This window comes from Raphanus sativus, chromosome 2, assembly GCF_000801105.2.
Source record: "Raphanus sativus cultivar WK10039 chromosome 2, ASM80110v3, whole genome shotgun sequence".
Taxonomy (NCBI): domain Eukaryota; kingdom Viridiplantae; phylum Streptophyta; class Magnoliopsida; order Brassicales; family Brassicaceae; genus Raphanus; species Raphanus sativus.
Window position 1 is genome coordinate 10,031,795 of NC_079512.1, and position 72,089 is coordinate 10,103,883.

The 72,089-nt window shown below is 30.3% G+C and overlaps 7 protein-coding genes and 1 long non-coding RNA gene across 8 annotated transcripts; 5 read left to right on the forward strand and 3 right to left on the reverse strand.

The window, feature by feature from the left end:
• Positions 1-1,034: 1,034 nt before the first annotated feature.
• LOC108839901 (molybdopterin synthase sulfur carrier subunit-like) lies at positions 1,035-1,861 on the forward strand. Its single transcript, XM_018612681.2, has 2 exons — positions 1,035-1,189; positions 1,378-1,861. The coding sequence occupies exon 2, from the start codon at positions 1,408-1,410 to the stop codon at positions 1,690-1,692; it is 285 nt and encodes a 94-aa protein (XP_018468183.2). The 5' UTR covers positions 1,035-1,189; positions 1,378-1,407; the 3' UTR covers positions 1,693-1,861.
• A 10,485-nt stretch (positions 1,862-12,346) lies between these two features.
• LOC108842455 (sucrose-phosphate synthase 4) lies at positions 12,347-17,087 on the forward strand. The gene is made up of 14 exons (XM_018615375.2): positions 12,347-12,565; positions 12,812-12,901; positions 12,978-13,210; positions 13,303-13,366; positions 13,448-13,647; positions 13,752-14,232; positions 14,361-14,492; positions 14,615-14,746; positions 14,855-15,031; positions 15,225-15,278; positions 15,371-15,433; positions 15,525-16,370; positions 16,453-16,580; positions 16,672-17,087. The coding sequence occupies exons 1-14, from the start codon at positions 12,347-12,349 to the stop codon at positions 16,946-16,948; spliced, it is 3,096 nt and encodes a 1,031-aa protein (XP_018470877.2). The 3' UTR covers positions 16,949-17,087.
• On the reverse strand, positions 13,007-14,482 carry LOC130503156 (uncharacterized). Its single transcript, XR_008940677.1, has 3 exons — positions 14,343-14,482; positions 13,263-14,249; positions 13,007-13,146 (listed from the first exon to the last, which is right to left on the reverse strand). It is a non-coding gene; the product is annotated as an uncharacterized LOC130503156 (long non-coding RNA).
• Positions 17,088-17,691: 604 nt separating the features above from the next.
• On the reverse strand, positions 17,692-18,609 carry LOC108842456 (uncharacterized). The gene has a single exon (XM_018615376.2). The coding sequence runs from the start codon at positions 18,485-18,487 to the stop codon at positions 17,930-17,932; it is 558 nt and encodes a 185-aa protein (XP_018470878.2). The 5' UTR covers positions 18,488-18,609; the 3' UTR covers positions 17,692-17,929.
• A 1,112-nt stretch (positions 18,610-19,721) lies between these two features.
• Positions 19,722-21,226, forward strand: LOC108839872 (uncharacterized). The gene is made up of 5 exons (XM_018612654.2): positions 19,722-19,912; positions 20,202-20,272; positions 20,370-20,475; positions 20,595-20,727; positions 20,892-21,226. Exons 1-5 carry the CDS (start codon positions 19,830-19,832, stop codon positions 21,054-21,056), a joined length of 558 nt encoding a protein of 185 aa, XP_018468156.1. The 5' UTR covers positions 19,722-19,829; the 3' UTR covers positions 21,057-21,226.
• Positions 21,227-25,306: 4,080 nt separating this feature from the next.
• On the forward strand, positions 25,307-26,997 carry LOC108840482 (RING-H2 finger protein ATL7). Its single transcript, XM_018613311.2, has 3 exons — positions 25,307-25,690; positions 25,832-25,914; positions 26,475-26,997. Exons 1-3 carry the CDS (start codon positions 25,445-25,447, stop codon positions 26,854-26,856), a joined length of 711 nt encoding a protein of 236 aa, XP_018468813.1. The 5' UTR covers positions 25,307-25,444; the 3' UTR covers positions 26,857-26,997.
• Positions 26,998-44,249: 17,252 nt separating this feature from the next.
• Positions 44,250-46,472, reverse strand: LOC108841793 (uncharacterized). The gene is made up of 4 exons (XM_056998110.1): positions 46,185-46,472; positions 45,148-45,531; positions 44,699-45,041; positions 44,250-44,609 (listed from the first exon to the last, which is right to left on the reverse strand). Exons 2-3 carry the CDS (start codon positions 45,527-45,529, stop codon positions 44,899-44,901), a joined length of 525 nt encoding a protein of 174 aa, XP_056854090.1. The 5' UTR covers positions 45,530-45,531; positions 46,185-46,472; the 3' UTR covers positions 44,250-44,609; positions 44,699-44,898.
• A 14,517-nt stretch (positions 46,473-60,989) lies between these two features.
• LOC108840426 (sodium transporter HKT1-like) lies at positions 60,990-64,462 on the forward strand. The gene is made up of 3 exons (XM_018613255.2): positions 60,990-62,092; positions 63,289-63,516; positions 64,119-64,462. Exons 1-3 carry the CDS (start codon positions 61,014-61,016, stop codon positions 64,330-64,332), a joined length of 1,521 nt encoding a protein of 506 aa, XP_018468757.2. The 5' UTR covers positions 60,990-61,013; the 3' UTR covers positions 64,333-64,462.
• The last annotated feature ends 7,627 nt before the right edge of the window (positions 64,463-72,089 follow it).

Sequence of the window (72,089 nt, forward strand, 5' to 3'; positions counted from 1 at the left end):
CTTTTTAATATAAAATATATACTACCTTAACAATATAAAATTCATAACTGATATCTTACACTCAGTGTGCTCTCATAAAACTGGGATTTAATGAAATATTTGCATCCCAAACTAGAAGAATTTTAAAGATGGAACGCAAATGACTTTTTCATACTATAATGAATTTCTGGCACGAAACTAAAAGTATGTATTGGTAGAAAAAATATGTTTCTTTTTTTTGATAAAAAAATATATTTTTCTTTGTAGAATGTTGCGTATATATAATTCAACGTTTGGTAAGATTTACAATACATGTATTAGCTTGTGTATACTAACCATAATCTTCACCGGGAAACAGTACTTTAACTGTTATAAAATAAAATAAAAAATATAGAGCTTAAACTTTTTTTTTTGCAACCAAGTAAACTGAAAAAGTAAGATAAATTTTAGAAGATAATGAAACAAGAGAATGTTAATCATTTCCTTACCCCGTACGTAGTACGGGTAGAATACTAGTTGAATACTAAAACAAAACAGAAAAATAGTAAGGGTTTCTCTTTACAAAGAAAAAATATATTACTACCTCTCTTTCCATTTGACTTACATATTACACTCAAACAAAGACACTAGGCTAACACATTCGAAGATCAAAGTAGTCTAAGAACCCTCTTGACCCCTCATGATCTCTAGACTTTATGTTTTGTGATCACACACACTAAAACCTTAATGCTTATGGTCTTTTTACCAAATTGATTTTTTTATAATAGAAGTATTTTGTTCAGTCGGATCAGGTTTTGGCTGTGGGTTGAGAATCGTGGGTAAACACGATTTTTGAAATGCAATTGCTGTTACCAACTGCGATTAAACAGTTTTGATCGCAAATGGAGAATAAATTAGAAATGAAAAGTTATGGGGTTTAATAATGCGCTTTATAAGTTTGGGTGGTCTCTTAAAGAGCATAGAAGTCTAGGGGAATTTAGATTAGGTAGATATAATTGAACGGGTTCGGTTTACAAATCTATTATCGGTACAGATTCGGGTTCGGTTTTGTTTTGGTCAGGCCTATTTTAATCCAAAGAAAATGGTCGGCGCTGACTAAACAATACATCTCTCGTGTTTGCTTTCTCGCCGCCGGATATCGTGACTCTGCCTCCGTTGTTGAATCCGCCGGCTACCGATTCTCACGGTTCCCCTTAATCAGACTCCCTGGGTAAACTCTTTTCTCCCTTTATAGCACCCATAGTTAGATGATTTGTTGATTCAGAAACCAAAAGTGATTCTCAAATGGAGAAAAGGGTTTCTTGTTTTTTAGGATAAAAATCGATTTGGAGCTTATTACAAGTGTTTAAAGTTAACACTTTCTGCTTTTGCAACAATCCTTGTGTTTTGTTTTTTCAGGTGCTTTGGTCTCTTCTTCCTCTTTTAGCCATGGAAGCCGCAGAGATTGGAAGTGATGATGTTTCATCAGTGGAGATCAAAGTTTTGTTATTCGCTAGAGCCCGGGAGCTCGCGGGCGTGCCTGATCTGACACTGAAGATGCCATCAGGTAGTACAACGAAGTCATGTTTGGAGGAGTTGGTGATCAAGTTTCCGAGGTTAGAAGAGGTGTGTGGCTGTGTGGTACTTGCTTTGAACGAGGAATATACAGCGGACTCAACCATTGTTAAGCACAGAGATGAGTTAGCCATCATACCTCCAATAAGTGGTGGCTAATGCATTTTGTAAATGGAAAATCACTTAACTTGGGTCTTTGTGGTTTCATTGGCAATTAAGATTTGAAACTCGTTACTTTTGTGCTAAATAATATAAGTAGAAAAAGGTTACATCAGTTCCAGTTTGCTCTGTTTCTATTCCCGTGGATCAATACAATCATGATTTGTGACTCCTTCTTTGTATTGATTTCGTAATCTCTTTTGAGGTTTGGCTAAGAAGCAGCTAATAACTTAGTAGGCATACTGATGATATAACGTTGACACTACAAAGTTTCGTATCCGGTGTCATCTATATTTTCGTGTACTAGTGTCATCCAATGCTTTGAAGTTTCAACAACAATAGCCAATTTAACTGGTTTAATGGTAGACAGATTTTGTAAAATTAAGTGGCTCTGATTCGAATGAACAATACTCGACTTACTTTCATGTGCCTCCTCTGCGACAACCCTCTTTCTCTTCTTTTGAATGTAAAAATTGCTGATTTGATAGGAGGAGACTGATAAAGGTGTAATTATAAGGTTACATTAGTTTGGAATTGCGATGATGGATTATATTTTCTTGTTTGGTTTAGAAAATATAATTGAAAATAACCAACCTAGGTTGGTTGAGGGAGCTTCGACTTAAATACGATTTCAGTTTCTATTCAAGGTGACCACCGTCGACTAAAATGGAATGAAAAAAACGGTTTCTCTAAATGCCTTCAGCGGACTCCCCGTTTAAACTCCAGTGGATGGCTATTAGAAACTAGTCGGATCTCCTACATCTGCATACCAGGATCATAAATAAAAAATTGAAAATGAAAATTTATTTGGGTATTTATGTAATTTGGTTCATTTGAAAAATATGAAATATTAAATATGTATTATACTGTTATTTGAATTTTTTAATCTAATTAATAAATTTATTAGATAATTTAATTTACAATTTTGATATAAAATGATTATATTTTTAATTTTATTTTATAAATTCATATTATTACTAAAACTTATTTTAAAATTTTTTAAAAGGTCTGATAAATTTTCACTTAAAATAAAGTTAAAAGATAAATTAAAATAAAATCAACTATACAATTATTTATGTAATGTGTAATATTATTAAAATGTTTTCTATTACTATGTTTTTTTGACAAAATCAATTAAACTAAGAAACTAGATTTACTGGTTCGGAGAACCAAACCAGATGGATGGAATAACCATAAAACATAGTTGAAGTAGAACTCCTTGCACCACGTGCAAATTTGTCTGCCATAATATTTTGTGCTTTAAGAATATATCTGATTCGGAAGTTGGGGAAGAAAGTATCACTGCATCAAAATTTTCCATATGTGTAGAAAAAGTTGGCAATTCTTCAGGTGATGACATCATCTTTACCAATTGAGAACAATCCGTCGTGAATACTACATCAAGAAATTGGAAGGTCTTCATACATTCCATTGCCCAGATCAGAGCTTCACACTCAACATGTAAAGGTGATAGACTACATCACACATTCATTGCTCCCATCATGACTTCAGTGAAACCTACTTTTTGACAATACCATTTTTTGTACAGTGTATATATCTTCCTCTCTCTCCATGAACCATCTAACATAAACAGACTCTAGTGTTTACCAGTGATTGGCAACTAAAAACCAGTTGAGTGAACCCATGTTGTTCAGTCACCAATAATTGTGCTCAGCCCACAATGCTGGTTCCACTTCCGCAATACGAAGAATTTCCTGTGGATTTCCATTCTTATTCTTATAAATCTTGTTATTTCTATTTTTCCAAATATACCACAATATCTACGGAAAGTAGATAAAATCATCATCCTTGGAATTCTTCAAAAAAGATAATCCATGCTGGTAAAGACTGAAGAGGATGGGAAGATGCCCGGGGGGAAAGGATTCCTTTAGCACCCATGTTTGTAGTGCAGGTGAACATTCAAAGAGTACATGGTTAGTGGAGTCCTCGTCTGCCCCACAAATACTACACTTTAAGTCACAATCAATCCTACGTGTCCTATGGTTCTTCGCCTCTGGTAGCATATCCGATAATATTTTCCACACAAAATGTCTTAACTTCGGAGAACACTTTAACTTCCAAGGAAAAGCCAACAGGGGTTTAGTAGTTGGCACAAAAGTGTCCATCCTTTGACCGCTATTTTGATATGAAGATTCTATCCGGAAACCTAACTTGACCATGTATTTACTAGCTTCTGTAAACATTTACTCATATGTATCTGACTTCTTAGACCTGTAAACCGTGAGACCTCTAATAATTTTCACATTATCTGGGTGAAAATATGCATTAAACAAATCAACATTCCATATACAAAAGTGTTACATTTTTTATTTTGAATTTGATAGTTGTAAAAGTGTGAGTTATTTAGGTAACGAAAGAAGGCATGTACGAGGTAGTTTTCAAAGTAATTTTCTAAAACCGAAATGATGTTACCAATCACCATATCTTGCAAAAGTTAATATTTTTTACCTTTTAAAACATAATGTAGCATATATTTCAATGTAATACTATTGACAAAATGATAAAATAAACACTTCAAAACACATATGTAAATAAAAGAAATAAAAAATAAAATTTAATTTATTGTAAATGTAATGGCTAAATATGTAAATGAAATGAAATATTTAATCTGATATTCGTGTTTCCAAACAGTTTTCATTTAATCTGCTATTTAAGTTTTCAAACAATTTTCATTTAATCTATTATTCAAGTTTCCAAATAGTTTTCAGTTTTCATTTAATCTGCTATTCAAGTTTCCAAACATTATCAAAATGTACTTCAGTTTTAATAATATAAATGTTTACTATATAAATAATTGGATCAGTTTTGATATGTGTGTGTAATTTTATCTGATGTCCCTATAAAGACAATGAGATATTAATATTACATTTATGTTAAATTGGCAAAATCAATGGAATGCCATCTAAAATAAATGTTATATTCAAAACAGTATTCATGTTTTAATAAAATGGATCTTAATTTATAAGTTGTAACTAAACAAAAAATATTTGTAAAATATTAGATTCATATTCTAATTTTGGATTACTCCATCTCCTTCTGTAAGAAGATGTCAATACAAGAGTACTGGATGGTAGAGTCTCTTTCCGTGAGCATTGATCTTTTTAATGATCAATGCCAAATTAAAAAATAAAAATAAACGAGGGGGCCAAGTGCACGTTATCCTAAATTTATGAATGCTGGGTGTGAAAGCTTTACTTCAGAAGAATCGTAAAAAGAGTCGAGTGGTCACAAATGTTTCAACAGTTAGCTTCTCATACCCGTTTTTGGATATTCCTTGAGATATTCATTATGGGGATAGTGTTGTGTGATCCCTTTCTTTTAATATTTTTAAGATAATTTCAAAGTCCAATTGGCATAAAAAATGTAACTATAATTATCATATACGAAAAGAAAATGAAAAGAATTTGTAGCTTATTTTCTTTTAAGGCTTACAAATGTAAGCAAAGGATATAGAACTAACTTTTGTTCAAAAAAAAAAGGATATAGAACTAACTTTTTGAGGACGCACGCATAGATCTTAGTAATTTGTTGTGTCATACTTCGAAATCTAGGCTTCGATTGGTAAGAATTTTAGTTTTTAAGCTTTGGTTTTAGAATTTTGGCGGCAGAAATTTTGGCTTTAAAAATCGTAGCTTTTGTTTTCAATACTGTTGAAAATCTTTTGAATATATGATTGGTAACAAAGATTTTACAAATTGTGAATATTATGAAACTGGTAACAAAGATTTTACAAATTGTGAATATTATGAAACATACATTTAAATTATGTACAAAATAATATAAATAGAATGAAAAATCTCGAAAATAAAACATGAAAAAACTATTCGGAATGAAAAAAGTTCATTTTAGTTTTATTTGTCGGTGTAATAATCAAAAAACACATTAAACAGTGGAATAAATTGAAAAAAAAATAGATGAAGTTGTTGAGTTTTTAGATTTTTGAGATACATATTATAACGCATTTTCTAATAATATAAATGATTTTTGGTGTTTCCAGCTCAAACTAGCTCCGAACTGGTCGTTGAAATTCTTCAAAATCTTTGCTTTCTGAATAGTGTTTAGATTATTCTCATAGTTAGTTTCATTTTGTTTTTCCAAGATAATTTCTTGAAGAAATATTGTTGTTGCATTGTTTGTCCACTTAAAAGCCTGAAAATTTGAAACATATTTACAAAATTAATTTTTAATCAAAAAGTTATACATTATATTAATACTAAAATCAATAAATTTCACTCAAAATTAATAGCCTTTAAAAACAAAAATGATACCTTATTCTCATGAGTATATGATGAAACCATATATGTTGAGTTTGGGCTATTGAACCTACAAAAACTTTTTGTAGTGGGTAGTTTGTTTATCAAAAATTTCATAGTATTTATAATATTTATATTGTTCTATTTTTATTTCAGCAAAAATAGGAAGCTATATTATTTTAACATAACGAACAATAAATTATTGTACTAGTCAAAGTTGTTGGTAGATTTTTGTGACAAATGTTTCATTCTGTTTTTTTTTATGATCTATTCCATTCAGTTTTCTTTTTTATTATTGAAACACATAAAATATATTGGATATATTAAAACTGGAAACACTAAAAAGTTACCAATAAAAGTGTTTTTAGTTACTTATTATCAAAGTTAATCATTCGTAAAATGTTTTCAATTAACTATACAATATTGTTTATTCTTTAACAAATTAATGTCTAATAATAGTAAGTTATGACTTTTTGATGTTAAAAACCAATTAATTAATGAAAATTAGTTTATTAGTTATTATACTTATTTCTGGTAAAAAAAAAGTTTGCCACGTTTTTTTTAAAAAAAGAATGAAGAGAAAGAAGGCTTTAAAGCCTTAAAAGTGACAGTAGAAAAAGATGTACAAAAAAACAATATTTTTAATGGATTTTCAATACTTCACAGATTTCTAAAGCCTAAAAAAGTTGATTGGTAAATTTTTGGTTTTCATGGCTATACATAACCACAAAGCCTCTAGTTTCTGTCCTGCGTTTTACAATCCGAACAAGTGACACGAGATAAATATAACTTTAATAAGATTATAATTCAAAATTTTAACTGAACTTGTTACTCTGACTCTTGAAACTATTTTGACTAATATATCATTAGTCAATTAGTAAATCAAGATAAGTCAGCATGTAAGGTGACAAGTATGCATCACTTTACTTGTCACTTTTTTTTGTAACTGATCATACTTGTCACAATGCCGACGTCTCCACTGCTGCGGTCTAGTATCCGGTTCCACAATCTCCTTTCCTCCACCGACGTCTAGTATAAAATACAGTTCTTCTGGTAGAAGCTATGTCGCCGTGAATCATCATCACATGACGCCTTTTACCATTGTAGATCTGATTATCGTCTTTCTCCTTGTGCTATCTTTGTAATTTTTCATCTCTTTCTTCTGTTTTTACCCCTTTTTTTTGTTACAAATCAGATAACTTCAACCATGAGTTATCACTATGCTTACGCACCCAAGGCATTTGATGTTTTTCAGTTAATGAATCGTTGAATTTGAGATGTTAATGGAACAAATGTTGTACATAGCTTCAGCTGGTTTGATTATTTGTTGTAAAAGAAAAAAAATATATATAAAAATTGGGATGTTGTTTCGTTTAGTTAATTTTAGTTTGTTTGGTTTAGAGTAAACCGAATCAAATCAGTAAATCGATTTAAAATCAAGGTTTGTGAGTAATTAAGTTTCAAATGATAGTTTCGTGGAAAAATAAAATTGCAACTTTCAATTCTTGGTAATTTAGCATGAAATCATAGTTTGGTAGGATTCTGATGCTATATAATACTCCCTCTGTTTTTTAAAGATGTATGTTTTGGAGTTTTCACACATATTAAGAAAATACATTAATCATGCATTATTTTTAGAAAATATCAAATTTCAATGCATTTTAACCAATAGTCTTTCAATAAATTCAATTAATTTTATTGAAAATTGCAATTTTTATATAGAAAACATAAAAAATACATCTTTTTGAAACAAATATTTTTTCCAGAACATGCATCTTTTAAAAACAGAGGGAGTAGTTATCATGAAAAAATAGATAATCGACCCACCCAATATCTTAAGATTTTTAACTCCTACTTGCCATTGTAAATACTGCTAATATAGATTTACCAGTTCACTAACGATATGTTTGTCTTTTTCCTTTTGACTACCACTAACATGTTTGTCAAAATAATTTTAAATGTTGCAGTAACCATATAGGGGGACTAAATTAAAATTATAATCAATTTGGAATTATATTTGGATAATTCTCTCAAATAGCATATTTTTAAGTTTTTTGTCAAACAAAAGAGCAAAAAAATAACCAAAAAGATTTCATTAAAGAGTAAACAAAAAGTTTTACCCCTTACTTTATAAATAAAAATAAATAATAAAAATAAAATAAAATTATCTTTTTATAGTTTCGAACTATATGATTTCAAATTCAGAATTTTTATAATTATTGTTTCAAAAATAATTTTAAAAGATTTTTTATTTTTTCAAATTTTATTTTTGAAATTCAAATATACTTTTTAATAATATTTTTAAAAATTTTATTTGAATTTTTAATATTTATTTATTAATTTAAGAAAAATTAAACCCCATCCTAAAATGCAGATCTCTTAAGTCTAAATTAACTAAGTCTAAAGGTATAAATGTTCATTTGTCTTTTAATAAAATTTAATTTGATCATTGAAGGTTCTTTTGGTAAAAAAAAATAAAAGATGTTATTCTAGAGAATTTCTCATTATATTTAGCATCAATCTTTTGTTCGGATCTTAAGTGCACAATAAAAATTGTTAGAGCCTAGTTGTCATAGGTTCTTTCCCCAGTATTTGCATGTGTAAGCATAATGCCAAAAAAAGCATAATGCCAAAAAAAAAGCATAATGCCAAAATATTATGGATCATATAGCGTAGAACAATCAGAAATATTTATACATATTATTAATACAGAATTTTTTTTTTTTGAGATCTCCTTTATTTTTCGTAAAGTATTTACAGCAGTGTTATTACTATTAGTTTTAATACTATCGTTTTAAATAATTAACCTAATATTCCCTAAAACAACTAAATGACATTACGATAATTTGATTCTTATGGCATCTTCATCAAATGCTATCCCATTAAAAGCGTGAAAAAAACAGTTACAAAATGCTTTTTTATTGTATCGGTTTTTAAACTAAACATTTTAACTAACCTTAAACTAAACGTTTTTCTTAACTAACATATCTTTAACAAATGCTTTGAGTGTGCCATTTTTAATTAACCTTATATAAGTTAGGATACATTATGAAAAAAAGAATCTCATTCAGATATTATAAAAACAAAGTCAACTTTGAGTCTGTCCATAGATTCAATTTTTAACTGAAATAACCAAATTCGGGTATTTATATATAAACTATACTTAAACTTTCTCAAAATAACTAAAACCCCAAAATCCTGATAAGAATGATTCAAATCAATTATTTTATCTAAAAATAAACATGGATAAATTTGATTTGGATATGTTGTTTTAACAACTGAAACTTATTTATTATTAGATTTTCCAAATTACATAAATACATATCCAACATATACAACAATGGGCAACAGCAAATAAATAACTAAAACGATGAGAGAGCTTCCTGCGAACTTGAAATTTTTGTCGCACTTTGAGTATAAAATCTCTTTGTTGAATTACATTGGTCTCATTCCAATTTAGATGTGCAAATATTCTTTGGTTTAAAATCCAATGTAGTGATTCAACCATAATAAATAAAAATTGGAATCACCAATTTTCAATGATTATAGGATATCTTCATATAAAAAGAAACTTCATATTGCTGATTCTTGGATGATGCATTCCATAATTTCAAAAAAAAATATTTTGATACTAAATATATTGTATCAAAACATAAGTGTTGAAAAAGATTTTGGTTGGCCGACATCATTCTTCTTCCTCTTATCTCTAGATTTTCTTCTTCATGTTGAATCCATGGGTTCATTGGTGGTCGGAGTTCCGTAACAAATTCGTAAGGATATTTTATATTGATGTGGATATTTTATATCCAAAGCATCTATTTATATCCATAAATATTTAAATTAACTAATATAGTTGATTTATAAGTTTACTTTAGGTATTAATAGTTTTACTTTTAGGTATTAATATATTATAAATATAATTATAACTACTATATACATATATTTATATATTCGGATACTCATTAAATTTTCAGTGCAAATCGGGTTCGACATCGGTTTTTGGGTTCTGAAAAATGGACATGTTCAAATATTTAGGCAGAGTCAAATCATGTTCAGTAACCTGATTTACGGGTGAGTTCCAGATCATTTTTTTTGGGTGTAGATACTATGCTAAAACCTTATATTAGACTATAAAAAAATAAGTATATAATCTTTATAATTAACAATTCTTTTCTTTAAATAGAATATCAAAAAGAAATAAACTCATGCTTTAGGGGCAGAGACGGCTTTGAACAGAAGCGGGACTAGCCCATGTTTCCGGCCGCAGAAAATTATATAATAATTCGGCCATTTTTTTGCCAAAACGAGATTTGACCTACTTCGTAATTGTTTCATTGTTAACTTAGTGAGGTCAAGAGTTCTAATCTATTAGGCCTAATAATTAGTTTTGGCTTCTAACCCATATATTTTTAGGACCTACTCGTTTTAAAGGGTGATTGATTCTGGACATGGATGCTCTAGAAAACCAAAATTTAATTTAGAAGAATATGTTAATCAATTAGGTTTTTCTTTCTTTAATAAATTCACATAAAATTAGTGTTTTACAGAAAAGTGTTATATATTTACTGAAAAAACATAAAATTACAAAACCAAAATTATACCCGCATGTCAAGTTATAGAATAGACAAATATGATAACAAAAAAAAACGGACATACAGACATATGATTACAAGGAACATAGAATATGCCAGATCAACTTTTAAATTGCTATTATTTTATAAAATAGATTTTGATTAAGATTTATACATAAATATAGTTACAGATAAAAACATAAATATGATTATAGAAAACACAAATATGAAAATTAAATTTAAAAAAAAATGAAAACAGAAAATATACTCGTTCTTTAAAGGACGGGTCAGAAACTAATCATTCCTTAAAAAACACAGATTAAAATCTAGTTAACCATTAAAATGGAGAAATGAGAAATTATTTGTTGGAAGATAATTAGTTTTCGTTTTACACATTCTGGCTATCGATCGATAGAAATATTCATGATTTTTTTCGTATGTTGTGCATTCTTTTGAAGATTTGTGCATTCAAATAATATTATTCTTTTTTGTATTATAATTATCTAGAATTGTTGATGACAAAAAAAATTATCTAGAATTGACGCAAATGAAAATGGACATCAATATTTTTTTTTTTTTTTTTTCTGACTAAATGGACATCAGTGTTACAAAAAAAAAAAGACTAAATGGAGATCAATATTATACATGTGATTTGGATTTTTCCCAACGAGAGGATATGGGAAAATAGCCTTTGCCTAGAAACAGGTGGATACGTTATTGTGGCAAATAAGCATCAACATGATTTACCATTTCGGTTAATTTTAACCACTTCCTGCTCTCCTTTCTTCTTCATCTATAGCTATTTAAAGTGTCTATTTGTGAAAGCATGGAATATGCTCTGCTCCACTATTTCACACATACCAAACAGAGCTAACAACATACTCATACGACTTCAACTTTCTTTTCTTCACGTCTCTACCTGCAAATAAACATCTAAAATACATCATTATTCTCAATCCCCATCATAGAAAACAAATGCATACCAAAGTGACTTCTAACTGAAACAAACTTGGCAACTGTGAAACCTGCATGACCGTTTTAGACTCCAAAGGCATTTTATAACACATTAAAGCGCAGATAAAAAAAATTGTTGAAAATAGATTTTACAGTGTTTATTCAGATTATACCAGGGGGGCAAAATTATTACTTCTGAGACAATCTATCTAGAGGTATGATCCCAAACAAAGACCTTGACGTTCAGTGAGAGATGACCAAGGCAGAATCCAGCAAACATAAGGCCTAGAAACAAGTCTAATGTGAACAAACGAAGAAAAGGCTTTGTGCCACTCATTATTCTCTATCTCTACCCAAAAGAAAGAAGAGGAACCTCAAAAAGGAAATGGGTGATTCTTATTCGACTAGAGAATCTGATAATGCAAAAATCAAAACCTTAAGATTCTTTTTAGATTAAGACAGAATATATGTCTTTCCAGAGTTTAACGGTTAACACATGACGTTGTAATATGCCGTCTGAGAGATAATATAGAGAATCAGAACCACACCAGGACCTTTTTCTTTTAACTTTTTCCTAAACAAATTCTGAAATTAAATAGCAGAGAAAAATTAAATAAAAAGGAGGGACTCTTCTGTATGAGACTATAAAGTGGCAAGCTAAGTTGATATCCAAAACTAGGCCTTCTAAGCTCGTGTGGTACCCGAGTCTCGCCTCTGTCTCCAACCTCTGTCACATGTAGCAGAGGAAGCTTCGGTAATCTATAGTGCTGTTAAATCTTTGTCCATTCTATTGATGTGTTTATAGATGTTTGTTACTCTTGCCAAAGGATTTTTTTCAGTGAAACAAGCAGAGAGATGGCAAGGAATGAGTGGATCAACAGTTACCTGGAAGCTATTCTTGATGTTGGAACTAGCAACAAAAAGAGGTTTGAGAGTAACTCCAAGATCGTCCAGAAGCTTGGAGATATAAATAGAAAAGATCCTCAAGAGAAGGTGTTTAGTCCCATCAAGTACTTTGTGGAAGAGGTTGTCAACAGCTTCGATGAGTCTGACCTGTATAAAACATGGATTAAGGTTTGATCCTCAATCTATAAACTTCATATCAATGATATAACACAAAACTATACAAAGAGAATATAATCTCCCACAAGTATGGAAGTAAAACCATGTCAAAGTGTATTATAGATAGTAAAAACCATCCCACAAAAACATATGAAGAGTAAAGATCGACGAAAGAATAAAAATCTCAAAATGATTTTAGCAAAACAGAAGTTTTTTCACAAATGATGGTGGAGGGATCTTTAAACTTTCTTGTGGCAGGTGATAGCAACAAGGAACACTCGTGAACGCAGTAACCGGCTTGAGAATATATGCTGGCGTATATGGCATCTTGCACGCAAGAAGAAGCAGGTTTGTTTCCCTTTACATGATTCAAACTTTTCATCCTTTCAAAAGGTTAGGTTCAGAGTTTGGTTTCCATCCACAGATTGTGTGGGATGATGGGATTAGACTTTCCAAACGAAGAGATGAACGTGAACAAGGACGCAATGATGCAGAAGAGGATCTCTCCGAGCTTTCTGAAGGAGAGAAGGAGAAGAGTGACGTTGTTACGGCTCTCGAGCCATCCCGAGATAATATGATGCCTCGTATCCGCTCTGAAATGCAAATTTGGTCAGAAGATGATAAATCAAGTCGAAACCTTTACATTGTCTTGATCAGGCAAGTAGAAGTTTGTTTTATATGACTTTATTTGTCTTGTCCTGAGACTTACCAGGTGCCTCTTATCTGGTTTTGTAATTTGCCCACTGCAGTATGCATGGACTTGTGCGTGGAGAAAACATGGAGCTTGGAAGAGACTCTGATACTGGCGGCCAGGTATTTTTAGCAGTAAGACTTCTTTGCAAAGCATAAATTATTCACATGCTACCCTCTGGTTTTGTTAATGGATATGATTAGGTGAAATATGTTGTTGAGCTTGCTCGCGCTTTGGCCAACACCGAAGGTGTCCACAGGGTCGACCTCTTAACACGGCAGATCAGTTCACCAGAGGTTGACTCAAGCTATGGAGAGCCAGTCGAGATGTTATCATGCCCACCAGAAGGTAGCGGAAGCTGTGGTTCCTACATTATCCGCATCCCCTGCGGTTCTAGAGACAAGTACTATCACCATAAGACTCCTTAGAAAACTATGTATTCTGATTCTATCTTTTAAAAAGAGCATCTAGTTTCTCTATACTCATGTTTTTTTTTTTCAAATGCAGGTACATACCAAAGGAATCACTCTGGCCTCATATTCACGAGTTTGTTGATGGGGCGTTAAATCACATAGTGGACATAGCAAGGTCTCTCGGAGAGCAAGTGAATGGAGGGAAGCCAATATGGCCTTATGTGATTCATGGCCACTATGCAGATGCAGGGGAAGTAGCTGCACATTTGGCAGGAACGTTGAATGTGCCGATGGTGCTAACCGGTCACTCTTTGGGAAGGAACAAGTTTGAGCAGTTGCTTAAACAAGGGAGAAATACCAGAGAGGATATCAACAAAACATACAAGATCATGAGGAGAATTGAAGCTGAAGAGCTCAGCCTAGATGCTGCCGAGATGGTGGTGACAAGCACACGGCAAGAGATTGAGGCACAGTGGGGACTGTACGATGGGTTTGATATCAAGCTTGAAAGGAAGCTCAGGGTTAGAAGACGGCGTGGAGTCAGCTGCTTTGGCCGATACATGCCCCGAATGGTGGTATGAGTCCTTTTTATCTAATAAACACACTGACTATCATTTTAACTACAATCAAGTAGACAACTACCAAAAAAAAAAAAAAGCTAAATGAACAGTAAACTGAATCTGACCTGTCTTTATGGGAACAGGTTATACCACCAGGCATGGATTTCAGTTACGTCTTGACACAAGATTCACAAGATGCTGATGCAGATCTCAAGTCGCTAATTGGTCCAGACCGAAACCAGATAAAAAAGCCTGTACCTCCAATATGGTCTGAGGTATTTCTTTTCTATTTTTTTTATGTCAGTTTCTAACAGAAGTGTCTCCTGCAAGAAAGAAAGATCAGAGTCTTGTTTTTCCCTGCTTCTCTAATAACTGCATGAAAACTCATCATCTGCAGATAATGCGGTTTTTCACAAATCCTCATAAACCAACCATACTTGCGCTGTCTCGACCTGACCCCAAGAAAAACGTCACTACGTTGCTCAAAGCTTTTGGTGAATGTCAGCCACTTCGAGAACTAGCCAACTTGGTAAGTATCTCAGCATTTCTTACCTATATTACAGTGTTCTGACATATTTAATGAAATATTTCAAATGGGCACAGCCTTGCTAATTATTTCCTAATGAACCTGTTCCAGACACTCATACTAGGAAACCGAGATGATATTGAAGAGATGTCTAATAGCAGCTCAGTTGTTCTCATGAATGTCCTGAAGCTGATAGACCAGTATGACTTGTATGGCCAAGTAGCTTACCCCAAGCATCACAAACAATCTGAAGTTCCAGATATTTATCGTTTAGCAGCCAAAACAAAGGTACGTAACAGGAAAAATCCTATAATACAATATGACTCTTGCTGTTGCCTCCTTCTCATGGTTCGATGTGAGACTGCACCATCTAAAATTACTACTCATGAGCCTATACTAATTCCCATCTAAAATACAGTACAAGATAGAATTTTACTAGCATTTCACACTTAATCTTTATGGTGAGCTTTCTCTCTTGAAGGGAGTTTTCATTAATCCAGCTCTGGTAGAGCCGTTTGGTCTCACGCTCATTGAGGTAACTAGTGGCTATGACCAGATTCCGAGGTTATGTTTCTTTACCTCCTATAAGATCTTTCATGCTCCACCATTTTTATTATTGTATGACAGGCAGCTGCTTATGGTCTGCCCATTGTTGCCACCAAAAATGGTGGGCCTGTTGATATCGTGAAGGTAATCAAACCTCTCTTATTAAAAAACAAACAGCGTTAAGACCACACCTCACTGATTCCGAGAAGCTAATTTAACATATGCTTGTGACCAGGCACTGAACAATGGTCTACTAGTCGACCCACATGATCAACAAGCCATTTCTGATGCCCTTCTAAAGCTCGTAGCTAACAAACATCTCTGGGCCGAGTGCAGAAAGAACGGGCTCAAGAACATCCACCGTTTTTCATGGCCAGAGCACTGCCGTAACTACCTTTCCCATGTTGAACACTGCAGAAACCGACACCCAACCAGTAGTCTCGACATAATGAAAGTTCCAGAAGAGCCTATAAGTGATTCTCTAGGTGATGTCGATGACATATCTTTGAGATTCTCCATGGATGGAGATTTCAAGCTCAATGGGGAACTAGATGCAAGCACTAGACAGAGGAAACTAGTCAACGCCATAAGTCAAATGAATTCGATGAAGGGTGGTAGTCCATCTGCTCTCTACAGCCCTGGAAGAAGGCAGATGCTCTTTGTGATTACTGTTGATTCCTACGATGACAACGGAGACATCAAAGCGAATTTGGAAGATATCATCAAGAATGTGATGAAAACTGCAGGTTTGACATCGGGCAAAGGAAAAATAGGCTTTGTCCTGGCAACAGGTTCAAGCGTGCAAGAAGTTGTGGAGATGACAAAGAAATACCTGATTAATTTGGAAGAATTTGATGCAATAGTTTGTAACAGCGGAAGTGAGATTTACTATCCATGGAGAGATATGGAGGTTGATGCAGACTATGAAGCTCACGTGGAATACAAATGGCCTGGTGAAAGTATAAGGTCAGTGATTCTGAGACTTGCCTGTACAGAACCTGAAACAGAAGACGACATCACAGAGTATACAAGCGCATGCAGTACAAGATGCTATGCAATTTCTGTCAAACAAGGAGTCGAGGTAACTTCTTCAAAAAAAAAAAAAAAATTCTCATCACGAGGACAGATTAAAACATATTAATGTCTATGTGTGTGAATGGCAGACTCGAAGAGTTGATGACCTAAGGCAGAGGCTTCGGATGAGAGGTTTAAGGTGTAACATTGTTTATACACACGCTGCAACAAGAATAAATGTTATACCACTATGTGCATCAAGATTACAAGCAGTCAGGTTAGTTACTGTCAAGAACATATACGCTATGTGTAAGATGATCTCACAGCGAGAATAACACAGCAGCTTAATATAATGGCTTTTAATGTAGGTATCTTTCGATAAGGTGGGGAATTGATATGACGAAGTCTGTTCTATTTCTGGGAGAGAAGGGAGACACAGACTATGAATACTTGCTGGGTGGTCTCCACAAAATAATCATTCTAAAAGGTGCAGTGGGATCTGACAGTGAGAAGCTTCTTCGCAGTGAAGAAAATTTCAAAAGAGAAGACGTTGTTCCACGAGACAGCTCCAACATTTCCTATGTCGAAGAGAATGGTGGACCTCCGGAGATTCTATCCACTTTAGAGGCCTATGGGATCAAATAATCTTTTCTTTGTTTCCTCTACTATATATGCGCTTATATTATCTCAGTTCGGATACTAATGGGCTGTAAACGGTGGATAATAACGACACTCTGTAAGATGTTATATATTGCAATAAAAAAACATGTACAGCTTTGTTGTCCCTAGTTCCTTTTAGACACATTCATAGAGAGTATGATAGCTACCTGAAGGATCATGGTAGTGTGCTATGGCCGCCCCTCTCTTGGTTTATCTTACACCACCAACAATGTGTTCATCGTCACATCCGCTTTTCATAGTTTAAGTCTACCCTGCAACAAGTGGTAGTTGTGATTAAAGAACTGAAAACAAACAAAAAAGTTCATTCAGCACAAGTTTCTACCAAATCACGAGAAGACTTTTGAATCATCTGTACAATCAAAATTGCTAACTTTGTCCAAAGTCAAGAATTGAGTAATATGTATGTATCAGCTCCTACAGAAACCATCACTACTTGGTCGGTCCTCTACATCTAACCTTAATAAAAAAAAAATCAGATAAGCCATGACATTAAATTCATTAGACAAAGAAGAGATACCATACTTTTAAGAGAGCATAGTCTTGATGGAGTACACCTACATTGCTTCTTTTCTCCCTCAAAATCTTATCCTTTGTATTCATTCAAAGAGAAGCACAGATGGAACTTACAAACGTTATAGTAACAGATCTTCGCAAAAACAAGACAAATGTCACAAAGATTGATTAGCTATAGAGGTAAGAACGAGAAGTAAATCCAATTGGCTTTTTTCATTTCCCATTATAAGTTTCTTATAGAACTAAAGTTCTACAGTTAGAATTAACAAAATGAGTACATTTTCCAAATCTTTGAGCCAAACAAGATCACATTGGTCCCAAAAAAAAACATCACCAGAGATACTTCCCCAAAAAGAATCAAGATCATCCTCAAGCATCAGTCTAAAGATAGATCCCTTAATTCAATTATGAACGAGAACCAAACCCTGATGGTCATATTGCTAGAGGAATCATCATGTCCGAACCAACCCAAACACGGGTTTTGAAAGAACAAGATCCACAAGGAAGAACAACAGAAGAGGCCACAAAAGCACCTAATCTCCGAACTCGAACGACACAATCGCCGTCGTCGTCTCTCACCAAGGCAAACCCCATAGTCTCTAGCTCAGAGGAATCAACAGAGAAGTAATCACCACACCTACACTGATAAAAAACCTCCATGCCTTGTCCTTCTCCAGCAACCTCCACCGACATGTCCTCTACACTAATCTCATCAGCAGCAGCAGCAGTGGCTCTGGAAGATCGAAGGTCGTTGTCGTAAACCGCGCGTAGCTCCGCGTCGCTTAGGACTTGCCACGCCTTTTGAATCTTGAGGAACTTTTCTTCGTCTGGGTTGCTGCTGCGAGAACGATAGCTGTTTAGCTGCTTGTCTGGGTGAGAGTGGAGGATGGCGGATCGATAGCTGTTGCGGATTTCGTCGTAGGTCGCATCTTCTTTGACGGAGAGAATCTGGTAGTATGTCTCGTGGAGAGTGTTTTGACCGACAAGCATGATTGTTTTTTAATCATAAGACGACGACGGGTGATTGGACTTGAATCGATGCTCACCCGGCGACGGCAAGAGAGACCTAGGGCTTCTTTTTTTTCCTTTGGAGACCTGAAGAACCGAACCAAAAAAAACAAACTATTATTGTATCAAACTTGTAAAAACCCGAATGACTTTTCTTAACCAAAACAAACCAAACCGGAATATGATAGATCTTTCATAGATACTTGTTGGTCTGGGCATTTCGGGTATCAGTTCGGTTAAGTTCGGGTATTTTGGGATTCAGATCTTTCGGATCTAGGAGTTTAAGATCCGGTAGGGTAATTTTAAATTTTCGGATTGGTTCGGATCGTACCGGGTCTGGACCGGATCAGGTCTTAATAGTTAGATCCATTCGGATAACTAGAATTTATCGGTTCGGTTTTGGATCGGGTTCAGGTCGATTCGGTTCTGATTTGACCTAAAATATACCTAAAAATACAAAAAAATATCTGAAAATATTAATATATCCGAAACTGTTTCAAATTTTATTTAAAATTTGTGTTTTTATTATATTAAAATGTGTGTATATAATAAAATATGCGAAATACAACAATAATTGGTTGTCTTTTAGTGGTTGACCTCCTTGCTCTATAGACAAATAACCCGTCTTCGATTCCCTCTCAATTTATTTTATTTAATTTACATTATTAATTCGGATATCCGTCGGATTGCTGGATCGGGTCGGGTCGGGTCGGATTCAAGACCCGCTGGTTCTCTACAACGAGACCCCATAGAGTAATTTGATCGGGTCGGTTCCTACCCGGACCGGATTTTTCGGGTCGGTTTCGGATCGGATCTTCGGGTCTGGATAAAATGCACAGACCTAGATACTTGACAAATATAGTGGCAAGTATTAAAAATTTATACATTTACTTAGTATAAAGAATTAGAAATTTTCATATAAATATCTATAATTTTGTCAAAATTAATGCAATACAATACATTAACAGATCCATAATTCAGGAAACCAAATGTAGTCAGTCTAGAAGTAGAAAGTTTCAGTTAGGAATCGACTTGTCAACGGATTTCCAAGTTCCAGGAGGAGTGATATCACCCCCCAAGGTTTCATTTCATTCGGTTCGGTTCATTATTAGTTTGAAAATAATCAAAACTTTTTCGAAAATTAGTTTTGTGGGCCTAGACCCGATTTGAAGGTCAATGTAAGACCCGATTACCCGCTTGTAGAAATACCCAACGTCAACTGGTTCCGTGGGGAATTCACACGTTCATGTCTGAATCTGTGTGAACTCCCTATCTCTCTCTCTCTCTCTCTTGGGGAAGCTTCCGTTCAGATTGTTTTGGTAGAATGGTGATGGGTTCATCGAAAGGTAGAGTAATAGCATGGTTCAATAAGAAAATCACCGATCCTCTTCTCCAGATCTTGCGTAGGTTTGTCTTCTCTCTCTCTCTCTCTCTCTTTCTACGCCTTTCCAATCATACATACTATGATGGCAGGATCTGAAAGTAGTACTAGTTAGTTACTCTGATTCTGCTCCTCGATACATGACAGATGGGGATCAGACACCTCTCATTTGCTATTCATTGATAGTTTTGTCTTAAAACCTGAACTATGTTGGTTTCTTGATAATGAAACATTATAGATAACAGTAAAGACAGAACCTTTTAACTGTTGATGTTTGTAAATTCTCTGAGTTTGGTTTTGGTTTCCTTCCTGTAGAGGTACTGAGCCTAAGCAGCTTGCTTTCTCCGCCGCACTCGGCATTACCTTGGGAATATTTCCAATTTGCGGTGCGTATATGTCTCCTTTACCTAGCTTCTTTTCGCTTTTCTTACGTTTTTCTTTGAGATTGCAATGTATCTTAGTAGTAGTTTTGTTTTGAAACAGGTGTTCCTGTGTTTCTTTGTGGAGTAGCTATTGCATTTTTTGGATCTGCTTGTCATGCTCCAACCGTCATGTTGTCTAACATCATTGCCACTCCTGTAGAACTAGCGTAAAACATTATGCCTATAGACACACTCTTTAAAATCTTTCTTTGATACTTTCATGGAGAAAACACTATTGATTTTGCATCTTTTCTAATCATTAATTCCTCGGTTCTCATATTTAAAGTCTGGTGGTGCCTTTCCTACGACTTGGTGAAAAAGTCACCGGTGGTCCTCATTTTCCTTTGACATCAGATGCCCTTAAGAAGGTTTTCACTGGCCAAGCCTCGCAGGATGTCTTTTTAAGCATTGGTAATGCGGTACGTAAGCTACAGTGAGACCCCTCTCTTTTCTCTTAGCTGAATGGTTCAAATTTTCGAATCCGCCTTGTTCCATTCCATACCCTAACCCTATGATCTGGTTTATGATCTTGTCAATTGTCAGTCTTTGATATTTTTTTTGTTACTTACTCTGGTTGTTGCAGTTACTAGGGTGGCTCGTAGCAACTCCATTTTTCTTTATTGCGCTATACGTTGTGTTGATGCCATGTTTCAAAATCTTGGTCCGCAAGTTTGGCGCCGTTGCTTCAACCCCAAAGACACCTACAAGTGTTGACATAGAGCTCAGCACAAAGCCAAGATTCGCTTGAACTCAACAAACCTTATTGTTCTGTTATCAACACGAAACCCTTGAAATGTAACACTTATGTATAGGGTATACACAGCCTGCACTTTATTTAAAACCTCCTTTTGAAAACGCCATTAACCGGAAATATTGGTTATTACATATGAATCAAAATATAAGCATAAAGTTCATTTGTATGGGGTTCTCTTTTTTTCTTTTTTTTCTATTTTTGTTCTTGTGTTGATGATATACGTCCACAGCAAGAGAAAATGAAATAGAGGAAGTATAACACTTTGTGAGTCTGGTCTGAACCGAAAGAACCAACATGAACCCGAATGGGTACCAAATGTTTAAGCCTGCCAGGAGAAGGCAAAAACTAGAATAGTATCAGAGGATTTGCTAGGCCTGGGCGATTTACCCGGACCCGAGGACCCGACCCGGAACCGACCCGAAAATACCCGACCCGGAACCGACCCGAAAAATTATAAGTACTCATATGTGTCTTTTTATTTTGGACCCGCGGGTCTTGGGTAAGACCCAGACCCGATCCGAGACCCGATCGGGTATCCGAAATACCCAAAATTTATTTTATATATTAAGTATATTTGGGTGATTGGGTATATTTTTGGTATTTCTAATCTTTTTTAAGTTTTAGGTTCGTATTTTCGGGTATAATTTCAAATTTTGAGTGTAATTTTAGATTTTCAGAAAATATAATTTGGGTATTCATATATTTTTTGAGTTTTCAGGTCTGATTTTAGGTAAATATTCGGGTACTTTTACGGTTTTTTGGGTACTTTTCGAGTTTTCGGGTCTAGTTTGGGTATTTCGAGTTTTTTGGGGTTTTATATACCCGAACCGACCCGGATCCGAAGAATACCCGAATATTATATATGTTTTACGGGTACTAAAATTCTAGACCTGAACCGACCCGGACCCGACAAGACCCGACCCGGAACCGACCCGAAAATTATAAATACCCATATGGGTCTAATTTCCGAAGACCCGAAAAACCTGGACCCGACAAGACCCGACCCGAACCCGACCCGAAGACCCAGATACCCAGGCCTAGGATTTGCCCTCACCTTCCTATAGTCTATAACCGGGTTGTTCTTCAGATTTTAGGCATTTTTCTTTTAAAGAAATTGAATTGTAGAATTGGGTTTCTTTAATGGGGATTTGGCAATTGTTATAGCCTAGGTTAACTGAAATTAAACTGTAGCGATTGTAATCGGTTTCTAGAGATTTCGTTTGCTATCTGAATAGATTAGTTCTTATGGTGGTAGTTGGGTAGTTTGTTCATAACAAACTTGTTTTTGTGCAAATGAAGAAGCTGAAGATTGGCCTCATTACTGTCCTCTTGAGATATATAACATTCTTGGGTATATGTCAGCAGTTAAATGAAAAGCAGTTGACTTTAGAAGTTGACAATGACGGTGTCAAAAAGGAAAGAATCAAAAGATTCGAAAATGTCTCTTGGTTCGTACCAACAACGTACGTTGACAAAACTAAAAAGCAGAGCGAGAAGGCAAATCTGCGTATCTCCGCGTCCATGGGAAACATCAAAGCTGATGTGTTTCATCATCCATATTTTTATTTTTATGTTTATAAAATGAAACATATTGACATTAAAAATTATAAGTTCAGATAAGTCGTATGTATTTTTTGATGTTGTTGTCATTAACATAATAAATATTACAGTGGGAAATAAGAAAAAAATACTTTGAGACATAAGGTGCAACTGTAATTCATTTATTTGGAATAAAAATTTACAAAATGCTTAATTCTTTCTCATTCCACAAAAACTTCATCAGCTGCAATAAAATGGAATAACAATTATATTCCATTGAATTCCATTAATTATCGTTTTCTAATTATATTTATTCATTTTGTTAGCATTCAGTTACAACTATACTTTTTAAAACTACAATTACTTGAGTTAATTTTTCTCGAAATTAAAAGAATTAAATCCGGATCTATTAGATATACAAATCTAATCCTTCGGGTAGAAATAAAATCCACGGATATATTATTTCTTGGACATTCAAATGAACCGAAAGCAATAATTCATATATGTGTAGCCAATGGAGTTTGAACCAGAATTCGATGTATTGGGTTTATTCATTCAGGTTATTTTTTTGGTAAGACACATTTCTTTCAAGCAAAAGTTCTTTATTACCCTTATTTTTACTGACAATATAATTTCTCTTAACTAAAATTATTTTATCTTTTGATGTGGTGGATAAACTAAAACTTTAGAGCACCTAAAATGTATGGTATTTTCCTAAGAGTTTTTAACAGATCTAATATTAATAGTTGTAATATATATTAAATTGATAGTTAAAATTTATGTCATAACTTTAAAATAAACCAATCATTAAATGCCATATATGAAAAGAATATGTCACATATTTTTGTTGGAACTCTTAAACGGGATGCATTTGATCTCCTCTCTTATATATTTCCAATTTTTAATATTTTAATGTGAACATGCTCCCTTCGATACTTTCGTTGTGGTTGCTCTTAAAGTCACAAATTTCAACATTGTTAATTACTATATCTCATATAATAAAATAATTTTAAGAAAATAAGATTAAATAATACAAATTGTTTCACTTCCTTTTTAATATAAAACCAGGTTTTCGCGAACAAGAAATTATATCTTCTATCAAATCTAAAAATTATATTGTTTTTACCAAAAATACTAGATATTTGTTCTTAAAATGAAATTTTGATATTGGTACTAGAAAATATTGAGAATCAAATTTTATTATTTAAAGAGATTTTTCATGTCACTTAAAGTTCTTATAACATAAATTATGATATTGGTTAGTGAATATAAATTAAAAAATAATTTAAATTTAAAGAGAATTTTCAAAAAAAATATTGTTAGTTGATCTACCAACTATCAACAACCACAAAATCTAAAAAATTGCATTTTGGAAGGTTTAGACAATATGATAAACTATGTGAAGTGATTTATATTGTTTTTATGATTTTTTTTGTTAAAGGTTAACAACCGTTACTACTTGCAAACAAAAAGTTTACATGTGGTAGCGGAAAGACTAATTAAATTCCTAATATAAAATGAAGTATAAATAAACGGTTTTATAGGTCTTTAATTAGTTTAAAGTAGTTGATGACTCTACTTATTATTATTATTAATAATATTTTTTATTTTGTTATTTTCATATAAATCGGGTATACTTTTTAGTTATCTTTTAATACTGTTAATTAATATCTTTCTAATTGAGAATGGTTAAAAAGAAGTCGTCAACTTTAAAATGAATTAAATGATAGTTAAGAATATTTTTTTCTTAAATTATTACAGAATAGATAATTATGGATTAAAATCATTTTTATTTCTCTAGTTCCAGCGATATAATTAAATTTCTTCTATTACCGTTTTTCTGTCAAACAATTTCCTCCGTTACTTTTACCTCAAATAATCAATGTAAAGCCAACAGTCGTTATAAAAAAAACAATGAAAAGCCAAAAGCAGTTAATGTAGATTGTAGAATAATGAAAATCAAATAAAAACAAAAAAAATATAAAAGAACATGTATTGTATGTTGCAACAAAAAAAAAAAAACAGAGCATGTATTATTGTTTTCACAAATAGCTCCACCCGTGTGCGTGATGAATCCAAACATCTACCCACCTAATATAACAGTGTGATGAATCAAAACATCTACCCACCTAACATAACAGTAAGCATAAACTCTCACTTGGTGGAAGTCCCCTTCTCAAGTGGTTTGACCAAATGTTCATTAATATTTCTACACCGAAAAAACTGGGTTTCAATCCCATAGAAAACTGTATTATGCGAATTAATGGAGAAACGGTTTACAAGAGATCTGCAACATGGCGCAAGAAATATTGGCTAGTATGAATCCGATAAAGTGGCTCAGGTAATGCATTCAGACGTGAATCCTCATAAGGCAGGTAAAATTGTCTGCTGTAGAATTGTCTGTAATATATCTCATAGTTTGTAATATCATAATATATCCAGTGTTAAAAAAAAACATAAACTCTCATTTATTAGCAAAATATTTTTTTTGACTAAACTTTTAAATTTAGCAAAATAATTTCATTATACCTTTCATAACCATAGGTTGACAGAAATATTTTTTTATGACAATGTGTATATTTTGTTGCTATGATGTTTTGTAATTTAATTGATTTGTTACAATAAGTAATATTCTATTAATTATCATTTTCTCTTGACATGTTCCTCTTTAAAGAAATAAATAAACACCTGAAACTTTCCCATCCATCTTTTTCACATCTTATCACCATTGCTTCACCTATTCAGAATCTTGAGATTCTATCTCTTCTTCACTTTCTTACACAAACCAACAAGACTTGTATCTTTTTCCCTTTGTGGGTTTATATATTTTTTCAAATCTTGAGATGTCTTACAGTGACCCAAACCAAAACCCAATTCCCGAAACAACTAATGACACGAGCTCGATTGAACCCGTGCAACAATTCAAACTGTACCACGCTCTCATCTTCTCCGTTCCCATTTGCTTCACATTTATCGTCCTCTTTGTCTTCTACGTCATTTATCTACGTCGACGAAGCAGCAGCGTCGACTGGTCTTCTCTTGGTATGCGTGGCGGTGGTAGCTTTGTTTCCACCAACAATCTCTCAAAGGTAACAACTCAATCTTTTTGTCTTTGTCGATTTGGTAGATTATTGTGGGATTTTATAAAGAGGTTATCCCCTCTATTTATTCTTATATTAATATTTGATGAGTTTAATTCTGTAACGATTGGTCCAAACGAATATGGACAGGCTGAATTAGGGCTGAGCAAAGAATTGAGAGAGATGCTTCCCATTGTCATCTTCAAAGAGAGTTTCTCAATAAATGATTCACAGTGAGTTTTCATTTTTCTTTCATTTTTCCTTATTGATTGAGTTTTCATATTTTTTTCTCAAGAATGTTTTTTTCTAGATATTTTTAAAGGCTTATCAAAAAAAGTTAGTGATAGAAAGTAATCGAGAGATGGTACGTGATATGTTCTATTATTATCCATTGCGTGTTGAGTTACTTGTCCCTTACGAACTTTGTGACTGTGAAATGGATAATGTGTTCTCTGGTCAAAATTGAATCGGAACCGTTAGGTATTACTTTAAGCTGAAAAATAAACAAATCGTGATCTACCTATCTACTTTTTGTCTACGTTTTTTTTAGAATTTAACCAAAACGAGATCATGATCTAGTTCAAAACTCCATGGTGCAATTTCGGTTTCGAGATTAGAATAGTTCTTATTGTCATTATATATACAGATAATTATTGGCCTTATAATATGGATAGCTCATAAACTAACGAAACTACTTTATTGTTTATTTCTTTGTTCGTTTGAAGAGCCGAAACAAAAGAAATTACAAATTAGAATTAAGAATCACCTGATTTGACTTTTGACTTGACTACAGATGTTCAGTGTGCCTTGCGGACTACCAAGCAAATGAGAAGCTTCAACAAATCCCACCATGCGGGCACACTTTTCACCTGGACTGTATTGATCTTTGGCTCACTTCGCACACAACTTGCCCTCTTTGCCGTCTCTCTCTTATCCCAAAATCTTTTGTAGACCCGTCCCAGCAAAACCCAGAGACTGTCTCTTCCATCGGCAACTCTGATGGAGGAGGAGCTTCAGCTCAACCAGAGTCCCAGTCAGTAAGCGAAATAGCAAGTCACATCGATGATGGCCAAGAAGGTGACAACGATTGTACAGAGGTTTCTGAAGAAGCACAAGAGAATGGACTAAACAGCACAGGGACATCTGATGCTTGTTGTAACTGCAGACTTGGTTAAAAAGCACAAAAAACTTTGCCTTTTGATGATGTTTTGGTACATTATAAACTGTATGTTGTTTTTCTTGAAACTGTGACTTGTAACCTCGTAGAAGTGAAGTGAGAACATGCTCCATAGAAAAATGGTGACTTTGTGATGCAAGATTGGAATCTACCAAAAAAACTTATGATTACAACACAGTGAAGAGATTCCAAGCGTGAATGCGGAACATGATTGTTGGTAGAGATGAAGATGGAGATTTGTGACTGAATCCACAATCACACAAGAAATAACAGACTTGAATCGACAAGTTCTTATCTGTAAGCCAATAGAAACGAGTGATTCCACACTTAGATTCTAGAGACAAGAATACAAACAAGGAGTCCACCTATGAGTATATATGAACAAAATTCACAATGGAAATATTTTGTAGACTGGATAATACTTTAGTTTCTGAATGATTGGTAACTAAAAAATGAAAGACTAGACTGCTCAAGGCATAAGAAAGGTAATGGTAATAAAAAGCTAAAACAAGAAACAAATAATTAACTCAAATGAGCAGATAACCTTAAGTCAAGTTGACGTAAAGATATTGAAGAACAAACGCCAATTCCAGTTTAAACTCGAGTTCAAGAAAGGGTAGTCAACCAGTTAACCGATCACAAATATGAACTACGAAGTAGTCCACTTAAAGATGTGTATTTAAATGTAATATTTGAAATGTAATGTTCAGGCCCGGCTTTGACCACAAACATTAGATGCAACCGTATGTGGCCTACTATTTTGATAAAATTTTAGGGCCTAGTTTTTTCATTTGTATTACTTATAAATATAGAAATTTGTTATGTGTATTGATGTATATTGTCTATAAATAAGGAAGGTGGTGGGCCGTGGACATCTTTTATATTATTAAACATGAGTAAGTTGAAAGATAAGAAATAATGGAAAAATATTATGATGACAACAAAAAAGAAAATAACTGATTTAGAATAGTTTTTTTCTGGTTACTCAAAAAAAAAAGAATAGTTATCTTCTAAGTTAATTTTTTTTCTTAGCGAACATTCTTTTACACTTCTAGTAATGTTTACAATTCTGGTTTCAGTTGTTTCAGCCGAAAAAAACTTTTCGAAGCTGAAGTTGATTAAGTCTTATTTACGGTCAACTATTTCACAAAAATTGAATAGTTTAGCTATATTGTCGATTGAAAAAGATATGATCAAGAGCCTTAATTACGAGAATCAGATGAATAATTTTATAGGAAATAAATACAAGAAAATCTATATTTAAGAACTGATAATTTTTATTAGTTTTGAAGATATCGTAATTTTCTTATTATAGACTTGAGCCTTTTATCGACAGATTTTTTATATATTTTCTAAGGGCCTCAGTTTTGTATTTCGTATTGGACCATGAATATCTCAGGACCGGCACTGGTAATGTTGAGTTCATGAGTAGAACCCATTCTCCGATCCGTTGTTATAACTACATATATTCCCCATAATAGTGATGGCGGGAATGGCAGCTAGCGCGGCAGACACTTGCGGCTTGATACGTAACTCACATGGGTAGAACAAAGGACGTCTGAATTATAAATATGTTTCCAAACAGGGATGAAGAATAATTTATGTTACAAAACAACATACGGAAACAATATCGTTTCAAATTCCTATATAGCAAAGATCACACAACATAATGACTCAAACAAATGTAATAAACATTCTTAGAAACTATAGCCTATAGGTAAATGTCAAATATACACTTACAAATGTGAAAATAAGTATGTTAGTTTTTATATTTCTAGGGAATGTTTTTTTTTTAAATACGAGGAATTAATTTCCTCTTTTTCATATTATTTAAACATAATAAGTTTGAAATAAAATATTTAAAAATAAGAATATCAATAAATCCAAAATATAAAACAGAGATAATAATTTGTTACTATGTGTTGCATGTGCTGGGGGTGCATTGGCACAGGGTCCACTACAATTTTCAACTTTTTCTAGCCCAAATTAGGGTCCAATATTTTTTGAAAAAAAAATCTGTATGGGAAAATATTTTTTAGCCCAGGATCCATATATTATTTGAGACGGGCCTGTGTGTTGAATATCAACTGTAATTTATTAATTTAATTTCTATAATGAATATTTAAAAATATCAAAAATGTAAAACAACTACATTTGGATAAACTTCTTTAATGGTGAGAAAAACTATGCCTTTTAACAAGATCAACATATACAAAATTATTATCAGCTGGATAAATTAAATATTAGCATATTAAAATTAATAAATTATTTTGTTAATTTTCATTATTCACTTGTCTGTAGGGTTTATGGTTTAGAAATTTTGGTATAGACTCTTGCTATGACATTACTCTTTTAGGTCGCAAAATGATTGATTTGTAACTTCATATCTTCGCCTATATAAATACACTGACATTATGTTCTTACTCTTCAATCATGGTAGTGCTGTGCTAATGTTTGCAATCAACTTTGCAAAAAGAGAAAATGTAAACTTAGGCCCTCTTTATACATACATGAATGCAACCTTTGTGTACTAGTAGAAAGTGCTACAGAAATGGAAAGTCGTAAGAGATTGAGTTTAAGAGTTTATAGGAACTTTATTGTAATATCCCAATTGTGATATATGAAATGGTTAAGATAATTAATTTGGTTATCTAAGTCACTAAAGTGCACTTACTTTTTCGGGAGTATATCCATTTAAAAATTCAGAGTTAAACGTGTTTGTACTGTAGTAGTGGAATGATGGGTGACTTATCGAGAAGTAATTTGCGATACCATATGAGTGAGGTCAAAGCACGGAGAAATATCATATGGTGATTGCAGGGTCAGTAAATAATGAGTTCAAGCCTTCACATCGCATGTCGGACGGTTTGAGTCCCACATGCTGAGTGAGCTGGCATGGATGGCCCATTAGTCGTGGACGATCGGGGCTTTACAAGTGGTATCAGAGCTGGTTAGCCATTTTGGTTCTGATCCGAGAGGCGTCTTGAGACTTGTCGTGGGATGCAACATGATGTTGCATTCTTTGAGAATGAGTGAATGGTAACATCCAATTTTTAATATATAGAAAGTTTAAGAGAATTGATTTGACTACCTATGTTACCAAAGTAACTACAAAAAAACAGAAACATAATGACTGGATTATGGATTAACGACACATAACGACAATTTATGTTTTGTCGCAAATAGCTCTGTTGTAACTAACAATCGACGTACCATCGTCGTATAATTTACGACAATTTTTAGAATAGACACTTTGTCGTCGTAACATAAATCATCGTAAAGTCTACGTAATGTTACGTCTAGATACATAGTCGTAAATTAGATATAATGAATCGTCGTAATATTGACGTAAACTGTCGACGTAAATTAGACGTAAAATTTATGACCACCTTACATCGTGTGTCGATGTAAAGTCGTAGTATCATTTACATCCACATAACATATGCATTCGATGTAATCTCTTCGTAAATATTACGACTAGTTTACATTGTTATTTAGTATTTATTGAAAAAAATACTTTACGGAAATTAAAAATTAAAAACAATTATTTTTTAAAAATTATTTTAATACCGATTTTTTATAGAAAAATATAATATACTAAAAATATTCTAATATCCAAAATAAAATATACAAACAAACCGAAAATGAAAATTAACCTAATTAAGGAAGGTTAAGATCATCCCGAAGCTAGGAACTACGGATATCAGCTTCTCTATCTAAATCCGCTTCTTGGGGAGTGCGGTCGTGGCGAATGCGCGGACGTATACTCCGCCACAGCTGCACAACCTATGGGTTTGTATCTGCCATGAGGTCGAACATGTTTGCGAAAAGATGATAGTTGGCCTGCAGCTCCGCAATGACTCCGTTGGCAATTGTCAAATCTGCCTGGAGCTGAACATGTTCCTTCTGCCTTGTAGGAGCGTAAGCCGCTGTTGCCATGGGAACATCGTTCACCGAACCGATCCCGACCATGCGTCCTCTATTCTTCAAGACAATCTGTAATTAATTAATTTCGATTGATTTAATAAATATATCTATAAAGTAAAACAAATATATAAAAATGTAGATAAACATATTAAATCACCTGTTCGAAAGTTTTATTCTGGTCGACGGTGGACAACTGGACCGGTGGGGCATCTGGGTTTTCTTGAGTCAACTGGGTCTCGACCTCTTGGATCCAAGTCTCCACTTAGTTGTGGATCCTTTCTGTCCGAGCATCCACAAACATGCCATCATTATGGGTGTGTGTCTTCTTGTAAAGTCGAGCAAGGGATGGTTCCTCTCCTTCCTCAGCGGCATACATACAAAATTTTAAACAATTCATGATTAGTAATTAAAATATTTATTAATTAAAAATTATAAATTTTGTAAATAAATAACACTTACCATCTTCAAGGCGACTCCGGCGTGGCAAATATGGCCAGAAGTATGGGGCAATGGTAAATTGCCCTCAGCATCACGCGTAAACCGGACCGCCGAACAATTGTTCTACGTGCGAACATTGCAAGGCCTCGTCCAATAGGTCTTCAGGCCGGTCCAGATAGTCGCTGTTGAACATCGGTTTTGCAGCATGCCCCTGAAACCACCACTTATCCTTCTAGTCGCCAACATTGTTCTTAAGGCGAGCAATCGCCTTCTCGTTGAAAGCCTGTTTGACTTTCTCGTTGACGACAATAGACCAATTCCATTTTTGCTGAAAAAGATTAATTAATAACTAAAAATATAAATTTGAAAACAAAATATATTAAAAAAAATTAATAGTTAAGACTTACCGCAAAACACTTGAACCAAGTCGTTCGAACGTAGTCAGGTGTAAGACTCTAGTTCGGATGCAGTTCAGTGAAGTACGATTTGATGCAATCTGAAACAGATTTTCCCAGCTCATTGTCCATCTTAAACCTGAAAAATTTAGACGGACAATAAATTAAAAATAAATCAAAGTAAATCTGTAAATTAATAGGAATAAACTAAAGTCATTACCAAACTGTGTTCAGTGGTCGATCGGGATCGATGATGGGTAAACCTTTCCGACCAAGTATTTGGAGCAGATCCTCAACCGTATACCTGGCATACGGAGCATCCAGTGGCAGCATCAAATCCGGATGAAGTCCTCCCGGATTCCCTGCAGGTGCTGCAGCAGGTTCAGGAGGTGGGGCAGCATCTTGGGGATGTGGCTGAGGCTGCGGAGGATGGTGCGGATGCTGTGGAGGAGGGATAAACAGTGGAGGCGGCACAAATTGGGGAGGAGGAGGCAAAGACTGCTGAGTCTGAGTCTGCAGTGATATTCCCTGAGATTGGTTTTCAGGGACAAAATCTGGTGCGGATACACCACTGGAGCTAGAAGCTGAGGGATCATTCGGCACACCGAGGAATGTAGCCCTGTACCTCGGTTTGTTCCTAAGTCTTTGCCTACCAAATATATTAATCGATCAATCTGTTTAAAAAAACAAATTAAATAAGACAAATTTAATCCGTTAATAAATAGAGTAATCTCTTCGTCTAATTCCTTAAACTAGTTCCAGACCTAATCTAATTCTCTAATCTAACCAGTTAAACTAAACATAAAAAACGTACCTAGAGAATAGGAAACTTGATGCTAGAGAGAGAGAGAGACTAGACAGCAACTGATTTCTCTCGTTGAGGGTCGACTAGGAATTTATGTTTCGTTGTAAAGCATTCGTCAAATAATAATTATGAAACACATAAATATACAACTACCAATTGGCCAAACCAGATTGCATCCGACACTCACAAGATAACTAATTGATTACATCACAAGCATTACACAAACATAAAATATGAAACATATAAAACAATAACATAAAACAAGTAATAAAGCTTACACAAAAAAATTAAGCAAAAAAGCCAAGAAATAAAGCCACACATCAGCAAATGGTGTACACACCATTAATATGCATACATATAAAAGAACATTTTCTTCTTTTTTTAGTGCTGCCACGTCATTAAATAGGAGAAGGAAAAGTCGTCAGAGATTCTACGTTTGCAAAACCGCCCAACAAAAGAGGTGGTTGAAGTATTCTCAGTGACGTTATCCACCAACCTGTGCGAAAGTGTGGATGATATAGGTATTTAGACTCACGTTTGGAGTAAAACAGGAATGAACTCTTACTTGTCAAAATAAAACCTCTCTGCATCAGTTTACTTTTCAGAGTGAAAATGTGTTCCAAAAGTTGCGTTTAAAATCAAACGGCCTGCAATTGATAGGAGAGTTTCACATTTAAGAAGAAAATGGTTGACACTGACGGTGACTTGCACAAGGGTCTACTTAAAAAATGTGTAGATCAAATGTTTTATATTATCGTTAATTGTAATGCTCAAAGATCTTAAAGGAAAAAATTAAAGGGTTTGGTTTAAATATCATCGGGACTACCTTAGAGTCGGCTTTAAAATTAAATCAGAAGTTGCAAAACGTAAAGAAACCCTTAAAATGGTTGAAAATGAAGATTGATGTTCTTGGGCTAAGACTATAATTGCTAGCCGCCCACTTGAAGAAACTGGAAAAGCCCAAATGAAATGATCAATTTATGTTTAAGATCCACACGAGAATACAACTTTGTTTATAGATAGATAGGTTTGGCCACAAATCAGATATCCTAATTTTTAAAGATATTTGTGATTTGCTCCGTATGTCACGGATATCTAATTTTTCAATTTACTTTACTTCGAAAAAATACGGATATTCAGAAAACGGATATGCAGAAAATAAACATATATTTGCGGATATTTACGAATAGTTACGGATATCTCATATGTTTTGATTAATACAAATAATCTTAAAAATTTTATAAAATATTTTTGTAAAGTTTTTCTTGCATGAAGATAAAAATTAAAAGAAATAGTGAATCTATACATTTAAAAAAATTTCTAAACTTAGTTAACAACTATAATAACACAAAACTTAACAAAAAAAGTTATAATTGCCATAAATTTTTTTCTCTTCCTTAAATAACATGATAGTAGAAAATCATAAATATGATGATTATATTTATAATAAGGTATTCATGAGAGAGTTTTAGTTTATAAAATAATGTTTGATATTTATAAGACTATTAAGTTCAAATATTTGTCTATAAAGATCTATAAATTCTTTGGAGTAAGGGAAACTTCTCATTTGCTCCTGGAAAAGTATGATCATCGAAATGTGATATTATCTAAATTTTATTATGAATCTTTGTATTTAAAGATTACATGATCTGAAATCTATATATAAATATATATTATGTTGAGAGTTATTTTTAAGTTATAATTTCATTGTAACTAATATTTTCTTATATACACATTAACATTAAAAGATATCACTGATGCAAGGATATTAGTGAATACATATTTCATACAAGTGATATTTTCCAATATACACAATATTATAAAAGGAAATTGAAGAAATTTTATGAATTATAGCTTCTCCCTGAGGAATGAATTATTGATAAAAGAATTAATAATCACGTCCAATTTATACTCAATTCCCAAAGAGAATGTGATAAACTAAAAAGAAAAATGAAAATAAAAATGATTGTAGACATGAACGTGGATATAGATAAAATTGAGATCAAGACATAATAGTTTAATTTTAGAACTTATATTCTCGCTTGAAATTGAGAAAATAATGATGTTGATAACGAAAATATATGATTCAACCATCTAAAGTTGAAGAATATTATTGTGAGTAATCTAAAGGTTATTGAATGTTCAAGATGATGATATATATTTAAATACTCTAGAAGAGTATATAAATATTCTTGTCATAATAATATAATGGAAAAATGATGGCTAGCTACATGAAGTATTAGCCATCACATGGCTAACCATGCAAACTAAACTAATGTATACCTAGTTACACGAAGTATATGTTATGAATGCCAACATTCCTCAACTTAATGATATTATGTAATTAACATCACGAGTTTATTTTCATTCATCCAAAAACTAGAGACCGTTTAAATATCTCGTTTCATCAATTAAAATATTATCGACCTGGCCGTAATTTATGTAAAATTAGATTTTAAACCGCGTTTACAAAATAAATATTTTTAATATTAATTTTTAATATTATTTGATAAGTAATATTTTAGAATTTTTATTTTAGTGTATTTTAAAAGTATATAATTACATTATTTATATTTATATAAATTTGAAAGTCATATAAAATATTATATATTTATTTTAATTATAAAATTTATTTAACGTCAATCTGACATTTTGTTTGTTTAAAACTTATTTGATGTCAACTTAAACCAAATATTATCTTGTGTATATAGTTATTAATAGTATACTTTTAAGAATAAATGTAATCTAATATTACAGTTTTACTAAGTTTAAGTGAATGAAATTTTTGTTTATGAAAATAAAAATAAAATAATTCATTAATTTAATTAATTTTGTATTAAAAATAAAATTAGATTCAATATATAAATAGACATCAAAAAAGTTTTATAATAAAACAATTATCAGATAAGTATATATCACATAATTAATCAAATGAATTACAGAACTATATTAAATTTTAATAATAAAGCAGATTAAAATAATTTAAAAAAATAATCTTATATAACTTTCAAATTTAATAGGAACAAAATAATATAATTATATAGTTTTCAAATTCACTAAAGTAAAAAGGTAAAACACTACTAATCAAAAAATATTAAGACATATTGATTTTGTAAATTAAATTTTGTTAAAAATATTCTTACGCTTTTAAAACATGGTTTTAAATCTAATTTTAGATAAATTGCGGTCATATTGGTTATATTTTAATTGATAAGATGTAGTATTTAAACGGTCTTTGTCTTCCACATCAATTTTGGGATGAATGAAATTAAACTCGTGATGTTAACTACATTAAGTTGAGGGATGTTGTCATGCATAACATATACTTCTTGTAGCTAGGTATACATTAGTTTAGTTTGCATGGTTAGCCATGTGATGACCAATACTTCATGTAGCCAACAATCATTTTTCCTAATATAATTCAAAATATTTTAATGTATATAAATAATACGTGACCCAAATATGGTATATTGTTGATTCTAAAATAATATTCTATTCGAAATTGATAAACTTGTATTATTATCATCCTGAGGGGAAATGTAGTATTATATCTCGAATGGAAGAATTAATAATTTTACACTTATAATAAGTTAAACATCAGAAGATTATGTTTACATTCAAATTGATATTGATGAATCCTCCCAGAAACAGGAGCTCTGACTTCGCCAAAAAACCTGTCTTAGTTACGCTTAGGGGTGGGAGTTCGGTTCGAGTCGGTTATTTCGGTTTTCGGTTCTTTCGGCTCTTGAAGTTTGGTAATCATTAAGGAAACATAATAAATTTTGGGTCAGATTGGGTCGGTTCTTTTGGTTCTCGGTTCTTTCGGTTCCTGAAATTTGGTAACAATATTAGAACCGAGAAAAACAGTTTCAATCGTGTTCGGTTCTAAATGGTTGCTTTGTAATGATATTTACCCAAATTGATCTGATGTACTTGCAAACAAATAAATCAAAGTCAATACCAAAATAATAGTCAAACGATTTCTTCGTCCAGAAACCAAAATCTAAGCTGTAAAAATAAAATATCCAAAACACAAGGTTTTTAAAAAACCGAACACCAAACTGTTGAAAATAAAAAATATCTAAAAGACTAGCTTGAATTATTAGTTGAACTTGAAATAGAAAGTAGATGATAATAAGAGAAAATGAGATAAAGATAAGAGTGTAAAAGCACCAATCCAACAAAGAAAACCATCAAGCATCCAGTAAGTACATGTTACGATTTGTAAGGTAAGTGTATAAGGATTTTTCATCCGGTTTTATATGAGTATTATTCGGTTCTCGATTCGGTATGGTTCGGTTCCGGTTCTTTGGGTATAAAATTTTAGTACCCAATTGGGTAATTCATAAAATTCGGTTCGGTTCAGTTCGATTTTTTCCGGGTTTGTTCGGTTCGGTTCTTTGGTTCCTTTTTTTTTCCTACTCCTAGTTATGCTGGAGAATGTACATCAGAATGCATGTAAAGTGGAATGATGATTAATCAATTCGTAAAATGGAGTAAAAATCAGTCCAAAACCATAATAAGTTTTAATTTTTAATCAGATAAAGATCAAGACTTCGTTAATTCTTTTGCTTTGATCACTTCTGACCAATTTTCTATTGATGGATCAATTTGGCTGGAATTATTTTCAGTCAGAGCTTTTTTACTTAGTTGCAGTAACTAAAAATCAGAAATAAAAGGAAATTAGTTAATTCTGGTTCAATGTCCCCTTTATATTATTTTAACCTTCACTTGATTTGTGATTTACACGAGTGTCATTTCCTACGTGGCAGCCTCACAACATTCTTGCACCTATTTTAAAACAACCCTTAACCTATTAGAATTATTACATAATGTGCCATTGGTCATTACCATATCAATGTCTACAATTTATGTGGTATTATAAAGTGAACGATATATTTACGAAATTATTTGTTACACATACCACTAATTCTTATCAGCATTATGTAATAATTTTGGGGACGATTTGTTATAAAACTAATATTCGTAAGAAATATATTAGTTTGTACGCTAATAAGAATTTTATAACATTAAGAGACTTGATAGTGAAATATTTAGATTGTATATATATTCCAAAATCTAAATATATTAGGAGATTTGATAGTGTAATGATCCGATATTTTATGTAATATATTCGCTTAGAACGCAGCTTCAACAATATTTAGATTGTATGTATGAAAAATAAACATGGTGTCGATATGGTTGACATGTCGTAAATTAATATTCAAGACCAAGAATTTTGTTTTACTCCATAATAACACATTTTCAAATAAATATATCGACCTACGAAATTCAAAGTTCACAACAGTCATAAATGATTTTTGTGTTGGTCCATTATATTAATTCAGAATAAGCCTCGATATATTTCAACCTATAATTAAAATAATTACAATAAGATGACGTGCTAATTTGTTCAAAAACAAAAAATTGTAAAGGTGCTAATTTACAATTTATAATTAATATTGGAAACGCATAATGATTTATTATATCCATTTATTACATACCTTTATCTCGAGAATGGATTTTCGATATTGACTGATTTACGTGATTACGCAAGATTTTTGATATGGACTGATCTACGTGATTACGCAAGATTTTTGATATGGACATATTTACGCAAGTCTTATCACCTAGACTGATTTACGTGATCTTCATATATTTATTTTGTGCCAATTAATACCAAATAAGGTATTATGGCTTTGATTGTATACATTTAAATTTACAAACAAATAGAAACGTGATTCAAATTATAATGAATAAATCTCCAAATATACATGTGATTGCCACTGATTGCTTGCATAGATTAATTGAGAATCCATTTCTGTAGGTTTGTTTCCTATAATTGATACAACCTTGCAACAGATATGCCATGATCAATATTTCAAATAATTATAAACATTCGATCTGGCTTTTAATTGATTGAAACTTGACTAGACCTAGAACCTAACATATATAAATACAACAACCCCATAGCTACATCTCCTCACACTTATCTCCTTCTCAATACTACCTTACCATATAGATTCAAACAATCACAGCAGTCATGGCATTGTTTAATCCTGTTGCCGACTTGAAGCGATTTAAGACCATGTCGAGAGTGAGGGTGAGTATTGCCCGATTGTGGAAACAATACTCTGCTGCCGGAGGCCTCACTATTAAAATGGTGCTTATTGATTCTAATGTAAGTTTAGTATAACTTCTTTGGTCTTTTACTTGAATCTTATGTACTTAAACATATTTAAAATTTACATTTTATTTCCATATGTATAGAGGGATAAGATTCATGCAAGTGTGAAGAAGGAGTTGGTCAACCAATTCGATTAGTTGCTGGAAAAATATAATAATACAGCAAAAATCATATTATGTAATTACAAGGGTTGAATCTCAATATTGTTTATCTTTTTCTTAGTTTGGATTATACTGACTACATGTGCTGAAGAGAAACGAACCTCTTAAGTCGTGACCTCTAATTTTTTTTGTTTTTTTAGCGGCAATATTTACTATAGTCGTATTTACTGTGATCTTTTGAGAATCCAATTATGCGAAAAATTGGTTATTTTAGTATTTAATGTGATCATATGTTAGAATAAATGTGAAATGCTATCATATAAAGAATAACTTTTAATGCTAAACTTTGTTATCATGTTTTAGTCAAACTTTCCTTTTTTGTTTTTATATATTCTCAAAAATAAAAAGATGTACAATATAAATGACATAGTACTGGTGTAAAATATAAATATATTTTATTTATTTTTGAAAATAATAACTAATTTTATATAAGTTTCTGATTACTCATATAAATTCACTCACAATGATCTATACAACAATTACACAATTTTTTTTAAAAAACGAAGCTTATCTTATATAGATATATACAATTTCGTTCAATCATTCATTATATAATATGTAGTATTAAAACTATGACTTTTATATTTTTAATACATATATATTAGAAGTTTAATCTTTTTTTTAGTTCATTCATCCTGATGTTATCACCTAGTTCACTGTATAACATGAACTATATACATTTTGTTTTTGAACTATATACATTCTATTCGTTAGTTTCTATTTTTAACACAAAAAAACCCTCATCAAAACTACAGAGTCGTTAACGATGATTAGAGTTTTTTGAATCTTGTAATTAACTTCATTTCTGATTCATTTTATCTGGAAGTTGGTTCGGTTCATAAAGAACCTGAAGTGATATCAAGAGAAATTCTCATTAGCTCGAAGTGTAGTGAGGGAGGTCCAGGGCCGTCTCAATCTTTTCACGGACCCTGTTCAAAAAAAAAAAACTTCTTTTAATAATATGAAATAGTTTTGATTTTTTTACAAAATAGTATTATAATATAAAATAAATACATTAATTTAATTATTTATAATTTAAATAACACCAATTTTTTGTTATTAATGCAAAATCATTGATTAACCATTGAACTTGATTATTTAGCATTTTAATGCAAAATTATCGATCAAATCATCAAATTTATCTTTTTCTGTTTTTTTTTACGTTTATTATATCTACAATCAGAAATCATAATTTATAAATATAATAGAGTAACAAAATCTGGATAGTAAGCTATATACTCTTGATTATACAAGTCACTTTTTTTTCTTGTAAACATAAGTTGTATGCTAGCTTTATTTTCTTAGTGTTTGCTATTTTTAATTAAAAATGGTGAAGAAAATATATTTTGTTCTCCGTATATATAATCACTAATTGATAATTGTTTCCTAAACATAATCAATTAGAATATTAAATTTTTATACTACCATTGAATATTCTAACATAGATCAACAACTATTTATTACTTTACAAAATATATAATTGATATAAATACTAATTATTTCCTAATTTATTATCTTTTAGTTGGTTATATAAACAAAACAAAAAATTGTCATTTACATTTATTGGTTATAAATACGAAAGCTAAATTAAAATATAGTCATTCTGATTTTTTTATAAAAATTTGATTTTAGATTTATAACTATTAGTAAAACAAAAAGAAATTATGGACCCTCTAAAATTTTGGACCCTGTTCGACCGCTCCACTTGCACGTGCTAAAAGACGGCCTTGGGGAGGTCATAACATTGATTTTTTTTTGTTTCACAAATATTGAAAACATGAAATACTATTTCACTAGTAATTCTCGTAGTTATATTTTCAAAAGTTCAAAAGAAGAATAGTATTTGGCATGTGTGAAAGAAAATACAAGGATGCGAAAAGGTATCCTTAGAAAAAAGCACGAAAATAAAACGAGAGACAAAAGAAGGATGAAGGTTACAATCATGTTTGTAAAAGAAGAAAAAGATCAATGTTTTTGGATTGGATCGGCTCGTTGATTTGGATCCTAAGTAAACATCACAAATTTCATTGACATCCTTCTTTTGAAACCATAATTAAATTTAAATTTTTATTTCTCCAAGACATCTTAGAAATAACAAAACTGTAGATTATACACTAATCAACTAGGACCCCAACAGCTCAAATACATAACTGTTTTGAGCGATTCTTCAGCCTTCTTCAAATTCTCAGTCTCACCTGCGGAGTTAACAGCAGCGGAAACAAAAGACGGAAACATTTTCCCCTGAGATACATATCTGACATTGTTCCTTAGATGCTGATTCCCGGACAGGAGTATGTAGTTCCACCTGCAAATACCTAACTGGTCTTTTAACATCTCTACCACTCCAAATACACATTGTTGGGGGTTTAAACTTTAAAACTAAACTAGACATAGGTCCCGACTACGCCGACATTTATTTTCTGTTTTTAGGCCTTTTTTTGTATCGAAGGATGTATTTGTAATATTTGGATATCTATCTTATTAAAACAAAAACATTACAACTTTTTCTAGGTAGATTTTTAAATTGGACCTCATGAAATTAATGCTATTAATGCTATATTAACCCATATTATTAGACGTCCCTTTTTATACTCCGATTTAGCAACCATTATTTATAACAACCATCACCTAATTATTATACAGCCACTACACATGTTTCCTTATATTACTTAATATTATATTATAAGCTACATACATCCACTAACATATTACACTAACATACTATAGTATAATATAGATTGCTAAAATACTATAAGATTGATTTTTAATAATACATCGATTAACATATTATATTATAAATCTGTGTGACAGCATAAAAACGTTTTACGGTGTTTATTTTTTATACTATGGTTTAATTACGTTATATCTTTTTTATTAACCATTAATTATTAACCTACATAGTTCAAAATTCAAGCAGTTTTCAACATGGTTTAAAGTCTTTCTTATTTATAATCTCTCTTATAGTCTTTCTTATGATTAAACCATAAAATAAAAGATATTATTTTAGAAGTTCCTATACATCATGTTGAACATTACATTCCAACCATTTGGAAATAGTAATCGTCTTTCGGTTATGAATTTGGTATCTATCTTATTTTTAAACGTGAATGAGTGGTAAATATTTTCCCCAAGAACTTTAAATAAAAATCTTTATTTGATAGGAAAGTTCGTATATATTATATTCGAAAATGATCAAAATTAATAGTTAATATATTTATTTTATTTAAATTTCCGGATTCAAGGAAGATTCAAGATAAAAGAAAAATACATAACTTATATTTAGATTGTAAGCTTATATGTAAATATGCAAGCCCAAATTTTTATTTTGAACTAGCTCATTATTACTTTAACCCAAATTTTATATAGCAAACCAATATATCATTAGGCCAAGTGTAGTTTACATCAAAATACAGTCCATTTACATTCAAATATCAATAAAGTTTTCACAAATTTTATAGCAGATCATTTTACATCTTATAACTCTGTATATTTTATTTCTATTTGATCATTTTACAATTCTCAAGTCCATATGTTTTATTTCGTTTATACTAAAAACAAGATATTATGTTTTGGATTTGTGCGTTTTGAAGTATCAGCGAGTTTATATCTATATTCACCCATGGACAACTTTAAATACATATAGTTCCAATAAAATTAAATACATCACACAGACTAAGTATTATACAACTCAAAACTATGTAATTTAAAATAATATAAAATATATATATAAATTTCTTGAAGCAAAAGATAAATCCGCGCAGGTGCGCGGGTCATGATCTAGTCTATTCTATTAAAATAGAACCATTCTAAAAATTTATTATACATGAGTCGTTGTTGGACCATTTAAATACTAACTTAACCAATTAACCTAAACACTTTCATATATTAATATTGGAATAAATTTAAGTGTGACTAATATCTAAACAAATGATTAGAAATATTTTTATCTAATCCTAACAGATTGTATGTGTTTTAGGTAATTAATTTTGGAATGAAATAATATCTCCCAAATCTGTAAAAAGTTATGATATTAATTTTTTATATAAAGCAAATAAACAATAGTTTGTTTTGTGTACGCTTTTACATTTTTTGTGTGGCAATAATAAAACCACAAAACTTAAAATATTCGAATAAATAATATTTTCAGAATTTGGCATTAGAAAATTTAATTTAGTCACATGTCACAATTCGAAAAGAGAACTTTTCAAAAAAACAAATCTGATAAAATTAGTAATAGTTCATGTAAAACTAATATTTGAAACAAATAAAGAAAGAAAGTGGTATATATTAATAGTAAAATTTCATTAAAAATCACCAAATATAAAATTTTCAAAATAAATATTATAGAAAATTAAAATTGATATAAAACATATATCTTTATAACTTATTTTATATTTTAAATGTTATTTTTAAAAATAAATTATATTTGCAGGAATGCGCGGATTAAAATCTAGTGTTATATTGGTTAAGGTGCTGACTCGCTTTCCTACTATCACCTGCAGACCTATTTTTTGCGATTGATAACAGTTGTTGATGTTTTAAAACAATAAAAACGCTATAAACTGCTCCAAATCTCTTAAATTTAATATATGAATAGCAAATTTCATTAAAAAGTCACCAAATAAAAAATTTGCAAACTAAATATTATTGAAAAATTAAGATTCATATAAAACATATATCTTTATAAATTATTTTATATTTTAAATGTTATTTTAAAAATAAAATATATCCGCACGGAAGTGCGGATTCAAATCTAGTGTTATATTGATTAAGGGGCTGATTGGTTTCCCTACTACCACATGCAAATGTAAATTTTGCGATTGATAGCGGTTGTTGATGTTTTGAAACAATCACAAAACTCTATAAACTACTTCGAGTCTCTTAAAATTAAAAGTTGGTTCACGCTAGCGTTTGCGGTTGCGGACGATTGCGATTGGATAAATAAATATAAAATTATTTAGTATATAATAAAATATATTTAAAATATTTTAATGAATATTCTTGGTTTAAAGATAAATAAAATATATATAATATTGACAAATAAATATAAAATTATTTATTATATAATAAATAAATTATATTAGTATATACAATAATATAAAATATATTTTATTATTTTAGTATATAATAAAATATATTTAAATTTTTTTAGTGAATATTCTTAGTTTAAAAATAAATAATATATATATATATAATATTGAAAAAGAGTATAATAATTTATATTATAAAACTTTGAACTAAAAATATTCACTATAATTTTTAAACATTAATATATATATAGAAGGATATATACATATATAAATGAAAAAAAAATATTATTTTAAAAGTTCTAATATAATATTCAAAAAAAAAATTATTGAAATTATAACTTTCATCTAAATTAAAAAGGTATATAAATAAAAATAATATTATTATTAATTATATTATATGAATAATTATTATATTATATCACGACAGTATATTTTGATATTGTTATAGTGTTATAATATGTTAACATTGGTATTTTTTTTATTAAACCATTGCAGTATCTCTTAATCAACCAGTCACAAATGTTCAAATGTAACAATTTCCAAACGATGTGACAATCGCACATGATATTTCCAATGAAAGTCCGACGAATGGTAATTTTTCATATTCTTCGTAAATTCGTCAGAAATTTCCGATGAATATTTATTTCGTCAAAACTTTTGTCATAAGTTATTATTTTTTCTTGTTGTGGTTGCATGTCAATGATCAGATCAACTCTTTCATCATGCATCTTAGAGGCTCGATCAAACTCATCATCTCAAAAAAGACATTAAAATTTCCAGACGAAGAGATGTATGGAAACAAATCTTCCTACAAAACATAAACATTTAAACAAAGGTTAGACTCAAACATTAACAACTATAAAATTTAATCAAAAAATTAAATGAAACAGAACTTACATTGGATCCAAAATTAGACTCTATAACAATAATATCTTCATAGGAAACCCTAGAAGATCCTTTCCAATTCCTGCATCTTATGCTAGTGACGCCTTCTCCGAGTTTCCGACCCAAAAGAGATCCCATGTCTGGAATAGCCTCCATCAATCAAATCTGAAGTGCATACGAGAATCCATCTATGACACAACTGTTCTGTGTCTTCACTTTATCCCTAACTTTGATAATGGAACTCCCCAGCGCATCAAAGGAGTGAAGAACCCACAGATATTTCCTAATCTTATCGAAATCCATGCCAGCTTAATGTACTTTTGTGGGATCCACACCTTCTCATCCTTCGCTATATCTATACCAGAAATCACACACAAATAAACCAACATCAGCGTATCAACATGAGAGCACATTCCAGATTTGCCGTAGGAATTTTTTTTCATTTCTCTTTAGCAACTTACTCCAAAACCCTTTATCATTTCTCCAATTATCTATCTCCAGTTCAGGCTCGTCTTTATATTTCAGACCAGTGATCGCATATAATTCTTGCATTGAAAATCTGAGAGACCTCCTAGCATAATGGAACCACAACTCATGGCGCTTTCTGGTCAGAAGCTGCTTATAAACGAAGCTGTGGTTCACTCTCCCCGAATACTTAAACTTGTGTACATAAATGACCATAACTTGAGAAAATTGAGGATCACTCAACACTTCCTTGCACTCGTTTGGAATGTACTTTTCCACATTCTTAAGTATGGAAGTTTGACAAGTGTCGTTAACCTTCTCAACTTGTGTTTCAGTTCCCTCTTTGAATAGGCATTTAGGCAACTGATCCATTGTCATATCTGTGAACAATGAAACAAATACAATCACGACAGTCAGTACTTATAAAATAAAGGCATCATAATACAAGTTCATTCCAAGTTGTCTCACACAACTCAATACGAGTTCAATCTAACATCTTTAATCACCAACATAAATAACAAATTATCACTTAAGCGTTGACAAACAAGAAAAAATATGCAACTTTACTAACTTAGCGATGAAAAACATCCAAAATAATTACACTTTGATATCATAGACACCTAAATCATTAACACAAACTAAAATTAATAACTTTCAAACGCAAACTATGATAAAAACACCAAAATTATAGAAAGACGGACAATGAACAATGAAACAAATCGTTTACAAGCTTTGTAAATGTTAAAAAAGACAGACAAGAACAATGAACAGCAAAAAAAATTGAATAAGAGTGATACAAGAAATAGGTGGCCACAATAACAATTTAAACCATAACAGATGACAAACATGAAAAAGTATGAAACTTTAAAATCAAAACCGATGACAAAAATCAAAAATAATGAAACTTTGATAACATAGAAACCTAAATCATTCTCAGAAACTAAAATTGAGACTTATCATACTCAAATTATGATTAAAAATACTCAAATTAAAGATACAAAGACATGCAAAAAAAAATCACAAGTCCTTATACAAGCCTGGAAGTCTCGATTTTTTTCTTGAAAATAGAGCTGAGAGTGTATATTGCAGAGCAGCGTGGCACGAGATTCATTTCCCGGCGAGGTACGAGCTTCAGTGTTAGGCGACTTACTTGAGACCGAGACGTGAAGTGAGTACGAGATGTCTGAGACTTCGATTAAAAAGAAGAAGAAGAACACCGGCAGAGTCTTATCGGGAAGAAGGAACACCGGCGAACTCTGACAAGCCGGTGACTTGGAGTCATCTTTTCTCTCTATCGCCAAAGGAGGAGGTAAAATTAAGGTTCATAGACAAGTTTTGGGTTAAAACGCTCTTGTCCCTTTTGTTTATTTTCTACTTTTTTACTTTTATCCTTTTTAATAATTAAATTAACAAAAATTGTTTTGAAGCTAGATTAGAAGTTTAATTGGATTTACAGAAAAAAAAATTATACTAAGTGGACAACTTATACTTTATATCATGGTATAGGGATAACATACTAGTTTTTTTTTTTCTATATTTACTAATTTCTCAAAAATGAACATGATGAGTATTTGTTTTATCCATTTTCATTCAATCCTTTTATTTCTGTCATTTTTATTTTATATATAATTTATTTACTTTTTTCTATTTATTTCACAGAAAATGTTGAGTAAAATACTTAGTTTTTCATTTAGCATGTTATTTTTCTTATAAAATTTACATGAATAACTATTTTCATATGATTTTATTTATAAAATAGCATTTCAGTTGTATCTGATGTTTCTAAGGAATCTTCGAATACAAAACTCTTTCTTAAGTCATTTCTAATACAACGGCAAAATGTTTTCTTACTAAAAACTTTCTAACATAAATATAAAAATTATATTATTTTAATGTAAACTGTAAAGTTACAGCAGCGCACCAAATTTAATGTGATACTATTTACTATACTAGGGGCTGAGATCCGCGCAAGCGCGGGATTATTGATAATTAGATGTATTATAGAAAATGTTGTAGAGTGATTTGTCTGTTTAGTTGAAGTGATTTATACATCCCGTCTCAGACACAATAGACTTGGCATCGGATTTATATACTTGTAAAGCATCAAGTAGAGAATGATATTCCTTAAGCACACTACGATTGGCAATGACGATCACCTAACAAAGTATAGTCGAGAATTGTCTGACGAAGATATACTCGTAATGCTGTCAACCACAATCTTTTGTTATATCGTTAATGGATTGTACTTTAAGGGGGATGTATTCAATTTAGCATTTGATGTGATTTGATTGTAATGGAGTTTTAGATGATTTTAATAAGTTGCAGAAATTTAGGTGATTTTTGTTAAACTACTCTAGAATATCACCTAAAACAATGAGATTTGAGTTTTATTTATTTTAACTAAGAAACTCCACCCAAACACCCTAAAATCACCTCAAAACTTTAAAATCCCACAACTTAAAATATTTTCAATAACAGTGGATTTCAGAATACTTTACGAAATGTCAAGTTCAATAACAGTGGATTTTAAATGAGTTTTTAAAATTCATGTTTGAATAACAGTGTATTTGTCATTTTAATATAAATCACCCGAAACTCTCAGTTGAATACATCCCCCTAAAAGAAAAAAAAGGTTAAACTTATAATTAAAAATAAAATTGGACTATGTTTTCTGTTTGTTGAGGAAAGAGATTGAATAACTTCCTTCTCATCGAGCTTTGAGATGTCGGGCTGAAAATTTGTAATCAAGATACATTTCCTATTTCGAAATTTGATTTCTCTGGTTTTTGTACGCAAAAATGAGGAAAAATTCTATAAAAATAAAACCCAACAATTTTGAACAAAAAGAAAAAAGTTAAACCCAACAAAGGATTGAATTGTATGTAATTCAAACAAAAAAAAAACAGGAATGGGGAAATTCAGAAATTGTTCCATTTTTTGTTCTGTTTCTGTTCTTTTAGCAAAAAAAAAAGAAAGATAATTTATGTATTATTAACTAAAATGAAAGATAGACAAACCGAAACGTCCTACAGAAAACCCTTTTATTATATCTCCTTTGCATTGGAACCATGTGTAAGATGGACTTATAACTGCTGGGTGGAGCTCTATGATCAAGTACACAAACTTGCTCACTAAATCGTAGTTAATTCATGTTGTGCAGGACGCTTCCATCCCATGCTTGTGACAGTCGGCACCAGGTTTCATGGCCTCCACTGAGTGGAGATACACCTTCTTGGAACTCGGGCGGATACGTGGCAATGAGGTTTGATAGATGCCAAGCTAGTGAATCGGATTTGAGATTTGTAAAGCTGAGCTCCTTGTTTTATTACCAAGTCTATATATTTGGTAAATGGTAACTATGCACATGTCAAGTACAACGCCATATGAAACATACATAGAGGAATCCCTAAATTTCGGAGAAGGATGTGACAGTCTTGAACCCATGATTTTCTGGAAGGGAAGCGCTACCAGGTAGAATCAATATGATCGCCTCCAGACCTTTTTGCAGTATTGAGAAAAAGTCAGTTCTTTTTAATCAGAATCTCAAACAGGTTAGAAGTTAAATAAGATTCAGAAAGTTTTGTTTGTGTTTCTTTACCTGAATTTTTTTGGCTTCTTGATAAACATCTGTCACAAAAAAAAGAATCTCTGAAGGATCATTCACTCCCAATGTTACTGTAATCTCCTTGTAACTCTTTCTTTCTTGTTTCTGCAGCCAAGAAACGTAAGATAGGTCATGTGCAAGCAGTTGGATCATATAATCTCTCAAAATGGAAATGATAGATCTTTTATATGCCTGATTGTGATGTCAAAAAGGCCGGATAAATACGTCCTCATATCTCCATAGTTTGTGTTCCCAAAGAGAAGCTGTTGCGCTAATCTCCTAATTCCTCAGCCTAGACAATAGTAGTTACTTATTCAGACAAAGGAAATGAAACACATCAGTGTAGTAAGAGATTAAACATTACCTTCACTTCGTGGTAACGCTTCTTCTCCCAGAGATGGAGTTTATGCAATGAGGAAGAAAGGTTCCTTGACCTTGAAGCAAGCCCATCTTCAATGTCTGCAAACGTTGGCGGCTCAGAAACAGAAGTAAAAGGAGTAACCCCATGTAACAGTTTTGAAGCCGCTGCAAACAAAAAAAAAAAATCAAACTTTACTTAAATCAGTGAATGATACAAAACTGGAAAGTGTTTGAATCAGTTTATTACCATGTTTTCGACCGTAAGGATGCTTCCCAACTTCAAGTAACTTAGCGATCTCACTTCTTGACTCCGCAGCTTTCACGAACTGATTCTCAATCTCTTTAGCAACCTCAGGCACCGCACGTGGCCCACATCCTCCTCCTCCACCACCGCCACATAAAAGTTCACATATTTATATCACCACATTATCAAAATCAATAAAACAAAACAGAAAGAGGGAAACTTGATTTGTTCTCTCACTTGTAATTCCTTTAAAAAAAAATTAAGATCTCAATACAAGAAGTAGAGTGATTCCCATGAATTGATCACCATGTTTTTTGATGTTTTTCGAGTCCCAAAAACAGAGAAGCCGAGCAACAACGAAGTGGGAGGATCTACCGAGTCGGAGGGCGTCAAAGGCCGATTGGGGAACAACCACACCGGAAGAAGAAATTCGAAGAATCTTGCATCACTTGATAAAGAATATTAACTGACAGTGGTAGTGAAGATTCATCCTCTCTCAACCCTCTCCACTTTATACGCTTCAGGTGAAGGACACGGAGGGGTCGACATAGTGATTGAGTTAAATGAGACTAACATTTATTGGCGAAAGCAAGAGGAATACGTTGAATAAAAGGGGAGATTAAGAGTTTGAGAGAACAAATCATAATGTAATGTTTGCAGGCAAAAGGTAAGGGGAGACTGCGAGGTTGAAGACGGGAAGAACAATAATATCAAAACCTAATCTAGTCAACACACAAAACGCAGAGTTTTATTTATTAACCAAACTTTTATCAACCAAACTCTACCCAAATCAAATCGGCTAAATCATCAAACCAACTGCAAACCAACACGGAAATTTAATCACCAAATTAAACCAAAAAGACGTGGGTTCCACAGGCTTTAAAAGGAATCCGACGTGGCTGCTCTTAGAAAAGAGAAAAGTGGCTCATTATATATATGATTAGATATAACTAACTTATATAAATTTTGTCTTTATGAAAATATATCAAAAAATATTTAGTTTTTTTTTCTGACTATATAAGTATACTCTTTACAATCTATACTATTATTTGTGAAATAATTTTTGATTATAAGTTCTTTCCTTAAAACTATAAATTGGACATTCGATTTCGTTCACATGTTTATTCGGTTTTAGAGTTTTGAGATTAAATATTTAAGTTATATTCGGGTATTTATAAAATTTAATTTGAATTTTGTTCAAATTTTTTGCGGTTTAATTCAGATTATAACCCGTTTAAACTATTTTAAAAATAATTTAAATTCATATACACTTATTCCTAAACAAAATAAAATGAAACAATATATAATATATAAATTTGAATAATTTATATCAAAATACTTAAACTTAACATAAAATGGTTTTGGTTGAGTATTTGGATGGAGAATCAATAAAGTTTTTAAATATTTTGAGATTTTGAGTATTGTTTAACTACTTTGGATATATATTTTGATTCTTTTATATATTTTTAGGTGTTTTGGGAAAATTCAAAAAATCTTATATATTTAGATTTGTTGATATTGAGTCTAAAAATAATTAATACATCTAAATAAATAAATAATTGGATATTTTTCGCATATTTGAAATATTTTGGTTGGAGTCAGATTTAGTTTTGGTTCTCTATATAGCAAAGTTTTAGATCTGTTCATATTTTAGTAGTTTTGGTTCGAATTCGATATTACTTTTCAGATCGAGTGTGTCTAAGTTATTTGGTTTTAATTTTTTTCTGGGTCTTATTAAAAATTAGAGCAGTAAATATATTTTAAACTTATAACTATTTATTTTATTTAATATATATTTCGATTATGATTTGTGTTTTTCTGATAGCTAATTACAAATCTTATAAGCAGATATCAAAAGTGATGCAAAAAGATAAGAAAAGTTTCTAAATTGGCTTAATGGATATAATTATATATAATTATATATATGATAACAATAATTTTCGATAAATTTGACATTTTCTCTATTAAATTTTTAGTTTAGTTATTTCAAATATATTAATTGTTATCAGAAGTTATAAGGATTTAGATGGAACATGTTAAAAGTTAAAACTATTTTTAAACACTTATAGTACCTGATTTTCTCATATTTGGTTTACTCTTGGTTTGTGGGATGGTATAGTTCTGGTTTAGAAACTTAATTTTTTACGACAGAAACATAAATAATGTAAAGGTTGGTCAAAAAAAATTCTAAAGATAAACCTAATCACTCAAACGTTCGGTGAGAAAATCACAGAAAATAGGAAACCTAATCCTCTCATTTTATCGTTCTTTTCACAACAAATGCACTTTGGTCCTCTCGATCGATGAGATGATTAAGCTTAGTCAAAAATATATATGTTAAAATTAATAATCTTATTAAATTTTAGATTGATAATGTCTAAATAAAATTCTTCATACCTTTTGATCAATAAGAAATAACTCAAACCTTTTCTTAGATCATCAAAAACTAAAGAAGAAGCAGAAGCCACCATTGCGTAAATATACCTTTAGGTTCACCCAACCAATAGGATTTCGTTATTTCATATTCGGTGTCTTATAAAAAAGGAAATAAAATATTTTCAAATTATATTATATTTTTAGATTAAAAATAAAAAGTAAACAAAAACATGTTTTAAAAAATGTAGTTTTGATACCGTCAACAAACACTAAACCATAAATCCTAAACCCTAAACCCTTGGGTAAACCCTAAACCCTTGGGTAAACCCTAAACCTTTGGTAAATCCAAAACACTTGGATAAATTCTAAATCCTAGAGTTTAGGATTTATCCAAGGGTTTAGGGTTTACCCTTGGGTTTAGGGTTTATTATTTAGAGTTTAGGGTTTAGTGTTTAGTATTAGAGTTTAGGGTTTAATGTTTTGCTGACTGTGTTAAAAATATATTTTGTTAAAAAATCTAAAGATTTCGATGGATTTAGGGTTTATCCAAGAATTTAACATGGATTTAGGGTTTATGATTTAGAGTTTAGGGTTTATTGTTTAGCTGACGGTATTTTAAATATTTTTTTTTTTTGCGACTACTATTATTTTCTATTTATTTTTAATTTTAAAAACATAATAAAACTTGACAATATCTTGTTTCCTTTTTAAAAGATACCGAATATGAAATAACGAAATCATATTGGTTGGGGGAACCTCAAGGTTCACTCTAGGGGTGAACCCAAGAATTTCTCCAAAGTAAATCTTGAAAACCTTTGGAACTCTAGACAACTATTTATAATCACATAATACTTCATTCATTATAAAGTTTCTTCTTTTATATATTAAGTGAATTTTCCTTTTATATGTTTTAGTTTTTGTTATATATTTATGTTAATATGACATTTTTATATTCATGCTATATATTCCCCTTTTTTGTTAACTTAAATATTTTATTTTTATTTTCCATTTTTCTATATCAGTTACCATTTATTTAAATAAGTTGTCAAATTTTAATATTTATTTATTTTATTTTATGTTATACATAATATTAATTCGCTTTTTTAAAAAATCTTTTTGGAAATATAAACATTTTAAAAATAATAAATTAAAAATCCGATTTTGTTTGTTATATATTCATGTTAATATGACATTTTTATATTCATGTTATATATTCCTTTTTTTGTTAACTTAACTATTTCCTTTTTATTTTCCATTTTTCTATATCAGTTACTATTTATTAAAGTAAGTTGTCAAATTTTAATATTTTTGTTATATATTCATGTTAATATGACATTTTTATATTCATGTTATATATTTCTTTTTTTTTGGTAACTTTACTATTTTTTGTATTTTCCATTTTTATATAGTATAGATTTATTAAAGTAAGTTGTCAAATTTTAATATTTATTTTTCTTAGTTTATGTTATATATATAATATTAATTTCGTTTTAAATTTTATTTTGGAAATATTAACATTTTAAAAATAATAAATTAAAAAAACTGAAAATGTTAATATTTTTTAGGTTAAGTTATATATATATAATATTACTTTCGTTTTAAAAAAGAATTTGGAAATATTAACATTTTAAAAAAAATTAAAAATCTGATTTGTCGTATTTTGATTGGTTGTTTAAAATCCTACGTAGACGCTTTCAATGGCTTATAGCCTCAACTTTTATATTAAGTGAATTTCCCTTTTAGATGTTTTAGTTTTTGTTATATAATTATGTTAATATGACATTTTTATATTCATGCTATATATTCCCCTTTTTTGTTAACTTAAATATTTTATTTTTATTTTCCATTTTTCTATATCAGTTACCATTTATTTAAATAAGTTGTCAAATTTTAATATTTATTTATTTTATTTTATGTTATATATATTATTAATTTCGTTTTTTTAAATCTTTTTGGAAATATAAACATTTTAAAAATAATAAATTAAAAATCTGATTTTTTGTTATATATTCATGTTAACATGACATTTTTATATTCATGTTATATATTCTTTTTTTGTTAACTTAACTATTTTCTTTTTTTCCATTATTCTATATCAGTTACCATTTATTAAAGTAAGTTGTCAAATTTTAATATTTTTGTTATATATTCATGTTAATATGACATTTTTATATTCATGTTATATATTTCCTTTTCTTTGTTGACTTTACTATTTTTTTATTTTCCATTTTTATATAGTCTAGATTTATTAAAGTAAGTTGTCAAATTTTAATATTTATCTTTCTTAGTTTATGTTATATATATATATATATAATATAATTTCGTTTTAATTTTTTTTTGGAAATATTAACATTTTAAAAATAATAAATTTAAAAAAAACTGAAAATGTTAATATTTTTAGGTTAAGTTATATATATATATATAATATAACTTTCGTTTTAAAAAAGAATTTTGAAATATTAACATTTAAAAAAAATAAAAATCTGATTTGTCGTATTTTGATTGGTTGTTTAAAATCCTACGTGAACGCTCTCAATGGCTTATAGCCTCAACTTTTATATTAAGTGAATTTCCCTTTAGATGTTTTAGTTTTTGTTTATATTTATGTTAATATGACATTTTTATATTCATGCTATATATTCCCTTTTTGTTAACTTAAATATTTTATTTTTATTTTCCATTTTTCTATATCAGTTACCATTTATTTAAATAAGTTGTCAAATTTTAATATTTATTTATTTTATTTTATGTTATATATAATATTAATTTCGTTTTTTTTAAAAAAATCTTTTTGGAATATAAACATTTTAAAAATAATCAATTAAAAATCTGATTTTTTTTTGTTATATATTCATGTTAATATGACATTTTTATATTCATGTTGTATATTCCTTTTTTTGTTAACTTAATTATTTTCTTTTTTTTTTTCATTTTTCTATATCAGTTACCATTTATTAAAGTAAGTTGTCAAATTTTAATATTTTGTTATATATTCATGTTAATATGACATTTTTATATTCATGTTATATATTTCCTTTTTTTGTTAACCTTACTATTTTTTTTATTTTCCATTTTATATAGTATAGATTTATTAAAGTAAGTTGTCAAATTTTAATATTTATTTTTCTTAGTTTATGTTATATATATATATATAATATTAATTTCGTTTTAATTTTTTTTTGGAAATATTAACATTTTAAAAATAATAAATTAAAAAAACTGAAAATGTTAATATTTTTAGGTTAAGTTATATATATATATATATATATATATATATATATATAATATTACTTTCGTTTTAAAAAAGAATTTGGAAATATTAACATTTTAAAAAAAAAAATAAAAATCTGATTTGTCGTAATTTGATTGGTCGTTTAAAATCCTACGTGGACGCTCTCAATGGCTTATAGCCTCAACTTTTATATAGTATAGATTAGATATTATTCCTTTTATTTTATTTTAGTTGTCGTTTTAGATTGTGTACACGAATTAGAAAAAATAATCTTGTATATTTTTTAAACATAAACATCATTGCCTAAGAATTGTATAGCATAGAAAATTAATAAATTTTGAATTAAAATTCCCAAACGACGCTTGTTTTAAAAATAAAATCTTATTCTATAACGATAATAAAATAAAACGAAGAGAGTATTCATTTACTTTTATCAATATAATATTAAGTTAAATGAATATCAATGATATAAAATACATGTAAATAGTAGAATAAATATATTAAATCATATATTAATATATTGAAATAGCTTATTCAAATTTTTTGTTTGAATATTATTATATGCTAAATAGTAATGATTTATTTAAAAAATATTTAGGTATAATATATTTGTAGGTAATATAATCACATTATAAATTTTATTTATTATATATATTAAGTAATAATAAAATTTATAAGTTGATAAAATCAAAGTCCAAATATGTTTTCCGTATGAAATTTGGTGTTGTGTGTTTGGACAATGAAAAAAATAAATGTTAAAATAACACTAAAATAATATGATTTTACACTAAATTATATTATGAGTTCGAGATGCATTTGTCCATTATGATTTTCAAGGAAATCATCGGGGACGTATATATTTTTCTTTCGGGGACGTATATTGAAGCTGCCCTTTTAGAGATCCCCTAGACTATATTTGAGAAGTGATTTTGTCACATGTCTTCTCTACAATCATTCTCACAAAAATAATATGACATGGCTACTAAAATTGATGACATGTCTTATAAACTAATATGACATGGACAATTTTTGCCACATGTCTTCTCTACAATCATTCTCACAAAAATAATATGACATGGCTAATAAAATTGATAACATATCTTATAAGTTAATATGACATAGAAAATTATACTTAATGTTAATTTATATTTTTAGTAAACTTTTAAAATATGATAATAACTCATATATTACATTTATTTTCGATTTATATTTTTGGACTTTTTAAAATATGGTAATAACTCATAAATCATCATTAAAATAAATATATTCAATTATGACATTTCAAATTCAAAATATCATTTAAATTAAAAATATTTCAAAAATATATACATATTTTTAGAAAATTACAAAAATTAAATCATAAAATCAAATTAAATCGTAAAATCATTAGTTTCTTATATATATCTACAGGTTTTATAAATATTTTTTAATTTTAATTTTTGACAATTATGAAATTTTCATCCCCTAGATTATATTGAGAAGTGATTTTACCACATGTCTTCTACAATCATTTTCACAAAAGTAATATGGCATGGCTACTAAAATTGATATGTCTTATAGATTAATATGACATGGAAAATAATGTTAATTTATATTTTTGGTAAACTTTTTAAATATGGTAATAACTCATGTATTACATTTGTCGATTTATATTTTTGGACTTTTTAAAAATATGGTAATAACTCATAATCATCATTAAAATAAATATATTCAATTATGACATTTCAAATTTTGAAATTTCATTTAAATTAAAAATATTTCAAAAATATATACATATTTTTAGAAAATTATAAAAATTAAATCATAAAATAAAATTAAATCGTAAAATCATTAGTTTCTTATATATATATCTACAGATTTTATAGATATAGTTTAATTTTAATTTTTGACAATTATGGAATTTTACATATTTATGTAATATATTTAATTAAAAAAATAGATAGAAAATCTACCTAAGATTATAATTTTAAATATATACATGCACATTCTTAAATATATTTCAAAATAAACAAAATTGTTTTTATCTTAATTTTAATGTTCAGTTAAATCAAATTTATATTAAAATATTAATAAGAAAAAGAAAATTTATAATATTAATAAAAAAATAAATATAATTTATGTTTATCTGTTAGAAAATATTTTAAAATATTTTAAAATTTTTTTACTGCACATGGTGCAGGAAAACACCTAGTTTAGCCTTTAGGTATCATGAACGTGCTTACGCATGTTATTTGATGAGACATCCAAATGGGACGACACACGGGACCAGTATTGATGGAGACAAACATAAAATTTCTAGCGAATTATTGTAGTATGAGGCGTGGTGCTAAGGAATCTCTAGAATACAAAATTATCCGTTGGTCGACAATATTGAAGCTGCCCATTCATAGATTGAGGTGTCATGAACGTGTTTACGTGTTTCCGTGTTTACGTGTTGACACCCACATAGGAAGACACGTGTGACCAGTATGCGGTGACAAATAGGGCTCATTTGGAGAGTGAAAATCGCCTATTTCAAAAAGCAAAATTGGACCTTGACTGTTGCTTTAATTATTTACTCAAATATGCTTTACTCGCCTTGGCCTCCTCCTCCCCTTTAAAACTAAAGGTGGGCATTTTTATCGATTAGTTTTGATTTCATTCGCTATTTGGCTCTGAAACAAAACAAAGAGTATAAATTTATATCAATTAAAACGAAACAAATACTAGAAAAAATTGAATTGAATATCCTTTTCGTTCCATTTTTTATACAAGTAGAAGTATATTTATTTTATAGAATTATTATTTTATCATATATTTTGAATAATTTCATGTATAAAATTATTTATAAAAGTATTAAAATAGAAAAGAAAATATATTTTTTTTATAAAACCTACAATTTTCTAAACTTTTATGTTTTCTAAAGTTTATGGAACATAGAGTTTCACGATCCTTTACCTTTTTTTTTGTATTATGCAAAAGATATTTTTTGAACGGGCCTATTGAAAACATTTATAGTCACGGTAAGAGATCTTACAGCTTTTCTTCTAAGGTTCCATCATTCAAAGAGGAAGGGAGTTTTAAGTTTTTAACCCTTTAGTGTGAGAATCTGAGTGAAGGTTTAAACTCCAGCTTGTATATCCGAATAGATTTGGAACATTTGAAGTTTAGACAGTAAAAAAATAAAGAAGTTTAGACAGTCGAAGATAGTTGTAGTGTGAACTGGGAACAATCTTGAGTTGTTCGACTTAGGTAGATCAATCACCCGATATCTACTATAGCAAAATGGGAAGTCGGACAGTGATTAATCATGGAATCTGCAATTTGTAATTTGTAATCCTCCTTGAAGTTTCTTCAAAATCAAAGCAACATTTTCTTCAAATTAATCTAATTTCACAAACTCTTGTAAATAGGAAATCATAAGATCAGTCACTACTCTTTTCAAAAAAAAAAAAAGATCAGTCACTAGTATTGATGTAAAGGACACAACATTTGGATAGAACTGCTGACTGAATTAATATACATAATCAATAAATTTTAATTTTCTAATTCAATTTTAAGTGATATTTAAACATTTACGCACACAATTTGAGAAATCACATAAATTAATAATTCCTATGTACCATTTTAAATGGTGTTTAAGGTTTTTACACAAAGATTAAAAAAATAAAAATTTCTGTGTAATTTATCTTGGTTACATAAAATTGCATTAAATAAAATCAGTCTAATCAATAATAAAACATGAAGTATTTTGTAATTGGTTGCAAATTTCAATTGACATTAAATTTTATCTAAAAATGTGAGAGCATCACTTATTATGAAACAAAATAAAAATGCTTAAACATCACTTAAAGTGGTACGGAGGAAGTAATTGTTTTTTATGCTGAAAACATCATTTATTGTCTAACCAGAAACAATTTTAACCAACAATCGAAAAGAATGTAAACTACGAATGGTCAAAATGATAAATAAAAAAATATTTTGGCATTATAAGTGTAAAACATCACTTAAAATAAAACATGTTGTACTATAGCAGAAACGGAAGGAGTTCAATCGTCTAATATCAAAAGAAATTTTCTTAGATATTCATTTTTAGTTTATTTTCATAAAAATAGCTTTAAAGAAGGAAAAAAAATAACCAAAAATATTTTATTAAAAAATAAAATATATATTTATACTTCTTGAGTTAAATAATATAGATTTACGGTTTAGAGTTAAAAAAGTGGATTTTGGGATGAATTTTAAAAATTTAAAATATAAAAATAAATATTAAAATTTTCAAAATAAAAAAGAACTAGGTTGATCATTTATATTTTTTAAATGTTATTTTGTGATAAAATTTTGAAAAGGAATATCTGAGAGATTTGCTCTTTAATCAACCAAAATATCATTTAACTAAAGCTGCAGTCTGCATAGTCACGATCTAATATTCCAATACATTTGCCACACTACTAAACTTCAATGTTCAACTTTCAAAAAAAAATTATATCAAACTTCAATGAAATTTAATAATTATTATCCTCGGATATAGCCCGAGCCGGACATCACTAGGATATATATTATATTTATAGTGATTGAACTATTATTTTTTGGATGATTGAAATAATTCTAATCAAAGCTAGAGTTGAAACCCATAATCAAACTAGAATCATCAATAATGCAAATAATGAATTCAAATCAAATTAAAAATGTTTAAAACCTAATCAAACTGAACTCAATAACTCTCTGTATCATATGATATTCGATTCGTTGACTAACCAAATTGAACTAATAATACAAAAAAAATTATCCTCATCATGATTCGATATTTAATATATGAAATTTTGGTTCTCATGAACCAAAATTATTATCGATTGATAATTTAAACTGACCGCCAGCCTATATACCTCATATATATGCAGTCATATATATGCAGTATATATGTATATGATATATTTATATCGACATTAATAACATGTCATCAATCCTGTGTATAATACATATATGATTCAGAAGTCAATACTCAATACAGTATAGTCCTTACAAGTACGTGTACGGAACCTTGGATTTAGTGGATATAAACTTTAGATCAGTTTATGATAGCTAAAATTTTGAAATAATTAGGTTGTGTATATGAAACAAAAATGTTCAAAGTGATCAAATTGTGAATATTTTCTTACGATTATTTGAAATATTTATTGTATTCCAAACTGATTTTCGTAATCTTCCGTAGCTCGAACTTGAAAGTTCATTATTTAAAACTTTCAGAACTTATTAATTTATAAAATTATATTATTTTCCCTAATATTTTTTAATGATGTTACTTTAAAGAAATTAAATAATTTTATTAGTAAAGATGGCATACAAAAAATAAAATTGTTATCCATTTTATGATATCATAATTAAATGTGCATGTGAATTGACGCATGTTCATAATTCTAAAATTGTAAGAAATAACTGCGACGATGTTTAATGTAGACCATAAAACTGAAGACCTAATTATGATACATTTTAAAGATGCTATACATAAAAAACATCGCGTCTAATACTCTTTATAGTTTTGGATTTGTAGCAAAAAAAAACATATTAAAATACGCAATGAATAAGAAGTTATAAATGAGAATTGATAAAAGCAAACAAAACTAGGATGATAAAAGTGTATGATATCGTGTGTGTATCTATATGCTAATATGCATAAATTTACATTGTTATTAATTTATAATAGTTTTATGACTATGTTTATAAAAATGATCTAAAGTTTATTATTTTATTTTTATAGATCAAATCAGTGTTTATACAAGTACAACTTATAATCTGCAAATTTTCATCTTTTAATATTTATTAATTTATTGAATATTACTTTATAGAAGTTTTACTCTATATCACTAAGAAATTATTGTAATCATATTGGCATGACTCAAACCATGATCTCTCAATTTTCCGTTGAATCCTTCTGCCTACACAATGCTGTAATGTTAGTCAATGTCATCATATGTATAGTTGAGCATGTTCATGTGCGTGTACTATAAATAAACACTAGGCCGAGAATAATCCTTACACAAACCCAAAAAGAAAAGGAAAAAATAAAATGGAGAGACTTGGGGCAAGATTAGCTAAAATCCGCTCACAGGTGTTTGCTAAGCCTCTCTCCCCCCTCTGCCTCTACTTCATCTATTTCCTGACCTTCTCCATTTTAGGGTTCTTGGCACTCAAGATCTCGAAACCAAGAACCACATCACGTCCTCATGACTTGGACCTCTTCTTCACTTCTGTCTCCGCCCTCACCATCTCTTCCATGTCCACCATCGACATGGAAGTCTTCTCCAACACCCAACTTATCTTTCTAACTATCCTCATGTTCCTCGGTGGAGAGGTCTTTACTTCCTTCCTCAATCTTTGCTTCTCCCATTACACAAAATTCGTCTACCCTCATAATAAGGTTAGACACCTTACGGACTCTTTCGACCTGGACCGTCGGATAGAAGAATCCCATATTGACCTCGAGAATGTTATTGATCATCGGGAGGGTTCTAGCCAGATGAATGAGAGGGCATCTAAGTGCTTGTACTCGGTGGTTCTTGGTTACCATCTCGTTACACATCTAGCCGGCTCCTTGTTGGTTCTTGTGTACGTTAAATTTGTTAAAACGGTGAGAGATGTTCTTAGTTCCAAGAAACTCTCACCTCTCACTTTCTCGGTGTTTTTAACTGTCTCCACATTCGCAAACGGTGGGTTTGTCCCCACGAATGAGAACATGATCATCTTCCGCAAGAACTCGGGCCTTCTTTGGCTCCTTATCCCTCAAGGTCTGCTGGGAAACACTTTGTTCCCTTGCTTCTTGGTGCTAATCATATGGGGTCTTTATAAGATTACAAAGCGCGACGAGTTTGGTTATATTCTCAAGAACCACAAGAAGATGGGATACTATCATTTACTCTCCGTTCGTGTTTGTATTCTTCTTGGATTGACGGTGTTAGGGTTTCTTTTGTTGCAATTTCTTCTCTTTTGCACTTTTGAGTGGAGTTCAGAGTCTCTTGAAGGAATGAGTGGGTACGAGAAGTTGGTTGGATCTCTGTTTCAAGTGGTGAATTCGAGACATACCGGAGAAACTATTGTAGACATCGCTACACTTTCCCCAGCTATCTTGATATTCTTCATTACAATGATGTGAGTTCTCCTTTTTTTTTCTTCTTTTTTCTTAACAATATTAATTACGGGAACATAGATCTAGGACGTAAAGACGCCCCACTAACACAAAAATATGAAACTACATCTTCTTAATAACTTGAATTCTATTCTTCTCTCTCTCATTTCTTTATTGCACTTTTGTGGACTTAAATTTAATTCCATCTTGATATATCGCCGGCGTAGTCCGGTTGAAACGTACACTGATGTTGACATATTGTAACACATGTTGAAGTTGACTTACGCATCTATACATGTAGGGGAGGTCACAAACTTTTCAAAGAGCTTGTTCTGAACCAAATATTTCTCTTGAGCATAATATTTCTATTGATAATTTAAATAATTTATTAACTATAAAACTATAAGAACCGACATTATCATGAGTTAACTCCAATAATGTGTGATATTATAAATATAATTAATACGCATCAAAGTTTATATTATTATTTTTTTTTTTGAAAAAACAAAGTTTATATTATTTTTGCATGACCTTTTAAGTAAACATAGAAAACGTCTTCCTCCAGAACATAGAGAAGCATCTAAACCACTTTAATTTTACGAAGTTAACTTTATACATGTTGAAGCTTGATTAGTTTTTCAATTCTTTTTTTAATACACAAAAGTTCATGATTATTATAAATGTGTTCATGTATGTTCACATCGCAATTCCACTACTATTATACGGAATATTCTACTTTCTTTATTCTTACGTTTTACTAATCTTTGACTTGCGAGTCTTATCCTATTTATTTATTACAATATTAGCGCTTTTCACTTTTACATTTAAATTAACCTATACTTTTTTCTTCAACATATTGATCTATGAATCTTATAAATTTAAATTTCTTAATGATCCAATCAACTCGAGGTTACCGTTATCACTATTCTGGGTCGGACCAGGTTTTAACCTAAAAACATTGGACCAGACTAACTAAAAGCATTTGATTTTATGAGCTCAAACCGGTTCGAAACAGACAAGCTAGATTGACTTCAAATTTGTGAGATTTTTATAAGGATACCATCAAAAAGAGATTAAGACATATTTTAATTGAGTGAGTCGGAATATGTCCAGTATAAATTAAATTAAATATGACCTTTAAGGTAGCGGGGAGTCTTTCCTTCTCCAATTACATTCATAAATCATTGATTTGTTTTTTTCTTTCTAATTAAATGATAAGGTTTCTTCCCCCGTACACATTGTTTATGCCGTTGACCGAAGAAAATAATAACAAAGATGAAGAGGGTGATTCCGGAAATGGAAACAAACGGAAAAGGAGTGGGTTCTTCGTGTCACAACTTTCCTTTTTAGTAATTTGCATCTTTCTTGTTTCCATCGTTGAAGAAGAAAACCTACGACGAGATCCACTCAACTTCAACGTCCTTAACATCACTCTCGAAGTTATCAGGTAAGACTTTAAATCTCTCTATAACATTTTTACATACAGACCAGACTGTTAAATTTAATAACTGGGTGACCTAAACAGGATGAACGTGAGTAAACATTTTTCTGGGTTTATAAGATATAATTATGTACCGGTTGTAAACAAAAATATTAAGGAAAAAAATTAGCATACGAAAAGAAAAGGATTGAAAACTCCTCTCAAAAAGCCTTTCTTATATAAAATGGATTAAAAACTCCTCTCAAAATATTTGAACGTTCCATCATACTTATTTGTTCTTTTTTTCCTTCTCGTGTCAACCACTCCAAATGAGAGTTTGTTAGTGAGATGTTTACTCTATTGAGAGTGAAATTTTCTTTGTCCAACCACAATAGATACTCATCAATACTACTAAAAGTTATTCCATTGTATTTTTCGATTCCTTTTAGTTCTTACATTAATTTTATTTTTAATGTTTTGGTACTAATCACCTTTATTACATTTAAAATATCATTATGCACTTGTCTTTTTCCTACATATGCGGTTAATATGGAAACGTGGGGTTCACGAAAATATTAAATTTAAAATATCATTATGCACTTAATACTAATTTAATATTGCAATGGCAGTGCATATGGAAACGTGGGGTTCACGACCGGGTACAGCTGCAAACGGCGGCTGGACGCTAGCGTTGGTGTCTGCAAAGACGCGAGTTACGGTTTTGTGGGACGGTGGAGTCCCACAGGGAAAATTATACTTATATTAGTAATGTTGTATGGTAGGTTTAAGCACTTTACGTCCAAATCTGGCCGGGCATGGATTCTATATCCCTCTTCTTTCTAAATAACTTTTATATATAAAAAGAAAACAATTCCCCCTTTTTCGCAATGAAGCTAATGTGCATCACTTTTTAACTACTCCCCTGAAAAAGTATTGTAAAAATGAATAATAAAAGGAATATATTTCATCTTCTCTTGTCCGTTGTAAATCGTTTGTTATCTATTATATTAAAACAGAAATCATGATTTTTAATTCATGTGTGATTTTTTTAAAAATGGACTACTTACTAAACTTGATCACACTTCATTTTTATCTATTATTAATCTTCATATTAAATAATATCATTTAATATCTTCATTTTTATTTAAGATAAAAAAAAATTTTAATTTAAAAAAATTCTAACAAAATCTTTGAAGAATCTTTTCAGAATCCTTTTAAAATTAATTTTCGAAAATTGATTAATTTAAATTTTAGTTGTCATAAAATATAATCAGAAATTTAAATTTTATTTAGTTTTGATTTATAAACAAAAAAATAAAATTATATAAAATATTGTAATGATAATAATAGCCACTTAAAATGATTACTTTTCAAAAATACATTTTACAAAGATTTTAAAAAGATTTTGTTGGAAAGCAATATCCATTTCTGTTTAATTATATAACATGTATAAAAAATTAATTTATCTTAAAATTTTATATATACAATGATCTATTATATAAACTGAATAGACAAAATAAATTACTAAAAGAAATCTAGCACTTTGAATTACGGGTCGGGATTATAGAAAATTAAATACAAAATAATTCTGAAGTATGCCATTTCTAACAAATCTAACATTTTAATTAAAATTACTATATTGAACTAAGTATGATAAAATTATTTTAAATTGATAAGTTAGAATATTTTATGTTCATAAATATAAAACATTTATTCTAAAAATATAATATGTTGGTAGAGTGGTTTAACATTAATAAACTATATAATGCATGTATAAAAATTAACTTTTCTTAAACTTTTATATATACAATAATTTATTATATAAACTGAATAAACAAAACAAATTTCTCAAGGAAATCTACATTTATTCTAAACATATAATATGCTGGTAGAATGGTTTAGCATTAATAAACTATATAATACATGTATAAAAAGTTAACTTTTCTTTAACTTTTATATACACAATAATTTATTATATAAACTGAATAAACAAAATAAACCGTAGTTGGATTAACCGAATAACATATGTCAAAATACTTCAATTTAACATATAAGTTAGTTGGATTGTATATTTGAATATAGAATCAATAGACATTTCAAGTATTTTTGGTGTTTTGAGTGTATTGTAGCTATTTTAGACATTTAATTTTGACTGTTTGTATATACTTTTACATATTTTATACAATTTAAAAGTATCTTAAATACTTTGGATGTTTTTAATATACATTAAATCTAAAATAATTAATATAGTTAGTTATATAAGTCTATTTCGGGTACATTCGGGTACCCGAGATACTTCGGTTCAGGTCGGTTTTGGTTCTTTAAATACCAAAATTTTGAACACGTTCGAATATTTAATCAAATTTGGTTTGGATACGATACTACTTTTTCGGATTGAGTTCGGTTCGGTTCTTCGGATTTAAATTTTTTGCCCAACCCCACACTTGGCTTCATATATTTTTTCATAAAGAAATGAATATACATAAAATAGAACAATTATTTTTCACAAAATTTGTTAAATTTGTAATAAAATTTTATTTGCTCCCAACGTTTCAAGGAAGTCTGTGATTACACAATATAGTGACTAAATACAAAGTTTAAACAGTGAACTAAAATAATAAAATTTCGTTCAATTAACTTAAGGTTTTGAAATGTTTATATCATAAAAATAAAGATCCGTCCAGTTGGGCGGGTTAAGATCTAGTATATATTAAAAGAGAAGCATTCTAAGAAATGTGTTCACACTATAATGGATACTAGGTTTTGACCCGCCCTTAAAAAGGGCGGGTATATTTTTTGTTGGAAAATTATTTTACGTAATAAAATTATGATTTTTGATAAATTCTATATTTAACTTTTATGAAATTTATCTTAAATTTACTTATATGACTTATTTTTGTTATTTTCAATATGACTAAATTTTAGAAGACTCTAAATAATTCTAACTCGTAATATGATTTTATTTATTTAAACCGAAGTTAAACTTATTTTACACTGATTTTTTTTAATTTAAATAAAATAATTTATATCTTCAACACTTTTATATTGAAAATTTCATTTGTGCGTTTCTTTCACAATTTATATAATTTTATTAAATTTAGTTTATGTGATTTATTTTTTATTTTAAATGAAACTATTTTTTAAGGAGTTGAGATAATTCAGACCCGTATTATGGTTTTGTTGATTTAATCATTTGTTATTTCAACTTGACTTTATTTTGAGGTTTTCTTTAATAAATATTGTCAAATAATTAAAAATGCGAAAGATTTTTTGGAAAAATATGGTACAAACATTTAGGAAACAAACTTTTCAAAAAAACTAAGAATTGAATTATATTAAATACTCTTTAATGTAATTGCAAAATAATGACTTTTGATTGATTGCAAATAATGCTGGAAAAAAATACATGTAATTTTTGTAATTACTTAAGAATTTCAGGGGCAGATTCATAAATAGTCATCTTCTTTAATAGTATAAATGTGGTAGTCTCACAATGATTTGAGAATGAACATTCACACTCTCATAAATGTTTTCACACTCTACATAAGTGTGTTCAAACTATTTATTTTATGTTTTGTTTTTAATATAAAATTCACATGTAAGGTTCCAAAAAATATGAATTTAAAATCTAATTCTACAATAGGATATTAAGACATGATAAAAAACAATCCACAACCAACTAATATCCAAATTAGGGATGTTCAATATGCTAAAACCAAAGAGTACCGAACCGAACAGAAATAGATAATATGGTTTTTTTTGGTATATACCATCGTAACCAAATGGATGTGATTTTATAAAAACCGTAGGATTTGGATATGGTTTGATTTATAACCGACTAAACTGAAACATGTAAATATGTATATATTTATAATGACGCATGAATATCTATTTGTTATAGGGAATTCGGCCAAAATAATACTGAACATGGCAAGAATGGCCAAAAGAAACATGGACTCGAGGCTGACCAATAAGAGCCTGAACTTTTGTTGACTTTTATCAGTTTATTAAGAAACTTTGATTGACCGACCAGATTAAGACACCGTTAACTGACAGTTAAGACGGTGGTTAATCAATGTTAAATACAGCCGTTTAGCAAAACTACGTCGTTTTTGTTGTAAGTAAGAAGAGAATTAGAGAAGAGAAAAGAGGAATTGGTGTGTCTTATTCATTGAGTAATGAATCCTTTATATATGAATACAATAGCTTGGAGATAAAGCATAACTTGGAGTGGGGAACAAGTATATCTAGAACTTTCCATATGGACATCACTACAATATTTATAACACTTCCCCTTGATGTCCAATATGTCGAAGTGCTTTGAAAATGCCGTAGATGTTGCCTCGTTAAAAACCTACATGAAAACCCAATGGGAAAAACCATGGCTAAGGGAAAAAGAGTGCAGCGCATAATGACTTCCCCTCATGTGTACATTCGTCAAGATCTCTGAGATGATGCAATCTGATCAGGTGAACTAACTTCTTGAAAGTATCTGCGAGTAGCATCTTCGTGAATAAATCAACCAAATTTTCAGGTGAGCAAACTTGTAGGACACAAACATCGCCGTTCTTCTGCAGTGCATGAGTCTTCCTATGACTTTGATCACTTTCTTCGGTTCTCTTGATTTCAAAGATTTTAAATCAATGATAGACTTTCCGCTTTGAAACTCTAATACTCCCTTCGGGTATGTATCATATGTGTGTTCTTTGTTGCCTCATTAAAACCTTGTCATGGGAAAACCTAATAGGATAAAAACCATGATAAGAAAAAAGAGTACAACCATACACATTTTCATATTTCTTCCTCTGAAAGAAATATCTCCAGGATATGCATTTCAATCAAACAAATTTCCTTTGAAATTGAGAATATCATAATAAACTCTTTCCATTAGAGTATTCAAGATCTATGGACTTCTGGTCCACAATTCTCATTTGATATCGACAATAATTTCTTAGTCTGTTTAGACTTCAAGCCAAATATCTTATATACAGTCTTCTAGACATTCACCTCGTACATACGAGTTATTCATTCATAACTATAAAAATTACTATTATGACTTTCTTTCTTGTCATATAAAATTACATCTTCCAGCTATGAAAGAGAATAATAACTTGCTTAAATAACTTATGGCAAGGGACGTGTATGGCTTTAGTTCCAATACCTTATGGTCTAAACATATCCATAAGACTATCCGACTTAATATGGCTTGCCATATCAAGGCGCCAATCATATCAATACATTGTACTTTTGGTCGGATGTGTATAAGCCTTAATGGTACTTATGTAAAGCCTTTAGCAATGCCATATCCATTTGGATTAGACATTCGTCTGATCACTTTCTTGGACTATTATGGTTCTCTTTTATCCACTGATATAATCATAAGGGCTCGTGCTTACATTGCAGTCCCACAGTATAATCTTATTACTTAAACATCGCAGTCCAACTTTTCTTTGATGGTGTCTCATGACCATCTTTACCGTTTGCTATATCTTTAAACTATGCATAATGATAGTTGATACCTCAAAACCATATCATGTTTTGGGTTGGCATATTATTCATCTCTCATGGATGATTGGACTAGAATGGAACCGGATATGACCTTTGATTGTATGGTCTTTGGCGTGAGCCTTAATGGTTCTTTTTGTCTTTCTATGTGATCGTCCTATATGTCACTTAGGGTGTGCTGATCTCAGTCATACACATGTCCACTGCTATGGTCTCTGCTGCAAGTGATTGCAGTCTTATCATATGTAAAACATAGCATGTTTTAAGTATGGTACTTCAGGACCAGTCATATATATGATCATCTTAAAATATTTAAGAATCTTTTAAGATAACATCTCTTATTCTAGATGTCTAGTTTGGAACACATAACAATGTAGTCTTTTCAAGATCTTTCTTCCAAACAAATAATTTGTTATAACTCTTCAAGAGTTTGGATTTTATTCAAATCAATGATTCTATTGATTCATAATCTCTTGATAAATACAAATGGATGTACTGATTAACTTCTAATATTTCACATATCCCATAAAACATATTTCGATCGAATAGCTAGAGTTCATGGGAACATGATTTTGATATCATCAATCCTTCAAGGATTATATCTCTTAGGGATTATCAGTTTCCAATGGGTTGTATAGTTCAAGTTCTTCCTTTATTGTCAGACTAGTAAGAAACTTGAAAGTAGTTGCATCTACCATATGAGACTATGTCTCTTCACAATCAATTTCATATTGATATTACTTTGGTGCAACCACATTTCTATCCCATTTATTTTACACCTTCTAGTGTATGGACTACTGGTCCAAATACATCTCTCTTTCATAAGAGTTTGTATCTTTGTCTATTACTTCTTTATGATTTGGCCAATCTTTTCTGTGTGTACACTTTTCAATAGACTTTATTTCATGATCCTCTTTCTCATTTATCATATCAACTGCTACTTTGCATGCATAAATATCTACGACGTCGATTTGCTTATGGGTTCTATTTTATTTCATACATGACATAACTTATTGAGATCTCTTTTCATTATCTCAGGTACCTGAATTTTCTTTCAGTCATGTTAATGTCTCTTCTAGAGATCATTCAAAACTCTTATTCTTCTTGACCATTATTAATTTATGCTCCTTTTCGTATAAGAGGATTTTTATCTTTGGAACCAATATGTCTACTACGCTTCAGGTGTAACTCGCAGTTTGATATTGTTCTTCTGGAACATCAATTCTTATTTAGAGCATTTATAGCTGGTATATGTGACTTCGTCACACTATATTAGGGTCATTAGTTGCTTCTGGCAACTGATTTACTAAGCTATAGAATTATCTTTTGGACTTCTGATTCACTTTCTCTTTAGTCTGAGGATCAATGATAATTCATTTCAATTTGTTTTCTTTTCCAGCTTTTTATTTTCTCCCACTTATGTTGGAAATACTAATTTAGTTTTTAACATTTATATCGAGCCTTATTTATATCCTTCGGGGATGGCTCTAGATACTTAAGTATCAATGGAGATTCATATCCAACATATATTACCAACCTGATTTGAAAACTCATCTTAATTAAAGCTCTGTGGTGGAGCAACTGGAATGTATATCGCACATCCAATATTCTTAGATGAAAATGGTTGGTTTCTGACCCAATACCAATGATGGGGAGAATTAATGATTACTTTTTGGCTTGATGCGAATTAGTATTGCTCAAAATATTTAACACTTATCCAAGTGAATTTGTTGTAGTCGTCAAAGACTCAAGACGTGAACTCACCAATATTATAAAGATGCATAGTGGGTGATCAGTCCACCAACATCTCCTTTATTCATGCCAATAACTTCATTTGGCTGGTGAAAACCGTATTTTCATTATATCTTATGAGTAAGAAACATTTGTGAAATCCTTCACAAGAATCTTCTGGTTCTTCAATGAATATTCACATAAATCTTTATGTATTTTCTCGCATCATCACTGAACCAAAATGGTCTAACTGGTTCATGCCAAGTATTTTGTAAACTTCTGGTTTACTCTATATATATCTCCATTACACTAATATTTGTGTAGTACAATCTATAAGAGGTTGTATATACCTTCTCTAAGATACTTATACTGCCTTGAGAAAAATATTTCTGATTTGAAATATCTATAGCATTTCTTTTGCTTATTGTCTCAACATATGTGTCTCAAAATCCCAAAGGTTTACTTTGAGAATTATTCATCAATCTTAGTTTAGTGCAAACATAATCTTCTGGATGTTTCACTTATCATAAAATGTGAGATTCTTTAACTCTTCCCCTCGAGATGATAATATTACAAGTTTATCAATCTCGATTGAATCTCATATTAGAATCAACAACATATTCTACATGGGTCATGTATTTCTTTTGTTAGATTCTTCAAACTTTTGAGACAAAAAAAATATAACCATTAAAGGCTTTAAATCACATTATTATGTGCATCAATATTTATGTACTCTTCTGGAGCATTTATATATATCCTCTTCCTGAACTTTTCATTGCCTTTTATTGTACTCACAATAATTTTATTTCATCTTTAGATGATTGAATCATATCTTTTATTTTATTACCATCTTTATAAGTTCTAAAAAAAAAACTCTATGGATCTTGACCTTATATCATAGCTCATTGTTTTTCTGAGTCTCAAAGAGACAAGATACAAGCAGTGTTTTTAAAACCGGACCGGCGAGCGAACCGGAAATTATTTGGGTCACGGGTCATTGTGGTTCGACCTGGTTCGACTGGGGTCAATTAGATTAAACTGAATTTATTATTTTATAAATATTATATATATTTTTTTCAAAAAATAGTTATAATGTTTAGAAAACTTTCAAAAATAACAAATTGAAATGTGATAAAAATAATAAAAAAAACAATAGTTCAAATCTAAAATCAATAAAAAAAAACATTTAAAGTTTATTCTCCAAATCTTTGTCCTTCTAAATCTTCATCACCTATAAAAATTATATACACATTAGTTACAAAACTCTATTTTGGTTGCAATTTGTGACAAACAAAATAGTATATATGTTAAAAAGGGAGAAAAAAATAATTATTTTATTAACAAAATTTTGATTTTTATATGAA

Bases quoted from the DNA above. Each gene is read 5' to 3' on its own strand.
- LOC108839901 (XM_018612681.2), top strand. From the start codon at position 1,408: ATGGAAGCCGCAGAGATTGGAAGTGATGATGTTTCATCAGTGGAGATC.
- LOC108842455 (XM_018615375.2), top strand. From the start codon at position 12,347: ATGGCAAGGAATGAGTGGATCAACAGTTACCTGGAAGCTATTCTTGAT. The intron at 12,566-12,811 runs GTTTGATCCTCA...TTCTTGTGGCAG, and splicing joins TGTATAAAACATGGATTAAG to GTGATAGCAACAAGGAACAC. The intron at 13,211-13,302 runs GCAAGTAGAAGT...TGCCCACTGCAG, and splicing joins CTTTACATTGTCTTGATCAG to TATGCATGGACTTGTGCGTG.
- LOC108842456 (XM_018615376.2), bottom strand. From the start codon at position 18,487: ATGCTTGTCGGTCAAAACACTCTCCACGAGACATACTACCAGATTCTC.
- LOC108839872 (XM_018612654.2), top strand. From the start codon at position 19,830: ATGGTGATGGGTTCATCGAAAGGTAGAGTAATAGCATGGTTCAATAAG. The intron at 19,913-20,201 runs GTTTGTCTTCTC...TCCTTCCTGTAG, and splicing joins CTTCTCCAGATCTTGCGTAG to AGGTACTGAGCCTAAGCAGC. The intron at 20,476-20,594 runs GTAAAACATTAT...TCATATTTAAAG, and splicing joins GCCACTCCTGTAGAACTAGC to TCTGGTGGTGCCTTTCCTAC.
- LOC108840482 (XM_018613311.2), top strand. From the start codon at position 25,445: ATGTCTTACAGTGACCCAAACCAAAACCCAATTCCCGAAACAACTAAT. The intron at 25,691-25,831 runs GTAACAACTCAA...GAATATGGACAG, and splicing joins CCACCAACAATCTCTCAAAG to GCTGAATTAGGGCTGAGCAA. The intron at 25,915-26,474 runs GTGAGTTTTCAT...ACTTGACTACAG, and splicing joins TTCTCAATAAATGATTCACA to ATGTTCAGTGTGCCTTGCGG.
- LOC108841793 (XM_056998110.1), bottom strand. From the start codon at position 45,529: ATGACAATGGATCAGTTGCCTAAATGCCTATTCAAAGAGGGAACTGAA. The intron at 45,042-45,147 runs GTAAGTTGCTAA...TTTCTGGTATAG, and splicing joins AAATGATAAAGGGTTTTGGA to ATATAGCGAAGGATGAGAAG.
- LOC108840426 (XM_018613255.2), top strand. From the start codon at position 61,014: ATGGAGAGACTTGGGGCAAGATTAGCTAAAATCCGCTCACAGGTGTTT. The intron at 62,093-63,288 runs GTGAGTTCTCCT...TTAAATGATAAG, and splicing joins ATATTCTTCATTACAATGAT to GTTTCTTCCCCCGTACACAT. The intron at 63,517-64,118 runs GTAAGACTTTAA...TTGCAATGGCAG, and splicing joins ATCACTCTCGAAGTTATCAG to TGCATATGGAAACGTGGGGT.